The sequence below is a fragment of the Schistocerca cancellata genome, chromosome 4, assembly GCF_023864275.1.
Source record: "Schistocerca cancellata isolate TAMUIC-IGC-003103 chromosome 4, iqSchCanc2.1, whole genome shotgun sequence".
Classification (NCBI taxonomy): Eukaryota; Metazoa; Arthropoda; class Insecta; order Orthoptera; family Acrididae; genus Schistocerca; species Schistocerca cancellata.
In genome coordinates, this window is record NC_064629.1 from 506,256,907 (window position 1) to 506,328,995 (window position 72,089).

A 72,089-nucleotide genomic window follows, 5' to 3' on the forward strand; every position below is an offset into this window, starting at 1 on the left:
CAATTACGAATGCACCCGATGAATAAGTTTGTCGTCTTGTATTGAAATGAACAATCCCTACTCTCGAGGAAATGTTAACAGTAGCAAAATCTTTTTAAATATGAGATGAAGCGCAGCACTGTTTTGAGAAAAACAGCGTGTCTGCTGTAAAACCTCTAAAATATCGAATGCAGCACTGTAAACCTTTGATGAAAGTGAGGTTGATTTCGTAAAACGGCATTCCAATTCACTCCATACTGAGTGTGATTGGACCCCCTCAATGAGTTCATCTTTCTCATTCTTTCCATCTCGTCCATTTAGGGACAAAGTCCAAAAAGTAAATCAAATGAATCAGCCTCATAGTGATCACGTAGTTTTCCTTCTGTCTAGCCTCGCTATAACAACAGCAGGAAGCCGTATCCTGGGTGTCCAGATTGTTCTGCTAAATATAAATGCAGTCAGTGTCAGTATAGGGAAACGCACTGTGTGCAGTACTCTAAATAAGGAAATGTGGTGGAAGTTTGCAAAAGTGGTACCGCGTCGCGTCGACAACGAAGCAGCAGCCTAAACACGCTACAGCCTCATTTGAACCCTTTCAGCGAGCAACAGCAGAAGTTTTCTTTCCCAGTAAGGATCAACAATGAAATAAAACAAGATTCTTGTTTATGCCGGTTCACCAGTTTCTGCTGTGCATGAGGAAGCCTCTTCTCAGGTTTGTTATCCGTTTCTTCAGCCGACATTGCTAATGTTACAGTCCTATAGCAAGCAGCACATTCTTTCGCGCGGTAAGTGTGCAGTAACGGTGTTTTACAAAAAAAATGTCAGCTATCCATACATTTCTTTGTGGCAAAAAATTTCACCTCTTAACGGACCATAAACCATTAATTTCCTTGTACAGTCCTAAGATCCGCCTTCCAGAAAAAAACAGCATGACGCTTACCACACTGGTCTCTCTTCTTTAGGAATTTCAATTATTCAGTTCACTATCGGCCGCTAGAACAACATGCTAACGCTGATGCCCTATAAAGACTACCTATGAGACGAGATCCTACATTTGACTTTTATGAAACACTATACCTTGATGTAGACGACGCCTTTCCAAACCGACTACAAGAACCTTTTGTGTCTGCATACGTAAATACGAAGAGTACAGCTAAGGACCTAGTCCTCAAACAAGTTATAAAATACATTCGAAGATGTTGGTTGAAACGCGTCCCGTTCCAGTTCCCTCCAGAAGTCCGCACATAATTTTCCCTAAAAAACAGTATTCAGGTGGTACAGGGAGTACTGATTGCTGACACCGAACTAAGATGACTGCCGGTTGGTCATCCTGCCGCCACTGGAGGATGAAGTCCAAGAAGGTGCTCAGAATGTGGCACTCCTACTGGCCCAGCACCACGCAGGACATTGAGAGGACAGCTCGCTCCTGTGAGACTGGCGCGTTAACCCAGTCATTAGCCCCGCAACCGTTCCACGCCTGGCTAACGCCGCAGCGTTACTCTTTCAGAAGTTTTGCAGATGTTGCACTTGTCTATGAGGAAATTTCATTCGGGAAATTTTTCTGTAATATCCAGATATATCTCAAATAAATGTCAGCCTGCTGGGAAGACGGCAATTATCCCTTAATATAAAACGTGTATTCTTTGATTACAGGATTAATGACTGACAACTAGAGTCAGTCACCTCATACAAATATGTGGGAGTATCAACGTGTAGATATATGAACTGTAAATACCAAGTAAGCACAGTTTTAGGAAAGGTAAATGGCAAGCTGCGATTCATTGATATGATACTGATAAACTGTAGTTTTCACACGAAAGAGATTCAAAATCGAACAATTAAACGGCCCATACTTTAATACTACTCCGATGTGTGGGACACATATCAAGTTGGACTGACAGGGGATATTGAACAATTACAAAGAAGGACGCTGCGAATGGTTACCGGTCTAGTTGATTGGTAACAGAGTGTAAGAGAAATGTAGGAAAAACGGAAATAGAAACAGTCAAATGTAGGAAATGATCGGTGTAAATATAAGAAACAAAACATATCCGAGAAACAAATTTACGTTCCTTTGAATTATGCCCGAAGTCATGTACAACAACTGAGACTGCACTTTCTACATAATCCACCAGACAAATATCCCCTTATGGTCTCGAAATTCTAAGTTTATGAGTTGAACATTGAACTTAAATTCTGAATCGGCACCTTATTTCGTGCACATGATTTCGATCGTCATCCAAAAGCCCTTCAAATGTTTCTCTATATTATTTCTTACTTTTGCACAAATCGTATTATAAAACATTAGACCGTTTTTATTGACAGTTTAAAATAATGTACTGATGTAACTTTTTATGAGCAAAATAGCTAAGCGTAAGAAATGGACATTATGACACTTCATTTACGGAGCTACCAGCCGCTGTTCGTGAAATATTTCAGTTTTCCGTCAAATCACTAATTAAATTGCTAATTATGCTTTTTTAATTACCCTGATTACTTTTAAGCATTTAATTTCCTTATTTATTTATTTGCGAAACGAACCGACACACTGATCGGTTCGATACCCCATTTTTGGCTACGGAAATTCCAACAAAAATCCGTTGTGTAATTTGTAAGGAGTCTTGTTTTCGCTCCACTGAAACATTTCACCAAAACCGTAACGGACAGACACTCAAAAAAAGACGCCGTTCATCTCGCAGAAATCTACTTAGGAAAGTTCATGAGCCGTCTTTCAAGTCGGAAACTTCGATATTCTCCAGCCTCCTTCGTGATCATGAAGATAAAGTTAGCTAACAGCAGCTGACACAGAGGCGTACAAGCAGCCATTCATCCAACTCTGCATCCGTGAAGGGGAAGGGATGAAACTTTAATACTGAAGCAGTTGTAGTTAATTCCATTCTCCAACCATCCTTCCCTCATCAGTTCTCCACTTATATCTCTTTTCCACATATTTTCCATCCAACTGTTGAACCGAAGCTAGTCATTAAGCCCTAGAAGACGACCTCCAGTAGAACTATACCGGCTACAGTATCAGCAGTCTCAGTAGCATTACAACATCAATTCCATAACCGTCGCAATCATTCATTGTTACATCACTTTCACCTGTTTCAATTAATAACTATATCAATGCATTTATTTCAGACTTCGTCACACATTGACTGAAATGGGTGGTGTTACAACGCAAAAACGAAGGCTATCATACTGATATTCCAGTATTTCTATGCTTCTCAGATACGTTGATTTAAAACTCACCATTATGAGAGTTTATTACTTATAACGCGCGATCCAAAAGGTTCCGTTCGAAGGCCTTACGCTTCCAGAATCGGTATGCCAATAAAGAGAAATCACTGTGAACACTGCATTAACATCCCACCGACATACCAGGTTGAAGATACTCGTTTGGTAGAACACCATGTCCTGCCGCGCAAAAACGTTCGTAACTGTCTGCTGCATATCCTTTTCCGACAGGAATCGTCAATATTTCGAGGCCATTTTTAAGGTCCCGAGGGCGCGACCATCACATGGGGAGGGATCAGGACTATATGGCATGGGCTCGAGTTACTCGCACTTGGTTTGGCGTAACTTTTGTGTTACTTCATCTGCGAAATGAAGACGTGCGTTCCAGCACGGAACATGGCGCATTATACCGCAACGGCGGTTTTCGACAGACATGCTGACCCATATACACTGAAGTGGCAGAAGTAACGGGATACCTCGTAATATCGTGTCGGACCTCCTTTTTCCCGGCGTAATGTAGCACTCGACGTGGCATGGACTCAACATGTCGTCGGAACTACCACGCTGCTTCTATAGCCGTCCGTAGCGGCGAAAATGTTACCGGTGCAGGGTTTTGCGCAGGAACTGATTTCTCGATTATGTCCCATAAATGTTCGACGGCATTGATTTCGGGCGATGTGGGTTGTAAGATTCTTCAGTCTAACTGGCCAGAACGTTCAAACCAGTTGCGAACATCTCAGGTCCAGTGGCATGGTGCATTATCGTCTATAAGAATTCCATCTTTGCTTGGGAATGTAAAGTCCATGAATGGCTGCAAATGGTCTTCAAATAGCTGAACATAACTAGAACCCAATCATTCATGTAAACATAGCACACACAATTATAGAGCCACCACCAGCTTGCACAGTACCTTGTTGACAACCTGGGTTCACGGATTCGTGGGGTCTGCGCCACACTCGAACCACACCATTAGCTCTTACCAACTTAAATCAGGACTCATCTGACGAGGCCACAAGTTTCCAGTAGTCTACTGTCCAACCGATGTGATCACGAGCCCAGGATAGGCGCTGCTGGCGATGTCGTGCTGTTAGCAAAGGAACTCCAACCGGTCGCCCGCTGCCATAGCCCATTAACGCCAAATTTCACCGCACAGTCTTAACTGATACGTTCGTAACACATCCCACATTGACTTATGTGGTTATTTCACGCAGTGTTGCTTGTCTGTTTGTAGTAACAACACTACGCAAACACCGCTACTCGTTAAATAAAGGCCGTCGGCCATTGCGTTGTCCATAACGGGGGGTAATGCCTGAAATTTGGTATTCTCGACAACTCTTGACACTGTGGATCTCGGAGTATTGAATTCCCTAACGATTCCCGAAATGGAATGTCTCATGCGTCTAGCTCCAACTACCATTCCGCATTCAAAGTCTGTTAATTCTCGTCGTGAGATCATAATCACTTGAGAAACCCTTTCACATGAATCACATAAGTAAAAATGACAGTTCCGCCAATTAACTACCGTTTTACGTTTTGTGTAGGCTATACTACCGCCATCAGTATATGTGCATATCGCTAGGCGTTTTCGCATTTACCACACGCACGTCGGAAAGACACGAATGTCACACTAAGTGCTTGTCCACATGTCGGTGCTTGTATACCCGTATAGGAGTCACGCAACGTTGCATATACGCTGTATTAACACTCTCGAACGGAAACTTTCCGATTGCACCCAGCAGAGTAAATGAAGAATGATGGGAGTACATGACGGTTATCGAGTGTGTCTAACGTTACTGGAACTTTTCAGGTGGACAACACAGCACAGCATGTCCAGCAAACGTGCACTTGACATCTATCGCCGTCTTTCGGACTTTGGAATTATCGTATCATTCGCATCAGGAACATGGAAGCATCATCCCGACAGGTCGCACAAAAGGTTAGCTGTAGCGTGATGACCACACTACGAATTGTGACGAGAAGGACTCAGGACAACAAAGTGGTCACATATTCTTCCAGAACGATTACACAATGAGAGGACTGTAGGATTATTCATCTGGCTCTGATTAACAGACAGATGACACGAGACGAAAATCCGTACAGAGGTTTCAAGCGGAGTGCCACCACAAATAGTCGGGAACAGATTACTAAAAACTGGCTTCAGATCGAGTCGCCACCTGTGGGTTACGGATGATACCATAACACCTACAATAGAGACTTCCATGGTGTAGAGCCAAAACTAACTGCTACATTTAGTGATATTCCTTAGTGTTCAGTGATGAGTGTAGTGTTTTTTTTTTTTTCTTGCAGTCAGATCTTGTCGGTGGATGACCAGGTGAAAGGTCACAAGAAGCAGAGATTCTAGGGATCTATACCTCTCAAACTCATGGAATTATGGTGCGAATGAGCTGTTGGATATGACAATAGAACAGATTTGGTAATTGTTGATGGGAGAGTGAATACTCGTCAGTATGTAGTAATAACGGTACACTCTGTTATCATACCTTTCATGACCAGGGTACCAAATGGCACATTCCAACAGGATAGTATAAGGGATAATTAAAATGGTTCCTTTCGAAGGCTTAAACTCTTGCGGACACGTGGCTGAAAATGACTTACAAGTTCGCGGCGCCCTCCATCGGTAATGCTGGAATTCAAATTGTGTTGACCCACCATTAGCCTCAATGATAGCTTCCACTCCCGCAAGCATACGGTCATCAGGTGTTGGAAGGTTTCATGGGCAATGGCAACCCACTCTTCACTGAGTTCAAAATGTTCAAATGTGTGTGAAATGTTATGGGACTCAACTGCTAAGGTCATGAGTCCCTAAGCTTACACACTACTTAACCTAAATTATCCTAAGGACAAACACACACACCCATGCCCGAGGGAGGACTCGAACCTCCGCCGGGATCTTCACGGAGTGCTGCACTGACGAGAAATATCGATCTCAGACGGTGAGGCTTGGCACGAAGTCGGCATTTCAAAACATCCCAAAGATGTTCTATAGGATTCAGGTCAGGATTCAGTGCAACCCACACAAGTTATTGTCGTGTAACCACTCCCCCACAGGCCGTGCATTATGAACAGGTGCTCGATCGTGTTGAAAAATGCAATCGCCATTCCCGAATTGCTCTTCAGCAGTGGGAAGTAAGAAACTGCTTAAAACATCAAATGGTTCATACTGCTCTCAGCACAATGGGACTTAACATCTGAGGTCATCAGTCCCCTAGAACTTCAAGTATATATATGATACATAACAACCCACCACCTTATGCAATTAGTGGGTCCTAGTTGATACAATTCAAGAGTTAGTACTACAGCTTACTCTATGTTAGTTTTCTTTTGCTCTCACTGTGGGCACTACTGTTATGTCTTTCTATGTTATTTTATTCTACTTGTGCTAATCTACTTCTACCTGCAGCGTTACAGACGTGCCAGCGTTGTATAAACCTGTGTTGTTGGCCCTGTTCACCGAGCTAATCCCGGTGAACGTGCCCCTGGCACCGGACTGGCCAGAGTTGTTGATCGCTGCAGCACTATACTAATGTTGTTATCCTAGCTTATCCTACACCTAGAACTTAGAACTACTTAAACCTAACTAACCTAAGGAAGTCACACACATCCATGCCCGAGGCAGGATTCGAATCTGCGACCGTAGCGGTCGCGCGGTTCCAGACAGGAGCGCCTAGAACCGCTCGGCCACTGCGGCAGGCTTAAAACATCAATGTAGGCCTATGTTGTGACAGTGCCACGCAAAACAACAAGGGGTGCAAGTCCCCTCCACGAAAAACACGACCGCACCGTAACACCACCGCCTCCTAATTTTAGTTTTGACACTACACACGTTGGCAGACGACGGTCACCGTGCATTCGTCATACCCACACCCTGCCATCGGATGGCCACATTGTGTACCGTGATTCGTCACTCCACACAACGTTTTTCCACTGTTCAATCGTCCAATGTTTATGCTCTTTACACCAAGCAAGGAGTCGTTTGGCATTTACCGGCATGAAGTGTGGCTTATGAGCAGCCGCTCGACCATGAAATCAAAGTTTGCTCACCTCCCGCCTAACTGTCATAGTACTTGTAGTGGATCCTGATGCAGTTTGGAATTCCTGTGTGATAGTCTGGATAGACGTCTGCCTATTACACCCTCTTTAACTGTCGGCGGTCTCTGTCAGCCAACAGACGAGGTCGACCTGTACGCTTTTGTGCTGTACGAGTCCTTCCACTTTTTCACTTCACTATCACATCGGAAACAGTTTGCCTAGGGTTGTTTAGGAGCGTGGAAATCTCGTGTACAGACGTATGACACAAGTGATACACATTCACCTGGCCACGTTCGAAGCCCGTGAGCTCCGCGGAGCGCCCCATTCTGCTCTCTCACGATGGGTATCACTGTAAGGTGAATTGCACAGGAATCATGCAGGCGGAGACGTAGATGAGGCAATTTGTGAACTTCCAAGTTTACTGATGATGTGGACAACTATGAATCTGTGACTAGCGCCTGGGAATCTTGTTTTACAGCTGGTAAGTGCCGATGTAGAACGACAGTTTAGTCTGTGCTGTTGGCTTAAGCGAAGTCCTTCCAAGTGTGCTCCATGGAGCACGATGTATTGCAGCTCGTGCGGTAGCCAGGCACATGTGGTAGGCTACCCGCCTGGCAACTTAGTTATGTCGTGTAGATCGTGATGCACAGTATGAATTTTGTTCTGTGCCACAATGTTAATCGTCACCAATACAATCTTTCGCAAGATGTGGTAGTAGACTACGTGACATACCACAGAGTGGTATAGTGGCCTAGCAGCGGAGTATTGCTCTGAAGTCATACATTGTAAACAATAACTAAGATATTCCAATGAAAAGTACACACGTTTGCATCGCTTAATATCGAGCATAAGCAGCAACCAAAAACAGTCCAGAGATTGTATATCTGCCTTGTAAGTCAAAGATAATTCTTTCAAAAACCTTATACACATAGATTCGAAAACGAGGGTGAAAGACCGTAAAAAGCGTCGTGAAAGAAAATTATTTTAATTTGCCTTCTGTACCATAAACAACCACAGTTTCCTAATTCCATTGTAAAAGAGACGAAATAATGTCAAGCACTGCGATGTTGTAATCATCTTGTGGGTTGGCGACAGCTTCACTTCTCCATTTATGTAAATGATAGGAGAGTTACGTCAAATGGGAGGAAGAGATGGTGCTTATCTTTTGTCACTCATACAACCAAAGACTTTAAATAAGTATGGACAATTAATGCAATGATGAACAGAGTTAGTCTATTTGAAAGACAGCAAGCTACAAAAAGTCTGTTTCTTTGAGTGTGTTTCATCGCTGAACGGAGACTTTAATGCCGCCTCACTCCTAGCTACTATGCTTGCCGAAACCAAACTGCTACTTCCGTCTTTATTTCAATCCATACTCATCCATACTAATAGCAAAAATATTCATTTAAGTAATCCAGCTGAAACGTAAGCACACTTGACACTCACCTGGTGTGTCTTCTATTTTGATGGATGCTCAAAACTCAGCGAACTCCTGCTTGAGACAGCGCTTACTCAGACATTTAGTAGTGTCATTTTTGGTCATTATGATAGACTAATCTAAGAGGTCGTGTTGAAAATTAATACCTCTGAATTTTTATGTGAAAATTCTTGTAGCTTTTTAAGTAGAACAAACGTTATTAACTTTTACATCTTTATTAATCATGTCTACATATCTGCAGCGCTCCGCCTCTCCAAGGCTCGGAATTGTAGCGTGTAACATGGCGGTGTGTAACGTAACTATATCGGTGGATGATGAACAGCGTGCTGCAATTGTGCTTCGAATTCGAAGAGTTCGTCCACATATAGACCACCCTCTCCTTCAGTATGACAACGCCAGAACATACACGAGCGAAGTGACATCTGCAACAATCCGACGCCTTGAGTTTACTGTCATCGAGAATTGTCTTTACAATCTCGACTTGAACCCATTCGATTTTCATTTGTTTCCAGAAATTAAAGAATACCTTCGAGGACTTCACTTTGATAGTGATGAAAAGGTGAAAGCAGAGGTGAGGTTGTCGCTCCATCAACAAAGTCAAACATTCTACAATGACGCTATCAACAAACTAGTCTCTCGTTGGGAGAAATGCGTTAGTTGCCAGTGTGACTGTGCTGTGAAATAAATATGTAGACAAGAAGATTAAACGTGTGGAATGTTGATAACCTTTGCTTTATTTAAAACGCTTTGAAAGTTTTGACATAAAACATTCGGAGGCATTGTTTTTCAGCACGCCCTCGAAGTGCGTGAAGGATAAATGATTCTCCAAAGTGTGAAAACCCTTAATCGTCTGGCTGCCGATTGCTTGGATGTGAACAATAGTTAAAGAACCGTGGAGTTAACAATATTCCCAGATATCAGCCCGGTTAAGCCTAACTTGTCCTGTCACCACTCCGTACCAATTTCTCAAGAATCTAATGTGGAGCTGAAAGTGCTCTCCGATTTCAGTGATGATAGTAGCAACCCGATCTCACTAACAGATTTATTAATAGAGCGTAGCTTCGTTATGGGAATCGTATATCTACATCTGCGCAAATATTCCCCAAGCCATTACCTACAGCGTATCGGAGAGCACTTTTTAGATATATATTTTCTTCACTTTCGATTACGATTAGAGCAAATGGACTATTGTATGGTTCTACACTGACATTGATCCCTCTTATGTTGATCTTAGAGTCATTCCGCGATATCTATGACACAGACGATAACGTGGTTCGATATTGGGTGTTCATGAAACTAAATCCGTCCTAACACGCCTTGGGAGGCCCAATGGTACCGACTACCGGCGTGTCATCCTCAGCCCACAGGCGTCACTGGATGCGGATATGAGGGGGCATGTGGTCTGCACACCGCTCTCCTGGCCGTAAGTCAATTTAGGAGATCGGAGCCGCTGCCTCTCAATCAAGTAGCTCCTCAGTTTGCCTCACAAGAGCTGAATGCACCCCACTTGCCAACAGCACTCGGCAGACCGGATGGTCACCCATCCAAGTACTATCCCATCCCGACAGAGCTTAACTTCGATGATCTGATGGGAACCGGTGTTACTACTGTGGCAAGGACGTTGGCTGTTGTGTGTTTATACTTATGCAATAATGCTTCCTGGAAAAAATCATCTTTCTTATAATGATTCCGATGGACAACTGGTTGGGTTGATTTGATTTGGGGGACGAGACCAAACAGAGAGGCCATCGGTGTCGTCGGACTAGGGAAATATGGGGAAGAAAGTGGGCTGTGCCCTTTCAAAGGAACCATCCTGGCATTTGCCTAAGCGATTTAGGTAAATCACGGAAAACCTGATTCAGGATGGCCGGAAGCAGGATTGAACCGTCGACTTGCCGAATACGAGTCCAGTGTGCTAGCCGCTGCGCCACCACGCTCGGTGACAGCTGGTATTTCCAGAAGGCTATCTTACTATCAGTCGGCTACAGTTGTAACGGCATGCTTATGATTTTTTTTCAGTCTCCTATCTTAAATTCAGCTGTTTACTATCCTAGCTTTCAACCTATTCTACTTTTAGTCTTGCTTTAGATTAATCGTACAGGAATTAGAAAAAATACTGATGAGATCAACGAAAGGGAATTCATGACTGCAAAATTCCCTGCAGATAGCTGCAACGTGTCCAACATGGTTCCAAAAGGAAAGGAAGGAAAGAATATTAGGGTTTAACGTCCCGTCGATATCGAGGTCATTAGAGACCGAGCACAATCTTGAATTATTGCAAGGATGCGGAAGGAAATCGGCCGTGCTCTTTCAAAGGAATCATCCCGCCATTTGCCCTGAGTGATTTAGAGAAATCACGAAGAACCTGAAACAGAATGACCAGACGCGAATTTGAACTGTTGTACCCGGAATGTGAATCCAGAGTGCTAATCACTGCGCCATCTTGCTCAGTACCAGAAGGAAAATAAATTTAAAATAAATCAAATAAATAAAAATATTGGACGTAGAAAGAGAGCTATTTTTTAGTAAGACATTTTAATATGGCAGTCATTTTACCAACTTGGAGTAGAATGCTTGCCATTCATTTTATGGAGAATTTATTTCTTATTGATGAACGCTTAGACAGCTCAAGTCACATATAAAGTTTAATATTTCAGGGGGAATACATGATTGGAAGTTCAATAAAAAACAATTGTAATGACATTCCCCTCAGAATACAACGACACTGGTTTACTATTTAAGAGACGTAGAACCTTCAATTCTACAGACACTCCGTGCCATAATTCCTATATGACATTTCGGTTCAGTATCAAAGGGGTTCGGCAGCTCGCTGGAGCTACGATTAACCTCGACTTCTAAGTTTCCTTTACTGTCGGTATCTCTTTTTGAATATCTACTGAAATGACGTTTTGAATGAGGGAAGGTGAGGTAAGGTGACCAGGGCAGGAAAAGTAGCTATTATCAAGATTTAAGTGGTCTTATAGTCGGCGCACTAGCGATGGGACACAGCATCTCCGACGTATCGATGAAGTGGGAATTTTCCCGTACGACCATTTCACGATTGTACCGTGAATATCAGGACTACGGAAAAAACATCAAATTTCCGACATCGATGCGGCCGGAAAAAGACCCTGCAAGAAAAAGACCAACGACGACTCAAGAGAATCGTTTAAAATGACAGAAGTGCAACACTTCCGCAAATTGCTGCATACTTCAATGCTGGGTCATCAACAAGTGTCAGCGGGCGAACAATTCAACAAACACCCTCGATATAGGCTTTTGGAGCCAAAGGCCTCGTCCTGTACCCTTGATGACTGCACGACACACAACCTTACCCCTCGCCTGGGCCCGTCAACACTGACGTTGGAACGTTGTTGACTGGAAACATGTTGCCTGGTCGTACGAGTCTCGTTTCAAAATATTTCGTGCGGGTGGACGTATACGGGTATGGAGAGAATCTCATGAATTCATGGATCGTGCGTGTCAGCAGGGGACTGTTCGAGCCGGTAGAGGCTCCGTAAAGGCGTGGGGCGGGTGCAGTTGCAATGATAAGGGACCCCTGATACGTCTAGATACGACTTTGACGTCAGGTAACACGTACGTAAGCATCCTGTCTGATCACCTGCATCCATTCATGGCCATTGCGCATTCTGACGGACTGGGACAACAGCAGCAGGGCAACGCGACACACCACAAGTCCAGAATTGCTACAGAGTGGCTCCAGGAACACTCTTCTGAGTTTAAACACTTCCGCTGACCACCAAACCGCCCAGACATGAACATTATCGAGTGTATCTAGGATGCCTTACAACGTGCTGTTCAGAAGAGATATGCACCTTCTCGTACTCTTACAGATTTATGGACAGCCCTGCAGGATTAATGGTGTCAATTCCCTCCAGCACTACTTCAGACATTAGTCGAGTCAATGCCACGTCGTGTTGCGGCACTTCTGCGCACTCGCGGGTGCGCTACACGGTATTAGCTGGTGTACCATTTTCTTTGGCTCTTCAGTGTGTATTATTTTTGTTATCTCACTTATGCCTATGGCCTTGCCGCAGTGGTAAAAAGTAAACAAATAAAAAAGTGGTAACACCGGTTCTGTCAGATCACGGAAGTGAAGCGCTATTCGACTTGGCATGCCCTTGGATGGGTGACCGTTCGCGGTAATAATAATAAAAAAAAAAGTGCAAATGTGTGTGAAATCTTATGGGAGTTAACTGCTAAGGTCATCAGACCCTAAGCTTACACACTACTTAACCTAAATTATCCTAAGGACAAACACACACACCCGTGGCCGAGGCAGGACTCGAACCTCCGCCGGGACCACGTCCGGGTCTGCCGAGCGCTCTTGGCAACCGAGATCCAGTCACCCCTTATGAGCCCAAGAGGAGCTGCTTCATTGAGAAGTAGCGGCTCCAGTCACTAAAGCTGACAACGGCCGGAAGAGAGGTCTGCTAGCAAATTAAAACTGTCTCTGTTCTATTTGGCGCAGTGCAAAAATCCTGCTGGAAAACGGTCTGCTGCAGTCACTAGGTGTTGCTGTAGATGCTAGAGCATCAAGATGCCTTGAAAATATGTCCAGGAATTAGAGCAACAAACATGGCATCCTCTTGCGATAGAAAATCCGATTGAGGTCATTAAGAATGATAGGATGCCCTTTTTTACAGCAGGGAAGCAATTTAATTTTACAAGCAACACACTGAAAATAAAAGTTACAGGAAAATAATGAAGATACGGTAGTTGATAAAGGGATTATGGGAAGCGTAATGAGTGTGTTCAATGAAGAACAAGAACAATAAATCCTTAGTTATATTTTGACATGGAAAACTGTTGTTATGAATTTACACTGAACGACCTACGGAGATTAGCATTTCAGCTGGCAGAGCGAAACAAAATACCGCATCATTTTTATACTTATAATCTATACTGGCAGTGCAATTCCGTGACGTGAAACATAGTAAGTTATGCGATATTTCGGCAACTTTCCACGTAATGTAGAACCAATAGGAACCAAAAACTCTCTCTACGTCAGAAGCAGAACTTGCGTGACACCATACTGTATTTGTCATGTTCAGATGAAGCTCATATTTCATGGATTCTGTGTCATAAATTACGCCCTCTAAATATATGCTGTTTCTAAGCACCAGCACATCGAATCCCTCGAGACCGCATCGTTATTGGTACTATCTGTTGTAATAAAATGACAGAAACGTCGTATTGGTAGTTAAAATATTTGTGTATTTTCTTGTTATAGATCAAGTTCTATGTAAGTACGCCGTTTTAAGGCAACGGTACATTGAATAATCATCAAAAACCTGTCGTTTTTGGTAGGATTTGTTATAATTAAATTTCAATAACTTATTGGTGGTTAAAGCTTTCAGAAGAGTGCAACAGAAAAAACATGGTCGTTCATAGCAGATCATCGGCGTAATGTAGCTGGTAAGGGCACCACGTTACGAAACAGTGGGTATCGGGTTCGTGTCCTGTTGTATTCAGTTTTTTTTTTCACCTTAGAGCTTTTTAATAGGTTCTGCGGCTTCCTTCATAAATTGATAGAAATAATTTCTGTAATATTCGAAGTTATGTAAATATAAGTATGCTCTCTCTCTCTCTCTCTCTCTCTCTCAGGAGTGAGTTTGTCCGATTTGGTGAAGTTTAATAAGCTGATATCCGTACTAACTGGACATGTGTATTTCGTTTTCATCTTGTCACGTGTTCATTGATGTCGAAGTTTTCGTTTATGTATAGTACTAACAGAACAACATGACTAGCATATGGACCAGCGAGAAAATGTGCGTTTTAATAGAGCTAACGTAAGCATTTTCCGCGCGTTCATTTGCGTAATCAAACTGCGTGGTTTGCGAGCCAAATAAAGCCGCCATTGCCGCTGGTGAGAGCTGAGAGCGCAAATCACTTTTATCAGTTCGTCCCTCGTGCCGACTGCGCTGTCTCTCGTGACGCTGGATTTCCCATCCTCGTCCACGCGAACGGTAGCTGCTTCGTCCCGTGTGACGACTGTTTAAGCGGCAAGCTTTCATCAACATTCATGCTATGGTGAAAATTCAATTTTTCTTAGAGTAGCCACTTTGACCCACATTCCCCTACCAAGAAGGTACAGTGACGAGATCGTACACCACACATTTCGCTCATTGCATTGACTTGCTTTGTCATTTGCTTCCCCCAGCAAGTCGATTATGTGACGGGTGTGAATCTGCCATGTTTTTAGAATAAAGCCTCTCGAGTAACACTAGATGTCTTACCACACATTTCGCTCATTGCATTGACTTGCTTTGTCATTTGCTTCCCCCAGCAAGTCGATTATGTGACGGGTGTGAATCTGCCATGTTTTTAGAATAAAGCCTCTCGAGTAACACTAGATGTCTTGCCCGAAGTCCGTTGACGAAATGGCGTCGTCAGTGTATTAACCCTTATCTCCATACGAAACTGTGAAGACATTTCGAATTTAATGCAGACACCAGTACTCTCCGTGCCGACTAAATTTCGTGATGATGTTTTTTTTTCCATCACCGATCTCGAATCGGCTACCTCTAAGGAAGAAAACCATCGTATTTCCATTAACATCTCTAAAAACATAATACGGCGCGTTTTACTTCCTTCCAAGTCCTCCCTTAAACTGATATGTTGTGGGCAGAAACTGTTGATCAACGCTATTGAATACATTGTACAAGAACGCTGTGCCTGATATCATTTTTAAGGTCACTACTTTTTCCTTGGATTCACCAATAAATGTAACTGGCCGGTATGCACTACCTACAACTGATTTCTCTAGCATTTTAAAAAGCGTTACTGAATCGATGAAGCCAATTTATCATAGTTTCAAGTACAGATATCAAAACGTCAATAGCTGGATATTACTCATACTCGCCGGCCGGTGTGGCCGTGAGGTTCTAGGCGGTTCAGTCTGGAGCCGCGTGACCGCTACGGTCGCAGGTTCGAATCCTGCGCCGGGCATGGATGTGAGTGATGTCGTTAGGTTAGTTAGGTTTAAGTAGTTCTCAGTTCTAGGGGACTGATGACCATAGATGTTAAGTCCCATAGTGTTCAGAGCCATTTTTTTTACTCATACTCGGCGGGGAAACTGTTGAACTGCGCAATAAGAATCGACGCCGCACCCACAAGCACTTGACACGAACAGGACAGCTGACCTCATCACTGCCATTTGCACATTGTATAATGAACACTGACTTTGCATTTCTTTAACGTCAAAGTCGTTTAGGATGAAAACAGAAAATATCTCGGAGAATGCGTGGATTTATCATAAAAACTCCTTAATACTTCCGGGACAAGTAATCAGTTCAAAACGATTACATTAAACTGTTCTTCATGCAGGATACGGCCACAGGTGAAACGGTGCTGTTCTAGAATCTGACGCAGTAGCACAGTAAGTAAGGCTGTTGGCATATTGTTTGTCTGCTTGTCTTCTTCTGGAATAAGTGCAAAGGAAGATGAAAATATTGATGAAATAGAGAAAGGAAATATGTGATCACTGACTTATCTGCAACTAGCCATAAAGTGTCCAAGATTGGACAAGAATGAAAATACATTAAAAATAAATGAAACAAATATCAGACAGTGACAACGTGAAGCACCACACATTTGCTTCCTCATATCAGAGGATGATGTGGAAGATGCGTGTCTGGAACGTACTGAGAACAATATTCATCCCATAAGACATTAAGGTTACGCACACGAGAAGACGGCGTTAATTATAAGGTGTCCAAAACGGGCGGCTGAGGTCAGCCACGCTGTTCGTGACGAATGCTTGTGGGCGACTCACAGACTTGTACTGTGCATTTCAGCAGTTCCGCTCCTAATGTGAGTAAGAACCGGCAGATGACGTTTGAATGTCTGTAACTTTGAGCCACGACGATCAATACATTTCCTAAACTGAAGAACGTTTACTTTTTAGTTTTTATTACACACTACTGGCCATTAAAATTGCTACATCACGAAGATGACGTGCTACAGACGCGAAATTTAACCGACAGGAAGAAGATGCTGTGATATGTAAATGATTAGCTTTTCAGAGCATTCACACAAGGTTGGCGCCAGTGGCGACACCTACAACGTGCTGACATGAGGAAAGTTTCCAACCGATTTCAAATACACAAAAAGCAGTTGACCGGCGTTGCCTGCTGAAACGTTGTTGTGATGCCTCGTATAAGGAGAAATGCGTACCATCACGTTTCCGACTTTGACAAAGATCGGGTTGTAGCCCATCGCGTTTGCGGTTTATGGTATCGCGACACTGTTAGCAGAATATGGAATCAGTGGGTTCAGGAGGGTCATACGGAACGCCGTGCTGGATCCCAACGGCCTCGTATCACTAGCAGTTGAGATGACAGGCATCTTATCCGCATGGCTGTAATGGTCCTGCAGCCACGTCTCGATCCCTGAGCCAACAGATGGGGACGTTTGCAAGACAACAACCATCTGCACGAACAGTTCGACGACGTTCGCAGCAGCATGGACTATCAGCTAGGAGACCATGGCTGCGGTTGCCCTTGACGCTGCATCACAGACAGGAGCGCCTGCGATGATGTACTCAACGACGAACCTGGGTGCACGAATGACAAAACGTCGTTTTTTCGGATGAATCCAGGTTCTGTTTACAGCATCATGATGGTCGCACCCGAGTTTGGCGACATCGCGGTGAACGCACATTGGAAGTGTGTATTCGTCATCGCCATACTGGCGTATCACCCGGCGTGATGGTATGGTTACACGTCTTGGTCACCTCTTGTTCGCATTGACGGCACTTTGAACAGTGGACGTTACATTTCAGATGTGCTACGACCCGTGGCTCTACCCTTCATTCGATCCCTGAAAAAACCCTACATTTCAGCAGGATAATGCACGACCGCGTGTTGCAGTTCCTGTACGGGCCTTTCTGGATACAGAAAATGTTCGACTACTGCCCTGGTCAGGACATTCTCCAGATCTCTCACCAACTGAAAACGTCTAGTCAATGGTGGCCTAGCAACTGGCTTGTCACAATTACGCCAGTCACTACTCTTGATGAACTGTGGTATCGTGTTGAAGCTGCATGGGCAGCTGTACCTGTACACGCCATCCAAGCTCTGTTTGACTCAATACCCAGGCATATCAAGGCTATTATTACAGCCAGAGGTGGCTGTTCTGGGTACAGATTTCTCAGGATCTATGCACCCAAACTGCGTGAAAATGTAATCACATGTCAGTTCTAGTATAATATATTTGTCCAATGAATACCCGTTTATCATCTGCATTTCTTATTGGTGTAGCAATTTTAATGGCCAGTAGTGTATAAAAAATATTTTACTCTACAGTTTATCTTTTTCAAGCTTTTATTTCTGTCATTTCTTAACTTACTCTAATTTGAGAAAATAACATTAGCAAATTACGATATCGCGTGTCAAATACAGTGTGCTTTTATAGTGTAATTTTGTCTACGGAAACAATAGATTTGGTGAATGGCACACAGTCGTTCTTCTCGAGTAGCACAAGGGTGCCTCTCGACTTTAACGTCTTCTTTTACAGGGAAAAATGGGCCAACAGTATATCCCTAAGACGATGTTGACAGGTTTCTAATTTATGCCAGGGAATTTAGATTTTCATTCCGACTTCCTTTCATAAATCATAATTTCTTCTGCCCTCAGATTCAAATTCGATTCTGTGAAGTAGAAAAAAAACTCTGTAACGTGTAAACATTTGCCAATGGCATACGAAAAGTATAATCGTGTTATAACAGGAAGTCAAAAACGAGACAGATGGAGGTAAAGTATGTAAACTGTTTATTTCACTCATGTTCAGAAAAAAACAACACCTTGAACGGCTAGAGACAGGACGTTCATATTCACAGGACATGTACATTAGTATGTTCCGCAGAAATGATTAGCATTTCAGTCACCTCGGTTCAGCATATGTCCTGTCGCCTTGTAGGCGTAGGGTCTGCCATATGAGCTGGTAACTTGGTCCTTGCATGATGGCATGAACGCGTATAAGGCGCGAATGGCGTCCTGTGTTATAGCCATCCATGCTGCATTCATCTGGATCCAAAGTTCATCTGTGGTGTTTGACATTGGGTCACAGCAATGCACCCGTCGTTTCACCATCTCCACCACATTTTCGATTGGAGACAAGCCTGGTGATCTGGCAGACCAGAGCAAAAGGCTGAAATCCTGTGACACGAGGAAGGCACGTGTTCGTGCTGCAACATGCGGTTGTGCATTGTTTTGCTGAAAAATGGCGGCTGTTGTGTTGTGCAGAAGGGATATGGCTACGGGTCGCATGGTGTCATTCGCGTAGGTCGCACTGGTCACAGTTGTGATTTGTGGTTGCACTCAATAGCATCCCACACCATAAGGCCTCGTGCGAATGCAGTCACTGTGATACCGCTCCTCCTGTCTGCGGCGAACCAAAATGCGGCCATCATTTTCAAACAAACAGAAGCTGGTTTCGTCCGAAAATACTACCTGATGCCAGCCCTGTCCCCCGTGATGTTGTTCAGTACTCCATTGCCGTCTAGCGTGTTTCTGCATATTCGTCAGAGGTAGGCGCAAAAGTGGACGACGCAAACGTATTCCATGCCGTAATAAACGGCGACGGAGTGTCACCCCCGATAGTGTACGATGTGCTCCACTGTTCCACTGTTGTCGCAGAGCCGAGAAGGGCGCATATCTGTCCTGCAATGCCATCCGGATGAAGTGTCGATCTTCTCGAGGGGTGGTCTGGGTGGTGCGACGTGAACCATCTCGTCGTGTTCCAAGGCCTTCGGTGAACCATTCTGCACATACCCGTTGCACTGCCGAATCACTCCGTCCCACACCAGCAGCAATTTGCCGGATGGATGCATCACATTCTCTCATGCCAATAATGCGCCCTATTTCAAAGTCACTGATTTGACGGTACGGTTCGCGCATACATCTGCAAGGCATACTGCACGTCTTCTCAAGTCACACTGATCCATTACCTACGGGTTATAGCGACAACGAGAGCCGCAGGTACATTTTACCAGTAGGTACTGTTGCGCCGCGATATCGATGTTGACCTTGAACCCGCTGGCCGACGTGGTTCAAATGCTAATCATTTCTGCAGAAGATAGTAAAGTACATGTCCTGTGAATATAAACATCCTATGTCTAGTCGTTCAACGTGTTCTGTTTTTTTGAACATGAATGTGTTACAGAACTTATCACCATCACTGTTAATATGTTTGTCCCACTGTGAGACCGAGCCGCCCGTGTGGCCGTGCAGTTCTAGGCGCTTCAGTCTGGAACCGCGTGACCGCTACGGTCGCAGGTTCGAATCCTGCCTCGGGCATGGATGTGTATGATGTCCTTAGGTTAGTTAGGTTTAAGTAGTTCTAAGTTCTAGGGGACTGATGACCATAGATGTTAAGTCCCATAGTGCTCAGAGCCATTTGAACCATTTTGAACTGTGAGACAAGACGGTCACTAACTTCATGCAAAAATGTTTGCGGTAGCCTACGGAACCGTAATTGTGCCGTGGCTTGCATGTCTCAGTCCGAAGCAAATTGACGGTCACTAATGTCTTTCTTCAGGGTCCCAAAAATATGGAAACCGCATGAGGAGAGTTCTGGATTGTAGAGAGGATGTTTAAGGGCCTCTATGCGAAACTTCTGCAGCGTTCTCGAAACAACCATGGTCACATGTGAGGGGGCCTGAGTACACTCATGGGGACAATCATCTTTCCGTAGACGACCACATTTTCCATGAAAGCACTGACCGTCTCGTCTGACAGTGGGACAAATGTATTTGCAATTATAGCGATTAGCTCTGAAATAATGAATAGTTTACTTACTTTTCTTCCATATGTCTCGTTTTCGTTTGAATGCCAATTATACATTTCCTAGCATACTCATTGCCTGGTGAAATTCATTGCTTTCGTACTGCTGTCTTACTGTTGATTTCAAAATCACACTTGACCATCCTCAGGCATAAATGGAGGTTAATTGGTTCCACTTAGCTACAGAAGGATATAGGAAGGTCAGTCTCATATTTTCAGCGAAAGTTGTGTACATGTATCTGTATCAAATGTGGAACAGAAATAACTATGTGCTCACAGCTCCACAATCTTTTTGGTATTCAGCACGTCAAATCATTTCTTAACTACCGTTAACCCCATGATAATTAAGCAGCACAATTAATTATGCTTATCAAAACAGGTAGCAAAAATACTGTTAGATAAAACTTCAATAATCTTGCAAAACTGCATACGCCTACTGGAAATAATGTTTCAGCAGTTACAGTGAAGTAGATTCCTGAAATTTTTGTCTCAATAACCTATCCTAATAAAAAGTATTTAAAAAATTGTATACCGTACTCTGATATTTTTTATGAAATATGTCGTTTATTCTACATGGACATCAGTATGTATCTCCACTAACTTGTACTCATTGAAGCAGTATTTAATCGACAGTTACGGCATAGATTTCACTGATTAAAAGTATTATTGGTGCATACTAGTTGTCAAGTACACAGGGCGATTCGTCTGACCCTAATGATCGCGTTTTATGCAACCCGCAACGCCCAACCATACGCGCCACGCTACACTGCTGGGAACATGCTTTTATTACGATTACATTAGGGTACATATTCTGTAGTGATAATACATTATTTGCTTCACTGTTACTTCCTTGTAAGCATTAATTTCGCTCTTTCTTACACTCGGTCACCAGGCACGACATATTAACATAGTTATATGGTGGACGGACATAAGTAAATGATTTCAAGGATTGACGTTTTGCGAACGGACTGTTCGTTTGCAACATTAGCTTACCTAACATTAGTGCCATACAGTAAACGAAGAGGGAAATACCGACCTTATGAAGACTTCACAAGTTTGTTAAGCTGCATTAGATAACTTCGCTAGGGGCTACTGAATCACCCTGTATACGAGATGTTTTGTAAGTACAAAAATCTGTCAAACTGCTGCTAAATAATTAATTTTTGTTACCTCATTATCCTAGAATTTCGAAAACTATCCTCTACGTCTATGATACGAACCATACACAAATAGTTTATGAAGACCTTTTTTCGTCAATTTTCTCATGTGAGATTATGCTTCTCTAAAACATGAATCAGGGAAGTAATAAAAGCAGACTAACTGTCTCTGTGTGAACATTGCAATTTAATGTGTGGCTTCAGTTTCCACATTCTTTACAATGAATACTTTTTTTAAATGTTACTGCACAGTTTTTTATCCAACTGATTCAACAAAACGCAGCGTGTGAGTAAAACTCGCTAACTGGAATGCACTAACTTAGAGCAGCTACAAATCTGTTGAAACGGTAAACATCAAGTTCCTACAGTGCAGAAACCCACCATACGGAACGCACCAAACTTCTAGATCCGGAAACTATTGAAGTTCTCGCATGATATAAACGAAATAATGAAACGTTGTGTGAGCTATAATAAGTATGAGGAGAGAACTGTAATGGATATTAAAACAGGTCTGGAGTAAATAATTTTCATTGCAGTTAATAGGGACAACTAAGCGAAGTGGCGCAATGGTTAGCAGCCTGGACTTGCATTCGGGAGGACGACGATTCAAACCCGCGTCCGGCCATCCTCATTTAGGTTTCTCCGTTAGTTCCCTAAATCGCTTCCGTCAAATGCCGGGATGGTGCCTTTGAAAGGGGACGGCCGATTTTCTTCTCCATCTTTCCCTAATCCGACAGGACCGATGACTTCGCTGTTTGGTCTCCTCCCCCAAATCAACCAACCATATTAATAGGGACACATTTAAATATTAAATTTGTTCATAGGCAAAAATTTCCATTCGTCTATCAAAAATGGTTCAAATGGCTCTGAGCATTATGGGACTCAACTTCTGAGGTCATTAGTCCCCTAGAACTTAGAACTAGTTAAACCTAACTAACCTAAGGACATCACACACATCCACGCCCGAGGCAGGATTCGAACCTGCGACCGTAACGGTCTCGCGGTTCCAGACTGCAGCGCCTAGAACCGCACGCCCACTTCGGCCGGCATTCGTCTATCACATCAACGTTTTCCTCTTGCTTTGCGGTTAATCTAGTACGAGATTGAGCTGACAATCCCCCAAAACGCTGATGTATGCGGCTTTCCTTACTGTTCAACGGTGTCAGAGACTGTACAGACAGAGACAATTATTCATCCCTCTACCTGTAACCGTATCTTTCATGTATAGAAAATGAATGAAATTTTTTATTGATTTAAAACTCTTAATGTTTTCACAAAAAGCCAATATCTGTGAACGCTCTTAGTATTCTTTTGTATGTTTCCGGTTTTCATCCTACACGACGCTGATGTCTCACACACACGCGAAGTCTGCGTTAATTATACGTTATCGAAATGGGGTTGATGAGGTCAGCCAGGCTGCTCGTGACAAATGCTTATGGGTGACTCAGTGGCTTGTACTGTGCAGTCCAGCATTTCCGCGGTCGAGTATGAGTAAGAACCAGCAACTGAAGTCTGAATATCTGTACCTTTGAACCATGACAAACAATCCAACTTCCTAGACTGACGAAGTGAATATGGCAAGTGCCATAACCTGAATTTCCAGAAACTTCGCTCAGTGGAAGAAGAGCCAAACTAAGAGAACACGTTCCTCGGCTTATCCGTAAATACTCGGCTGTTGCTAAGAAAACGGCTGCCAAAATTTTCAACGCAATTGGTGGCATAATACCTAGTTTCATGGTCTTTCTCTTTTGCTTTCCCTGTTCGAAAACCGGTTATTGTTTCAATTTATTTAATTTTATTCATGTATCTATCCATATCGGCAGAATGTTACTAAACTAACGTTTCTTATCAAGTTAGGGGATACAAGGGCGTTATATTATTTGCAAAATTACAAATGGGTTTCACAATAGGTGTCATACATTTATTACATAACATATATGCATATGGTATTTTCAGGGGGTACAAGCTTCTTAAATTCTCATAGTCTTGTACTTCATTGTTACATCAATTATTAGTTCTTATATTTTATTCTTATATTTATACTTCAGCAAGATTTGGTGCTTTCCCTTGGATGATACCGATAGTAGAAACATTCGAAAAATAGAAATTCCGAACACCACGAACATAACATTAAGGTAGGTTTGCTACAGCGACATTTCTTCGTATGAATCTCATTCAGAAAAGGATCGTCGTTAACACTGCTGAAGATTTCACGTGTCGGCAGTACTTTCGTGGCAAACCATGCATAAGAGATGACCATTCCAGAAATTGGCAATTTAGACGGATTATGAGTCAAGATATCACACAAGAATTTCACCGAAAACAATTTCAAATAATTTTTCCATTAATTTATTGTTTCTCTTTTCTTTTTTTAATTCATTCACTAAGCATAAAATTAGTAGACGAATACGGACAGCGTTATTTCAGTATACATGGGAAACATTCGTAGAGTAATCTTCGACTAACGAGTGTAGATAAATAAAAAACAAAAATAAAAGTAGTAAATGGGTTTTGAACACAAGGTGAAGCAGAGAGAAGCGGCGACGCTAGCCACTGCACCACCACTTCGGCTGAACTATGTACTTGTTAAAAGGCACATAAAGTACCTCGAAAACTTTGATCGTCGTTTTCTCAGAAACAGTCGAATAGGTTTATTTACGGACAAGTCGGGACACGTGTGCGCCTATTTCTATCCCTACCCCTCTTCGACTGAGCGAAGTTTCTGAGAGATCGGGTTATGCCACTTGCTGTGTTATCCTCGTGAGGAACGCTTACGTTCTTTTATTATATTAAAGACATTGTACTCTCAGCTTATCTGTTTCGAGCTTTTGTTTCTGTCATTTCTTAACTTCCTTTAGTTTGAGGGAAGACAATTAGGTAAGTATGGTATCGCAAGTCAAACGCAGTGAAACACACGAACATCATTGCTTTGTACAGGCTACTACATATTTTCAACGTTGTAAGAACTGCTGAGATTATAACATTTTCTGTTGTTCACATTGCAGACTAATAAATACTGAAGTCTGTATCATCCTAACAGCAGTTTAACTTTTGCTGGAACACATAAATAGCCTACGTCGAGGTCACTGAATAACAGTCAGTAGTTGCGCCACTGGCAGTGAACAAGAAGCATCAACTACAATCACCATATTTAAGGAATTTCTGTGCGAATTACTTAGCTAAGAGTGGTCTTCAGTCCTGAGACTGGTTTGATGCAGCTCTCCATGCTACTCTATCCTGTGCAAGCTTCTTCATCTCCCAGTACCTAATGCAACCTACATCCTTCTGAATCTGCTTAGTGTATTCATCTCTTGGTCTCCCCCTATGATTTTTACCCTCCACGCTGCCTTCCAATACTAAATTGGTGATCCCTTGATGCCTCAGAACATGTCCTACCAACCGATCCCTTCTTCTGGTCAAGTTGTGCCACAAACTTCTCTTCTCCCCAATCTTATTCAATACTTCCTCATTAGTTATGTGATCTACCCATCTAATCTTCAGCATTCTTCTGTAGCACCACATTTCAAATGCTTCTATTCTCTTCTTGTCCAAACTATTTACCGTCCATGTTTCACTTCCATACATGGCTACACTCCATACAAATACTTTCAGAAATGACTTCCTGATACTTAAATCTATACTCGATGTTAACAAATTTCTCTTCTTCAGAAACGCTTTCCTTGCTATTGCCAGTCTACATTTTATATCCTCTCTACTTCGTCCATCATCAGTTATTTTGCTCCCCAAATAGCAAAACTCCTTTACTACTTTAAGTGTCTCATTTCCTAATCTAATACCCTCAGCATCACCCGACTTAATTCGACTACATTCCATTATCCTCGTTTTGCTTTTGTTGATGTTCATCTTATATCCTCCCTTCAAGACACCATCCATTCCGTTCAACTGCTCTTCCAAGTCCTTTGCTGTCTCTGACAGAATTACAATGTCATCGGCGAACCTCAAAGTTTTTATTTCTTCTCCATGGATTTTAATACCTACTCCAAATTTTTCTTTTGTTTCCTTTACTGCTTGCTCAATATAGAGATTGAATAACATCGGGGAGAGGCTACAACCCTGTCTTACTCCCTTCCCAACCAATGCTTCCCTTTCATGTCCCTCAACTCTTATAACTGTCATCTGGTTTCTGTACAAGTTGTAAATAGCCTTTCGCTCCCTGTATTTTACCCCTGCCACCTTTAGAATTTGAAACAGAGTATTCCAGCCAACAGTGTCAAAAGCTTTCTCTAAGTCTACAAATGCTAGAAACGTAGGTTTGCCTTTCCTTAATCTTTCTTCTAAGACAAGTCGTAAGGTCAGTATTGCCTCACGTGTTCCAGTATTTCTACGGAATCCAAACTGATCTTCCCCGAGGTCGGCTTCTACTAGTTTTTCCATTCGTCTGTAAAGAATTCGTGTTAGTACTTTGCAGCTGTGGCTTATTAAACTGATTGTTCGGTAATTTTCACATCTGTCAACACCTGCTTTCTTTGGGATTGGAATTATTATATTCTTCTTGAAGTCTGAGGGTATTTCGCCTGTTTCATACATCTTGCTCACCAGGTGGTAGAGGTTTGTCAGGACTGGCTCTCCCAAGGCCGTCAGTAGTTCCAATGGAATGTTGTCTACTCCGGGGGCCTTGTTTCGACTCAGGTCTTTCAGTGCTCTGTCAAACTCTTCACGCAGTATCGTATCTCCCATTTCATCTTCATATACATCATCTTCCATTTCCATAATATTGTCCTCAAGAACATCGCCCTTGTATAGTCCCTCTATATACTCCTTCCACCTTTCTGTTTTCCCTTCTTTGCTTAGAACTGGGTTTCCATCTAAGCTCTTGATGTTCATACATGTGGTTCTCTTATCTCCAAAGGTCTCTTTAATTTTCCTGTAGGCAGTATCTATCTTACCCCTAGTGAGATAAGCCTCTACATCCTTACATTTGTCCTCTAGCCATCCCTGCTTAGCCATTTTGCACTTCCTGTCGATCTCATTTTTGAGACGTTTGTATTCCTTTTTGCCTGCTTCATTTACTGCATTTTTATATTTTCTCCTTTCATCAATTAAATTCAATATTTATTCTGTTACCCAAGGATTTCTACTAACCCTCTTCTTTTTACCTACTTGATCCTCTGCTGCCTTCACTACTTCATCCCTCAGAGCTACCCATTCTTCTTCTACTGTATTTCTTTCCCCCATTCCTTTCAATTGTTCCCTTATGCTCTCCCTGAAACTCTGTACAACCTCTGGTTCTTTCAGTTTATCCAGGTCCCATCTCCTTAAATTCCCACCTTTTTGCAGTTTCTTCAGTTTTAATCTACAGTTCATAACCAATAGATTGTGGTCCGAGTCCACATCTGCCCCTGGAAATGTCTTACAATTTAAAACCTGGTTCCTAAATCTCTGTCTTACCATTATATAATCTATCTGATACCTTTTAGTATCTCCAGGGTTCTTCCATGTATACAACCTTCTATCATGATTCTTAAACCAAGTGTTAGCTATGATTAAGTTGTGCTCTGTGCAAAATTCTATCAGGCGGCTTCCTCTTTCATTTCTTAGCCCCAATCCATATTCACCTACTACGTTTCCTTCTCTCCCTTTTCCTACACTCGAATTCCAGTCACCCATGACTATTAAATTTTCGTCTCCCTTCACTATCTTAATAATTTCTTTTATTTCATCATACATTTCTTCAATTTCTTCGTCATCTGCAGAGCTAGTTGGCATATAAACTTGTACTACTGTAGTAGGTGTGGGCTTCGTATCTATCTTGGCCACAATAATACGTTCACTATGCTGTTTGTAGTAGCTTACCCGCATTCCTATTTTCCTATTCATTATTAAACCTACTCCTGCATTACCCCTATTTGACTTTGTGTTTATAACCCTGTAGTCACCTGACCAGAAGTCTTGTTCCTCCTGCCACCGAACTTCACTAATTCCCACTATATCTAACTTTAACCTATCCATTTCCCTTTTAAAATTTTCTAACCTGCCTGCCCTATTAAGGGATCTGACATTCCACGCTCCGATCCGTTAAGAGTAAATTAATCAAAACCAAAATCTGACGTGAATGTTCAGTAACAATTGATTCCAAGTAAATTTATTTATTTTCAAAGCTTACTCACATTTCCTTGCATTTACAAACTCTAGTGAGATGAGAATGAAGTCCACACCTCTGTAGTTTTCAGAGCGAAGTCCAAAATACTTTTTGTTTCTACTTTTATTTCTAGAGAACAAAATCTGTTTGTCTGAAACATTGTAACTAGATATAAAAGCTGTCGACATAAACTGATACAGTTTTCTGGCACTTAAAATCAAAGTTGCTATTCAGACCATACGGAACTTTCAGCCAAGCTTAGCTAATGAGTGTAAAGTTTTTGAATTGTTTTTGTTGCATGATACATTGCCAAAATTATGCCCATTGTCAAGAAACCATCTCCATTACTTGCAACTCTTTATGATCTACAGTTACAACAACTTTAAGAATTTGTTGATGAATCTGTAGTGCTCCCCATCCACAGACGCATGTGGCAGTTCCAAATGAGTCATCGTTATTGTTCCTGTAGTAGGACTGTCAATGTTAATAGATTCCTGTAATTTGTGAGTTACTCTTAGAAATTTCAGTGCGCTGAAATCACCGCTACTTTATTTCAGATTGCTTAGAATTTTTAAACAGTCTTATAATTTAGTTCAGATTCTACTTTAATCATCTTGTTTCTTTCAAATTTATAGCGGTAAAGAGGAAACTTTGCGAATACCTAAATATTCTTTACTGGTTTATCGAAGGTAGGCAGAACGAAAAGTTCCTTTAACATACGATTAACCTCTTATTTCTAATACACTTGAATACACGTTCGAAAGGTTTGCACTGTAAGTAAAAGAGTAATGATAGCAGTTTGTGTGATATAACAAACTGATTTCTTTTCAGCCGGTCATTATCAGAAATTAATGTGAGGATTATGAAGCTGCAGCTTAAAATGAATCCCAGCACTTTCAAAACAAAGTCCAACACTTCTTCATCTGATTCCTTAGCGTAAAAAAACTAAGTTTCTTTGAAATCATCAAATTCAGATGAAATCATGACATCCTGTACAATTGGTTTACCAAATGTAGGGTGATTTTCATCAAAACCCATTACAAAACAGTTACGAATGAAACTATTTCTTGAACATAAATTTTATCTACCAGTACGCAACATTCTCGCACTTAGTCTGTCGCAAGCTGATAGCAAATAACACAGTTCTACAAATTTCTACTCTGCAATTTTTTCTTAACCAGTTTAGGTGATTCTAATGTCTTTTTTAATATTCTGAGTTCAGAAATGCTAATGGTTTCTCTCTATCACATAAGGTTTTTTCACAGACTAATGATAAAGCTCCAGAAAGGTCATAGAATACACGTACGTTCAAAAACTTGCAGTGTTCTTTTCCAAGGAACCATTCAAGCACTCGAGTAAACAGATTTAGGGAAACCACGGAGAAAATAAACCAATATGGCTCGACAGGGATTCGAACTCTGTTCGTTTCATATTCAAGTCGGTGCTTTAACCAATTCTCGTTAACTCTCGATTCTGCTTCAAGTGGCAGTGAAGTGACACCGAGACCAGAAGGCGCAACCAGTGTCTAAATTGGTACGGAAACACAGAATTGACAAACATTTTAATATGCGCCCTTCCCATTACCTACCAGTTATTTTATACTACTTTGTTAGATTCATATATCTTTGTACCCAAAGTTACTAATACACGCAACAGCAATGACACTCAGGCTTAAGGAACTTTAGCCGGAAGAGTCAAGGAAAACGTCTCTACAGAAGAAACTCTCATAAAAGAACCCTAAAAAAAACCGTATATAAACCGCCAGTACAGTCATTACTATGGATTAGGAGGAATGATTACCAGGAAGCAGCTAGTGGCAGTATAACGGCTGAGTCATCGGGAGCAGTTAGTACAGAGTGCCGGCCTCTGTGACCGAGCGATTCTAGACGCTTCAGTCCGAAACCGCGCTGCTGCTACGGTCGCGGGTTCGAATCCTGCCTCCGGCATGGATGTGTGTTGTGTCCTTAGGTTAGTTAGGTTTAAGTAGCTCTATGTTCTAGGGGACTTATGACCTCAGATGTTAAGTCCCATAGTGCTCAGAGCCATTTGAACCATTTTTCTTAAGTAACTTTTTTTTAAAAATCTTTGTGTCGAAAGAATTACTTAGCTATAGAATGTGACAGTCAAGGAAAGGAAATATGTTGCCAAAGGGAATTTTCACTCTGCAGCGGAATGTGCGCTGATATGAAAGTTCCTGGCTGGTTGAAATTGTGCGTCTGACAGAAGCTCGCGCTTAGGACCTTTACCTTTTGCGGGCCCTACACTCGCCAGCAGCTTCGTCGGATCTCTCCCTAAATGAGAACGTTTGGTGCATTATAGACAGGTTCCTTCAAGCAGCTCTGGATTTTGACAATCCAACGCGCTAATTGGACAGAATTTGGCACGATAAAGCTCTGGAGGACACTCATCAACTCTATCAATCAATGCCAAGCTGAATAACTACTTGCATAAGGGCCAAAGGTAGAGCAACGCGTTATTGACTTGCCACAATTTATGAAACTCTTTCTCTTCAACAAATAATCCAATTTTTCTTAAGTTGTAATCATTTGTTCGTCTGTACATGCACATGACAGCCACCGATATCCGTCCCATTGTGATAATACCCTAGTGAAGTGACTCTTTTTTTTTTCTTACAATGTATTTGAAGTGTAAACTTTTCGACATCTCATAGGACTCAAATTTCACCTGTGGTCCAATGTGGTACACGCAAGATGAGGCTCCGGCACAGTTTGCAGCTGATGTAAGACGACAACTACCGAGCCAATACGGTCCATTATGGATAAGTCGAGAAACGACTGTTCCGTGCCTCCAAGATCACTTGACCTCAAACCTCTGTCTGGGGTCATCTCGACAGCGAAGTGTACAGCACTCTCGTTGATATTGTTGATAAACTGGAAGAGTAAATTTTTATTTACCAAAACGTTTTTGCTTCTATTGTCATATATTTTCTTTCATCCGTGTCAGTTTTCATTTTTAATATACACAAATATTCAGCAAGCTGTTGATATCTCCACTATAGTAAGTACTTTGTTCCACTATATTTCATTCATACCGTTTCCACCAAAAAATAGATTATGGGACAAATTTAGGTATATTTGTTTCCATATCTATCGTCCCTAATTCTGTTGGTTTAGCGTCATCCGCGAGATATACGATAGAGGCACTAAATTTATTTTATAGCCCTTCTCAAACGATGGGTCTTTAAATTTCTTCCAAATCATTTTGCAGAAAGTACGTCATCTCTCTTCCGTCAGTTACCAGGTACGATCCACTGTGGCACTGATTTTCTATAATACTCTCGTACTGGCTCAGTCACTTGTAAATATTACAAGCTGCTCTGGATTTTCATTATTTCCTTGATTTATCTCGACCAATGTTCCTCCACTCATAGAGCAATACTAAAAGTAATTCGTACAAGAAACGTTCCCAGTATTGTCCAAACAAATTCGAGCCATGTGATTACAACGCAACAAATACTTTTCTTATCTTCGGTTCCGTCATATCCTTTCGTAGTGTTATGCCGGGCTGCATGGTCGATTAACTCAGGCCAGGAAGGGACAATTACTGTTCATGTCTTATCGCAGATGTAGCTACAATGTCAACCGCCTGCTCTTACTCATACCCGGCAGCGGAACTGAGGCATTCCTCCCGAGTTACTGCGCAGCACGAATCGACGACCCGTCCAGCAGCATTTGTCACGAACCTAACGTCCGCCCTCACTTCCCTCATTGCGACAACATACAATTAACGGTGGCAATGCTTGCCTGCAACAGCAGTGCTGGATATGGTGAAAATCGGAAATGTTTCATAGACTGAGGAAGTTAATAAAAACTCTGGACGCGTGTGAGAAGGACTCACGCTCTGAGGGTTCCGTGCAAGCTTAATTACGTATACGGATAGTTAATCTATGGGTCTTGAAGGCTGAGTTGTGACATAAACGGTCGGGTCTTTGACTGCAGTGACTTCGAAGCTTATATTTTTTACACCGACAAAGGACCGTAGACCTTAGCATTTGACGACAATGTCAACTTGATACATTTACTCATTTCTGAGAAATATGGGTCTTAATAGACGGACAGACAGACAAACGTACAACTAACGGCAAAAATATATTTTAATGTGACAGATTAACAATTTTCGAATATTCACCTTCATTTTGACTGTGAAACTTCGCTTCCTGTCAAACGTCATACTTCTAGGTTAGTGGGAAGTATCCTATAAGTTTTGACGAGTGAGTTTTGGAGTATCAAAATACGTTGCATTAATGGGCGAATCTTCTGATTGCATTGACTTGGAACCTTAAGTGTTTTCCACCGCCAAAGGGCCCTAGATCTTAGTATTTAACAAACAACTCGATACCTCTACCCGTTCGTGAAAAAGGGGGTCTCAACAGGCGAACAGGCTGACAGCCGGACAACAAAGTGATCCTATAAGGGATCCGTTTTTATCGATTGAGTTAAGGAACCCTTAAAAACTCGAATTTTATGAGAAGTGAGATAAAATTTAAAAAACTGTGATAATTCCATGTTATTCTTTGTAGATAAATCCAATAATGGACATTTCTGACTACTGTTTTAGCCTTTGGCAGTGTGGCACTGTAAAAAAGGTTTAAACATCTGTCCTGTAACTGGCTTTAACGTTTCTGCAATAGGAGTAGAATCAAAATATGCACAGAGTAACAAATGTAAACGTAAATATCGAACTTAGTCACTAATGCTGTATTTCAGTAGTAATTAGTGAATTTTGTTTTATGGTCATTTGGCTGTGGTCAGAGGCTATAAAGTCTTTAGAGCTTGTGGTGATGTCTCCAACATTAGGATACGAAACACTGGGCACAGAAATAAGCACTGGACCGCGGCGTAATTCTCATAAAACAAAATTTACCGAAGACGCAAATACTGACCGTGAAAGCCTACAGTATATGATATAACTAGGTTTCAATTTACAGACAGTAAATCTGTAAGAAAGTCATTTCATTCGCGGCCAAGTGAGTTATTACTGGAAATATTTAATACAGTTTAACTTATGGCGCCGAGGAAGCTTGTCGCTCCATGAGACGTGCAACTTAACGTCTCGTCCGCTGGTCGTTTAGCAGGTACACTGAGTTGTGCGTTAAGGAGAATAAGCACTCGTTTGAATGCTTCACATAAATGAGTATTTCACCACCAGAACATCCATCTGAATACTACCAATAAAGTGCAGCATGATGCATCCATTCTTAACGTTTCTAGCTTCCTAACTAGAATTGATAGAAATCTGATTTAAACTTATTTGTGCTTATTTGGTTTAAATACATCTGCTACTTTGTAAACAAAAATAATATTCTGTTTAAAAATTATAACTTGTTACTGTAAGGCTCTGAAAAATAAATAAATAAACTATCTTCATAACTCCACAGAAAGCGTAGTGTTTCCGAAGTTTACCTATCTAAACACAGAGGGTGGACAAAAATATGGAAACAAGAAAAACACAACACATTACCACGCCTCATACGGTGTAGGAACCCCGTTGGCATTCAAAGCAGTGTCTAGTCGTCTCAGAATGGATAAATACAGGTCCTGTATTATTTTCAAGGTAATCTTATACTATACATCCTGTAAAATAGGATCAGTTTCAGGTAACGACGAAGGAGATGGATTGCGATCAAGTACCCTTCTCTCCAAAGTAGGCGACAAAGGCGCAATAATACTGAGACCTGGTGACTGTGATGGCCAGAGAAGAAGTGACAATTAATCATAGTGCTCACAAACCTAGTCCTGGACGATGGGAGCTGTGTAAACAGGAGCCCTGCGTCTTGGAACATAGTATCACCATTCAGGAACAAACACTGTACAATGAGAGGGACCTGATCAGCCAAATGGGTCACATAGTCCTTGGCACTAATGCGAACTTGCAGCGTAATGGAGCCCATCGAATACCACGACATAACGGCCCAAATCATCACCGACCCCTTCCCCTTGCCCTCCCCACCCCCACCCCCTCCCCATTTTTCACTCTTGGGACGTAAACTCGGCCAGAAGTTGGAAACAGTCTGAAACAGGACTGATCCGACCAAATGGCTTTCTTCCATTGCTCCATAGTTCAGGTTTTACGGCTTTGGGGCCACGTTTTCCCGTTAAGGGCATTTGCATCACTGATAAGCGGTTTTGTAATTCCAGCTCGCCCCTGCTTCCGGAGCACCTTTCTACATCTACTTCTACATTTATACTCCGCAAGCCACCCAACGGTGTGTGGCGGAGGGCACTTTACGTGCCATTGTCATTACCTCCCTTTCCTGTTCCAGTCGCGTATGGTTCGCGGGAAGAACGACTGTCTGAAAGCCTCCGTGCGCGCTCTAATCTCTCTAATTTTACATTCGTCATCTCCTCGGGAGGTATAAGTAAGGGGAAGCAATATATTCGATACCTCATCCAGAAACGCACCTTCTCGAAACCTGGCGAGCAAGCTACACCGCGATGCAAAGCGCCTCTCTTGCAGAGTCTGCCACTTGAGTTTGTTAAACATCTCCGTAACACTATCACGGTTATCAAATAACCCTGTGACGAAACGCGCCGCTCTTCTTTGGATCTTCTCTATCTCCTCCGTCAACCCGATCTGGTACGGATCCCACACTGATGCGCAATACTCAAGTATAGGTCGAACGAATCTTTTGTAAGCCACCTCTTTTGTTGATGGACTACATTTTCTAAGGACTCTCCCAATGAATCTCAACCTGGTACCCGCCTTACCAACAATTAATTTTATATGATCATTCCACTTCAAATCGTTCCGCACGCATTCTCCCAGATATTTTACAGAAGTAACTGCTACCAGTGTTTGTTCTGCTATCATATAATCATACAATAAAGGATCCTTCTTTCTATGTATTCGCATTACATTTGTCTATGTTAAGGGTCAGTTGCCACTCCCTGCACCAAGTTCCTATACGCTGCAGATCTTCCTGCATTTCGCTACAATTTTCTAATGCTCCAACTTCTCTGTATATTACAGCATCATCCGCGAAAAGCCGCATGGAACTTCCGACACTATCTACTAGGTCACTTATATATATTGTGAAAAGCAATGGTCCCATAACACTCCCCTGTGGCACGCCAGAAGTTACTTTAACGTCTGTAGACGTCTCTCCATTGATAACAACATGCTGTGTTCTGTTTGCTAAAAACTCTTCAATCCAGCCACACAGCTGGTCTGATATTCCGTAGGCTCTTACTTTGTTTATCAGGCGACAGTGCGGAACTGTATCGAACGCCATCCGGAAGTCAAGGAAAATAGCATCTACCTGGGAGCCTGTATCTAATATTTTCTGGGTCTCATGAACAAATAAAGCGAGTTGGGTCTCACAGGATCGCTGTTTCCGGAATCTATGTTGATTCCTACTTAGTAGATTCTGAGTTTCCAAAAACGACATGATACTCGAGCAAAAAACATGTTCTAAAATTCTACAACAGGTCGACGTCAGAGATATAGGCCTATAGTTTTGCGCATCTGCTCGACGACCCTTCTTGAAGACTGGGACTACTTGTGCTCTTTTCCAATCATTTGGAACCTTCCGTTCCTCTAGAGACTTGCGGTACACGGCTGTTAGAAGGGGGGCAAGTTCTTTCGCGTACTCTGTGTAGAATCGAATTGGTATCCCGTCAGGCCCAGTGGACTTTCCTCTGTTGATTGATTCCAGTTGCTTTTCTATTCCTTGGACACTTATTTCGATGTCAGCCATTTTTTCGTTTGTGCGAGGATTTAGAGAAGGAACCGCAGTGCGGTCTTGCTCTGTGAAACAGCTTTGGAAAAAGGTGTTTAGTATTTCAGCTTTACGCGTGTCATCTTCTGTTTCAATACCTTCATCGTCCCGGAGTGTCTGGATATGCTGTTTCGATCCACTTACTGATTTAACGTAAGACCAGAACTTCCTGGGATTTTCTGTCAAGTCGGTACACAGAATTTTACTTTCGAATTCACTGAACGCTTCACGCATAGCCCTCCTTACGCTAACTTTGACATCGTTTAGCTTCTGTTTGTCTGAGAGGTTATGGCTGCGTTTAAACTTGCAGTAAAGCTCTCCTTGCTTTCGCAGTTGTTTCCTAACTTTGTTGTTGTACCACGGTGGGTTTTTCCCGTCCCTCACAGTTCTACTCGGCACGTACCTGTCTAAAACGCATTTTACGATTGCCTTGAACTTTTTCCATAAACACTCAACATTGTCAGTGTCGGAACAGAAATGTTCGTTTTGATCTGTTAGGTAGTCTGAAATCTGCCTTCTATTACTCTTGCTAAACAGATAAACCTTCCTCCCTTTTTTATATTCCTATTTACTTCCATATTCAGGGATGCTGCGACGGCCTTATGATCACTGATTCCCTGTTCTGCGCTTACAGAGTCGAAAAGTTCGGGTCTGTTTGTTATCAGTAGGTCCAAGATGTTATCTCCGCGAGTCGGTTCTCTGTTTAATTGCTCGAGGTAATTTTCGGATAGTGCACTCAGTATGATGTCACTCGATGCTCTGTCCCTACCACCCGTCTTAAACATCTGAGTGTCCCAGTCTATATCTGGTAAATTTAAATCTCCACCTATGACTCATGCTGAGAAAATTTATGTGAAATGTATTCCAAATTTTCTTTCAGTTGTTCTGCCACTAATGCTGCTGAGTCGGGAGGTCGGTAAAAGGAGCCAATTATTAACCAAGCTCGGTTGTTGAGTGTAACCTCCACCCATAATAATTCACAGGAACTATCCACTTCTACTTCACTACAGGATAAACTACTACCAACAGCGACGAACACTCCACCACCGGTTGCATGCAATCTATCCTTTCTAAACACCGTCTGTACCTTTGTAAAAATTTCGGCAGAATTTATCTCTGGCTTCAGCCAGCTTTCTGTACCTATAACGATTTCAGCTTCGGTGCTTTCTATCAGCGCTTGAAGTTCCGGTACTTTACCAACGCAGCTTCGACAGTTTACAATTACAATACCGATTGCTGCTTGGTCCCTGCATGTCCTGACTTTGCCCCGCACCCATTGAGGCTGTTGCCCTTTCTGTACTTGCCCAAGGCCATCTAACCTAAAAAAACCGCCCAGCCCACGCCACACAACCCCTGCTACCCGTGTAGCCGCTTGTTGCGTGTAGTGGACTCCTGACCTATCCAGCGGAACCCGAAACCCCACCACCCTATGGCACAAGTCGAGGAGTCTGCAGCCCACACGGTCGCAGAACCGTCTCAACCTCTGATTCAGACCCTCCACTCGGCTCTGTACCAAAGGTCCGCAGTCAGTCCTGTCGACGATGCTGCAAATGGTGAGCTCTGCTTTCATCCCGCTAGCGAGACTGGCAGTCTTTACCAAATCAGATAGCCGCCGGAAGCCAGAGAGGATTTCCTCCGATCCATAGCGACACACATCATTGGTGCCGACATGAGCGACCACCTGCAGATGGGTGCACCCTGTACCCTTCATGGCATCCGGAAGGACCCTTTCCACATCTGGAATGACTCCCCCCGGTATGCACACGGAGTGCACTTTGGTTTTCTTCCCCTCCCTTGCTGCCATATCCCTAAGGGGCCCCATTACGCGCCTGACGTTGGAGCTCCCAACTACCAGTAAGCCCACCCTCTGCGACCGCCCGGATCTTGCAGACTGAGGGGCAACCTCTGGAACAGGACAAGCAGCCATGTCAGGCCGAAGATCAGTATCAGCCTGAGACAGAGCCTGAAACTGGTTCGTCAGACAAACTGGAGAGGCCTTCCGTTCAGCCCTCCGGAATGTCTTTCGCCCCCTGCCACACCTTGAGACGACCTCCCACTGTACCACAGGTGAGGGATCAGCCTCAATGCGGGCAGTATCCCGGGCAACCACAGTCGTAGTCCGATCGGGGGATGCGTGGGACGAGCTGGCCGTCTCCGACAAACCCCCATCCGGACCCCCACAGTGATGCCCGTTGGCAACAGCCTCAAGCTGTGTGACCGAAGCCAACACTGCCTGAAGCTGGGAGCGAAGGGATGCCAACTCAGCCTGCATCCGAGCACAGCAGTTTCAGTTCCTATCCATGCTAAAAACTGTTGTGCAAAGAACGTCTGAAGTAATCTACAGAGAGCGCAAACAAATCGACACAAAATTTAAACGGTTATTAAAATACAAGATTGCCTAGTAAATGCAGTAATGCTGCTACTTACGCACTGCTGACACACTGCTCGGCGGCGGAAGGAGACTATGCGATTTTACACTATTCGGGTACTAAAACGCGATGCTACAACTCTCAAATACTATAATACGCCCGAAATTTATGAATTAAACAATGGAAGTACCAAAAACACGCAAAGAAATTAAGAATTAAACTATGTAACAAATGAGTGAGCTAGGAGTATACGACTTGCTTTCATGTTGTTTTGGAGCTAACAGGGATCGCGAGTCCTGCAGAGACTTTTGCAGCTGTAGTCCTCTTATTTCTTATTTTTTGTCATAATCCTCCTCAATGAGCGTCCGTCACGATCACTCAATACATACTTTCGTCCGCGTTGAGATTTAGCGGATGATGTTTTTCCGCTCTCCCCGCGTGCGGTATACATCTTCAATACGGTGTCTCTTTAAACATCAAACACTTCGTCTACCTTACTAACAGAAGCACCCACGATAAGAGCAGCAAGATTTTGCCCACGTTCGAATGCACTGAGCTCCGACATAATGCACTCACAAGTACACAGGGTACTGTTCTGACTACTACGGGCACGTGCAGAGTACTGACGACATCACACAGGTGCAGTTATTGGTAAAAATAATACAGCGCAACCTGCTCACTTGCCTGACATCTGCTGTTATATACAGGTATGCATTTATCGTGATATTTCCGTATTTTTATGCACCTCCTGTGAATATTCCATTCACTTATTATTTTGTAAATGAAGCAGTAATATACCTTATTTGAAACATGCTGTACGTTGAATATGCTGCATTTTGCAGCCTGTAACTTAATTATCAGGTGGTGGTTGGGAAATTACGCCTCCAAAATAGCAAGTACACGTATTTTATGACCACAAAGAAGAAAAATAGTAGATTAATCACCTTATTCTTCCGTAAAATGGCTCTGAGAACTATGGGACTTAACTTATTAGGTCATCAGTTCCCTAGAACTCAGAACTACTTAAACCTAACTAACCTAAGAACATCACACACATCCATGCCCGTGGCAGGATTCGAATCTGCGACCGTAGCCGTCGCGCGGTTCCAGACTGTAGTGCCTAGAACCGCTCGGCCACCCCGGTCGGCTTATTCTTCCGTAGAACAAGCTTTTAATTTCACCTACTTTCACGGCATAATGAAGCCACAAGCCTTCAAACAAAATGAGTGGCTAATAGCCATGGGAAAGCACTTTGACACGAGAAAGTTGTCAAGTGTTGAAGCCTGAGGGATGCGTTTGTCTCCCCACAGAACTGATGCAAATAGGTTCACCGCACATTAAAATAGGGGGCGATTTGAACGGCAATTAACCATCGATTACCCAGTCTATGCCGAGACGACATGACATCCGTTTCTCAAACACTTGTGATGGTGCTGTGCCGCGTTACTGAAGATCCACCACAGAGGCTGTCGAACTCGAAAACTCGAATTCCTGTGTAGCCTTCGCTATCCTATGACCTGTACATCTCGTGGCCATTATCATCCGACGTACAAAGACGACTAACTCGAGACGTGCTGCAGTGTTCACTACACATCTGTCTATAGGGGAAACTGTATCCGTATACACAAGGAGATCCATTTTTTAAGTTTCGAGGGTAGTGCCTTTTGTGAATACTTTAGTAGGACCATCAGGATACTGAGCAAGGGATTGTCAGGAACTGCAGATGTGCTGTTTGTGGGCAGCGACACAATATGAGAAGGCGTTTTAGTGCGGAGATATTGTAACTATCAAAACTGAGGTACGGTTCATAGTTAGTGGGTTAGATATGAACTGAGATTTTTATGAAGCCATCAGAAAAATCGTCAACATCAAGGAAAGTGTCATACTTGGATGAAGAGGTCTAGTTGAAGCAAATACGAGAGATACACATAAATGATCTCACGGACTGTGTAAGCAGCAGTCTGCGGCAGTTTGCTGATGACGCTGTGATGTACGCGAAGGTGTCGTCGCTGAGTGACTGTAAGACGATACAAGACGACTTACACAAAATTTCTAGTTGGTGTGACGAAGAGCCGCTAACTCTATGTATAGAAAAAAGGAAGTTAATGCAGATGAGTACGAAAAACAAACCCGTAATGTTCGAATGCAGTATTATTAGTGTACTGCTCGACGCAGTCACGTCTAACAAATACCTAGGTGTAACATTGCAAATCGATATGAAATGGAACGAACACGTAATGGCGGTAGTAGGGAAGGCAAATGACTGATTTCAGTTTATTGGGAGAATTTTAGGAAAGTGCGGTTCATCTGTAAATAGGACCGCTTATAGAACACTAGTGCAAACCGTTCTTGAGTACTGCTCAAGTGTTGGAGATCTCCACCCGGTCGGATTAAAGCCGGCCAGAGTGACCGAGCGGTTCTAGGCGCTACAGTCTGGAACCGCGCGACCGGGTGACTGCTAACGCGCAGGCAAACCAACTGCATGCCGTCGGCTGCAGCGGCCTCGGGCATGGATGTGTGTGATGTCCTTAGGTTAGTTAGGTTTAAGTAGTTCTAAGTTCTAGGGGACTGATGACTCAGAAGTTAAGTCCCATAGTGCTCAGAACCATTTCCATTTCGGATTAAAGGAAGGACATAGAGGCGGGCAGCTACATTTCTTACTGATAGGTTCGATAAGCATGCAGGTATTACAGAGGTACATCATGAACTGAAATGGAAATCCACTGAGGCAAGACGACGTTCTTTTTGTGAAACGCTACTGAGAAAATTTAGAGAACCAGTGTCTGACGCTGACTGCAGAACGATTCGACTACCACCAACGTACATTTCGCGTAAGTACAACGAAGATAAGAAATTAAGGCTCCTGCGGAGGCATATAGATACGCGTTTTTCCCTCTCTCTATTTGCGACTGAAACGGAAAGCAAAGGACTAATAGTGGTACAAAGTAGACTCCGCCCTACACCATACGGTGGCTTGCGGATTATGTATGTAGATGTAGATTTAACAGGCCGCTCAGTTGTCGGTCCTATTCTCTCGTCATGCGCAACGTCTACGCCCAATATTCAGGCGTTATACAGCCCTTCCCGCACCTTTGGGTCACTCAGTTTACATTGTGCAAATAAATAAAATGTAAGTGTTACTTGAGACTCATTTTTAACATCAAACTTCACATAAAATCGACAGTCGCTGATCAAGTACCTGTAATGGCGAATCAACGTTTTCTTTATCAGTTTATTAGTGCACTACTTGAGATCCAGTCACGTACTTATACTTCAGGAGACACTCATCTTAAAATTAACATTTCTTAAATTTTTGTTTGTTGTTCTGAGGCGTCTATGCCGCTTCCCAAAATTGTGATACGTTTCGTTGAACGCCGTACAGCAGATCACGCTACCCCGGCACCTGCGCCATGCGTCCATTGTAACAGGTGGTCTAAAATTAACGTCTGCCTTTCCTGGGAAAAGAGATAGGACTGCAGAGCCACCGAGAACCCTTCCGCGTAGGCAGCTGCAGCCGACGGCATGCAGTTAGCTGCCTGCGCGTTAGCAGTCACGCGTTTCTTCCGGGAAGAAGCAGTGCTGGAGGAGACACGTTGAGGGGCGTTCTGAGCTTACTGACACTGACACTGTTACATACGTTTTATGGTATCGTTTGTATATTCGAAGTTCAAACGTATACATACAGGTAAAGAGAGTCGATCTTATTAATATTGCTTAACACTACCCTTAGAGCTGAAATACGTCAGGACATTATTGTTTATCATGTTGTAAATACCCAACGAGCGAAGTCTTCACGTACATGTCTAATACCATTTGCGCTCAAATAACGAGATCGAGCGACGTAACGCATTTGTTGGGAAAGTGGGCTACATTGGGAAGCACGAGATTTTAATTTCGTCCCTCGGTGGTATGGTCTTTTACCCACCCAAGAGAGGGCGAAATCACTTATGTGTGCAAATACCTTTCTTCCACCATAAATCTTCAGTTACCCTAGGTATCAAAGCCGGGTACACCATGTGTCTATAAATCATTTTGACTTTGGTCTGTGAGACTTCATATTTTAACAATTTGAGTACTGCATATGTTGAGCGGTGATGGGGAAACCAGCACGACATTTGGCTAGAAAATGGTGAAAACCACACCAAAAATCATAATTCTGTTTGCTTGCGTATCAGACTGACGGTCTGTATCTAAAGTACATTTATTCTCTACGAATCTCTGTAAAATGTTTGGCGGACAGTACATTTTTGTACCATGTATTACGGCTTTTTCCATTCCATTCACAGAAGTAAGATGGCTTCTGCGCCCCTGTACAAGACATTATTAGTTTAATTTTATCTGCACGAACTCTACAGAAGTTATACTAAGTGAAAACATTGTGCCAGCCGTTGTGACCGAGCGGTTCTAGGCGCTTCAGTCGCAGGTTTGAATCCTGCATCAGGCATGTATGTGTGTGATGTCCTTAGGTTAGTTGGGGACTGATGACCTCAGATGTTAAGTCCCATAGTGCTCAGAGCCATTTGAACCATTTTTTTGAAAACATTGTAGTTTCCTCCCAGAAAACCATTCCCTGCTTTTTTAAAACAGACTTCCGAAAGATATGCAGTGCATTTCTCCAAATGTGCGCCATTTTAACGCTTCATCATTACTGTTAGATTCCGTTACACGTGCAACAAGCTTGTGAGCATTCACGACACCTCTCTTCGTATGGGGTCGAAGTCCCTTGTTAGTCCATCTTGATATAGGCCACAAATATTTGGCGTCTATTCCAGTATTAAACGTATAAATATCTTGTAGACAAATTCAGTTTAACAGAATGTTACCAGTAAATCGAAGAATCGAAGCACGACATTTACTTTACCTGCACCAGAGCTTATCTGAAATTTCCAAGGGTTTTTTTTTTTTCTTTTTTGCCATGGGTGCTCTCAGTTGAGATACCTGAATTGCAGTATATTTTTGTGTTTCGTGACCCGGCAATGGAACTAGATCCAGGACGGACTCCCTACGTCGCTAGCTAGCGGCATACATTACTTCCTGTCAGCTTTTTACTGCCTGAAGGCGTATCGTCGGGCACGCACCCTTATCGCAGCAGAGCTGACGAGCGTCATGCGCTGCCGGTCTGTCTGGGTTTTGCTGATAATTATCTGGCGCATGCAATTTTTCTGGCAGTTGCCACGTAGTTTCTTCCGTCCCCGAATACAACAGATAACCTTTAGCTTTGCTACCAACATCTGACCGAAAATAAGAAAACACTGTCAACTATTAAATAACGCAAGCCTAGAAAATCAAAAACAAAGAATTTTCATTGTGGAAATGGAATTTTTACCAAACGTAGATAATACCGAGCCTAAAATCATTTAAGTATCATTATGACATTACCTCATTACTGGCATAAAGGAAAAATTGGTGATATCACCTAACAAGTCTTCGTTTAAACCAAAATATCAACTAAGAGCGTCAGTTGATAATATATTTCATGTAAGGCTGATTTACAATCGGTTGCTGTTGATCTGTAAAGGAATCTGATAATTCAGTTACTGAATCTAACAATTCTGGGCACTAAGTTTGAGATATCGGTCTGGTCAGCTGTGCTTAGTTTTTCTATTGTGAAAGGAATCCAACAGAGGTCTCTGTTGGATTCCTTTCAATTGTTTGTTTAAATAACATTGGGTCAGAGCTGGAAATGTACCTTAAAACAAGCCAAGGTCAGTTCCTTCCATCGGCCTTTAAACAGAATTACCACTCCATCTATAGCGTCCTGTTTGCCGACGTTAAACGTTAACCTTCTTCTATCCTCTTACTTTTTCCTTCACTGCCAATAGTAAGAACTCCTAGAAATAAGAATGAAGATTAGTATTTAACTTTTCATCGACAAATAGATCGTCAGACTTGGAGGATCACGTCGGATTGGACAAAGATAAGGCAGGTAATCGACCATGCCCCATTTAAAGTATTCAGTCCGACAATAGCGTTAATCAATTTAAAGAAACCATGTAAAATCATAATCTCGTGACTGGACGGGTACTTGAACTGCGCTCTTTCCCAATCCCTGTCCAGAAAATTAACAGCCACTCGGAATGAGATATCCTGGTACACAGTTAGTTAGTTGGTTAGTTTCATGTTCCATGGATCATTTGCGCAGTAAATCGTAATGATGTGGAACGAGTCATTTTACATTCACATCACAAATTAATTTTTTAAATATGGCTACATGCTGAACATACTTAATATTTTTAATAAAAGATGTATAGAAGGGACTTAGTAACTCCTGCCCACCATTTTACTCACATTACAATAACTGAAATTCTTCTACCGAATAAAAGGAGTTGTCAAGGAGAACCTTTTCCACTTTATTTTAAAATTTTACTTTGCTGTGTGTCAGACATTTTATATCACTTGATAAGTAACAAAACATTTTAGTTGCAGCCTCGTACACCGCTTTTTGTGCTAAAGACAACCTTATGTTGCGTAATGAACGTCATTGTTTCTTCTGGTATTGCAATTATGTCAATTATTGTTGTTTTGGAATTGCAGTGGATTATTTACAACTAACTCCATGAATACATAAGTAATCTGTGAAGCAGTGGTCAAAATGCCAAACTACTTAAACTGATGTTTACAAGATGATCATGAGCGAGCACCGCATCTTATTCTTACAGCACGGTTTTGAGCAAGGACTAGTCCAAGACAAACAATTTCAGTTTAGGTTTGTAATTTATTTTGCTTCCTGTCAGAAGTTGTGTTAGCAGGCAATTAGACTAAGTATAGCACGCGAACTGGCAAGTAAGGAATCACTGTTCCCCTTCTCCATATGTAACAGGAACGGCAACAAGTCCTGATAACTAGTACAACGGGAACCACCCTCCGCCATATACGTCACATTATTTTGCATAGTATAGATATAAAGATTATGAAAGAGTTTTTATAATGCTTCTCCCCATATTGTACACCTTGCTGCGTCAACATCGTTCTAGTGGTAAATAACTGACTTTTTTTGTTCTAACGCTATACCTGTAGACAATAATATTCTATATAAAATTTACCTTTTTTTAGTTGAGTTCAGGTCCAATGAATTTAAGGGATAACAGCCATACACGATTATGGAGGACACGGCAGATCGAAATAGGATTCTACACAGATTTACAATTATATTTTAGTATTCTTGCAGGCCGTAGAATGCAATGGTGCATTTAAAACCGCTCCAATCCGAGATGTCCGTTGTACTGGGCCTTAACGTTCCCACAAGGTCGCAGCGGGCGGCGGCCAGGGTGCTTGCCACGTGATGTGGCTGTTCGGCTGTGAAAAGCTGACGAAGCATCGCTCTCTGCCTGTTATCAGCCGTTGCTCGCCATTACTCGTGGAGTACGTCCAGACTCAGGCACTTTTCACCTGCTCGCTCTGCCCCGACGCTATCGCTTCCCGGTAACGGTCACCCTTTCGCTCGTGTCCCTAGAATTCGTCACGTTGCGTGTGCCTTCGCGCAGTACCCTAGCTACCCTTCCTCTTTCTCACGATACAAGACTGACAGCATCATTCCCTAGTTTAGAGAGTGATAGCAGCTAGAAGTAGTCGTGAATAAGGTACGGCTCGTCAACAAGTCTCGTTGGCTGACCGTTCTTGCTTGTATGATATAATGTTCACATAAGCATTTTACTAATGTATAATGCAAGATTAATGACACACGTGGCAATGCCGTTTGGGTTAATATTACGACTACTCTCATTTACGACGTATTATAATGTTTCCATTAGTAGTTTTTCGTTTAAGACTTCATTGGTTTCAAATACGTATGTTCCTTATAGGTTTGTTATTACCTTCAACACGATAACGCTTGATCACTCTTCACCAAGAATTTCCAAGCTTTCTTTACTGCACAGGAAATACCGTTTCATATTCGTTCTGGAAACTGGATTAACATTAAGCCTATTAGAAAGGTGTACCGTAAGTTCATTTGTCATGTAAGATAAGAAAAGTTCTGCATTTACAAGGAAGAACGTGACAAGTAATAGTTCAGAAATACATGAAAAGCTCCCATTTCCTGCCTTGATACAAAAAACGATTTGTAGCAGTTCAGTAACAGTCGCAGAACATGTGTTTTTCCCTTTGTTTTTACATCTTACAAACTGATTTCCATAAAAAAGAATAAATAACTTAAAAATTGTAGTTAGTTAAATTACGTCTCTGATGCGTTGGCATGTATCTAACTGGTGGAACAGGATCATGAGATAAATGTGAGGCGAAAACATAGTTAGAAAAAAGCATTTATATTAGACCTACGAACGTACTTAAAACGTATAAAATGAATGTGGAAATTTGGTGTACCTCAAGCAATGTCTAATACGTAGTTGAGGAGCAATATTGCTTGCAGATGCAATTTATAAAGGTGTTTAGGAGCCCCTATGAAGGAATTACCATTCGTCTGCAATGCTACTGTTGCTGTAGTATCGATCTGAGAGCAGGGTTGTGAGCATCACAAGTTGAAGTTTTCAACCAAGTCGTGTGGATTATAGCGATCGCACACTCGATAAGAACATTAGCCAGTGAAAGACAACGGCCTATGACGATAACAGCTTCGGAAATCTCTCATAGTCACAACATGTCTACTGTCACTTTTTAACTGTTACTTATCATTATACGAGAAGAGGTTGGCCCTTCACTGATACTGTGTACATTGCCACGGTAACTCGTGGAGAGGATTCAGTAGTACACACGTCGTTGGTCGCCTCACATAAAAAAAGAAACAGAAATTCTTCTACAAGCCTTTTACACACTTTATTTCACGATAAGGCAATAGGGTGCCTGCTGCAAAGAGAAACTATTGTTAGGATGGATTTTGGTTATTTCTTTTGAGTCATAACAGTAAATATCAGTCATCATCGGTGAGCGAGGTTGCATGTGACATTCCTTGGTTGACTTCCATGGATGCCGGACCTATAGTTAGAAAACTGTTGTCAATGATGATGTAAAAAATGTAATGAGCGTGTGGCATTGTGGAGGCCCCACCCTGGGAAGTTCGTCCGCCAAGTGCAAGTCTTATTTCAGTCGACGCCTTATTGGTCGACTTGCACATCCATGGTGACGATGAAATGACGATGAGGACAAAACAACACCTGCTCCACGAGCGGAGAAAATCTCCAACCCGGCCGGGAATCGAACCCGGGCCCACTGCAGGGGAGGCAAGCAAGTAACCATTTTTTTTTCAATGATCTCATTTTGTTCATTATTGGTCGTTGTATCTGATCAGAGCGGACCTCCCATGGCGCTTGTTCAAGTTCATCGTCGATACATTTACTCAGTTGTTTTATTACAGATGGCAACTAACACTCTGACCGAACACGTTAAGTTACCGAGCCGACAATCTCATTTTGTTCGTTATTGGCCGTCGTATTTGTTCGGGCCGCGCGGAGTGGCCGCGTGGTTTGACGTGCCATGCCACGTATCAGGCTGCCCCTCCCGCCGGACGTTCGAGTCCTCCCTCGGACATGGGTATGTGTGTTGTTCTTAGCATGAGTTAGTTTAAGTAGTGTGTAAGTCTAGGGATCGATGACCCCAGCAGTTTGGTCCCTTAGGAATTCACATACATTTGAACATTTTTTTGTTCGGAGTGGATGTCCCATGACGCTTGTTCAAGTTCATCACTGATCCATTCACTCACTTATTTTATAACAGAGGGCAGATAACACTCTGAGCTACAGTCTGGAACCGCGCGACAGCTACGGTCGCAGGTTCGAATCCAAACTCGGGCATTGATGTGTGTGACGTCCTTAGGTTAGTTAGGTTTAAGTAGTTATAAGTTCTAGGAGACTGATGGCCTCAGCAGTTAAGTCCCATAGTGCTCAGAGCCATTTGAACCATTCTGAACACTCTAAGAGAACACGCTGTGCTACCGTGCCGGCTAAACCACATTGGTTGCGCGCCCATGATGAGGATGAAATGATGATGAGGACAACACAACACCTAGTCCACGAGCGGAGAAAATCTCCAACCCGGCCGGGAATCGAACCGGGGCCCGTTGCATGGGAGGTAAGCACGTAACCACTCAGCTAAGCAGGCGGACACTGATGATGTAAAATAGAAAAAATGGTTCAAATGGCTCTGAGCACTATGGGACTTAACATCTGAGGTCATCAGTCCCCTGGAACGTAGAACTACTTAAACCTAACTAACCTAAGGACATCACACACATCCATGCCCGAGGGAGGATTCGAACCTGCGACAGTTGCGGTCGCGCGGTTGCAGACTGAAGCGCCTAGAGCCGTTCGGCCACACCAGCCGGCTGTAAAATAGAAGGACAAACGTTTTACCGCTTGGCTTTGGAAGTTTTGTACACCCTCAAAATACCTGCTGTACTTCACCGCAGTTCCTCCCGTAAACACTCGTACTGCCTCATCGATTATCCCAGCTGTCTTGTCACATTCATGTGGATATTACTGAAGTGAGCTACAGCGTCACAAGTTTACACATGACAGGATTGGGTCACGCTACTATGGTAACTAAATACTCAAAGGTGCTGTTATTTTTTATATTTTTCCAAGTTATTGTTGTTTTGTAGTTGCAATAATATGAAATTCTAGCCTTTAGAATTGTATGCTCTTGTCGAAGTTATTTAATGTTTTGCTTTTTTTATGTTGCAGTGGGTGCTGTTGGTAGCAACAAAGTGGAAAAGAATAGCAGAGATGAGAGGAATACGTAATTGCAGCATGGAGACCGAACTGCAGGCGGGCTTCTGGTCAGAAAGCGGAGATAACATGGTCGTGGGACGCCGACCTGGCACGTGAGCGGCCACCAGCGGTCACGACTGGAGTTTCGTCGTCTGCAACCACGTCTGCCTACAAGCTCTGCACAAAACTGTCTTGTGTTGGTTTGTAAGTTCCATTCGTGGGTGTGATGTCGGAAAAAGTGCTTTGCACGCTTCCGCGAATAGTAGTTTGACTTATTTTATTCGCACAGTCTCAAATGAAACGTTATATAATCCAACCGGCTAGCCCCGCACGGTACCACGCCGCTTCCGGGATTCGGGGAGACAAGCCGGCACCGAATCGAATCCGTCCTGCGGATAATGACGAGGGCCGGTGTGCCAGCCACACTGGATGTGATTTTTCGGCGGTTTCTCACATCCGACTATGTGAATACTGGTCTGGTCTCACGTTCAGCCTCAGTTGGGGTGGGGTGAGGTGTGTGTGGGGAGGGGCGAGGGGGACAGGGTGGAGGTGAGTGGTGGCGACAGAAAGGGCACCTTATGTGAGAGGCTGAATGATTTTCTGTATTTTACCTTAAAACGTGTTCTCGGAATTTCATACATCAGTCATCGCGATGTTGGAAGATTTTCTTTAAACGTAAAACATTTAGATATTTCTGCATTTTTGTGACATTTTCCGGCAAGTGCAATAAATTTCTAACCAATCCAGCTGCTCCGATATCTGCGTAGTCTGTCCTCTCTTGGGCCAACATGGTATGTATTGATATACTGGAACAGAATACGTTGTACGAGTGTTTCAGAAGCATCCTCTTTTGTGGACAAACTGCAGTTTTCCAAAGTTCTGACAATAAACTGAAAAGTGATTGGAGAAAGAGCAGTTTTTAATTTCCCGTCTACGATAAGGCCAATAGAGACGAAGCACAAATACAGACTAGGAAGGACTGGGAAGGGAATTTGCCGTGTTCTCTGTCGTTACAGACTCGGTAACGGCTCGAAAGTGAGTGTATGTCAACGTAATAGTTAGACATCTTCCGAATAGAAACTAGATGTTAAAATAAATTTACTGCAGTCTTCGAAGATGGTGTATCTATATAAATGTATGTATAAAGAGAACCGATTAGTCGTTAGGTAGGTCGGACATTTTGTGACATTTCAACTTGCACTTGAGAATGGCTATAAAGCCGAAATGATGACCATGTGAAATAATGGAATTGTAATTTACAGTTTATTGGCGGGAATTTCCTTCAAAACGGTTACATATTTAACAGGAATGACTCTAGGGCGCGGCTATACTTGCAAACTCGTGTACTCGCTGTCCTTTTTGAGCGAGTCGAGTTCTCTTGCACCCGAGAACAGACTCAGGCGACGAGCGTAATGAGGCACAGGCTGACACGTCGAGTCTAAGGGTCACGGAGATGACTTCACCGTACACACTGGCGAGTTTAAAGCGAGAATATGGAATTCATTTCTCGCCTCTTTCAGGACTGATCATCTTCTCGATAGATACTAAAAACTGCTTGATACTTCTAAATTTTCTTTTAGGCCCAGGTATTGCGCCCATCTGAACTCTGCAGACAGTTCGTCATTTACGAGGACGATTGACAGTACTCATATTTTCAGGTCTGAGATTTCAATAAAGATGGAGCAAATCTGCATATAACTGGTAAGTGCCGAACCTACGACTTATCTTAGCAGATAGGTTAAGGAAAGGCAAACCTACGTTTATAGCGGTTGCAGACTTAGGGAAAGCTTTTGACGCTGTTGACTGGAGCACTCTCTTTCAAATTCTGAAGGTGGCAGGGATAAAATACAATGAGCAGTGAAAGGCTATTTACAATTTGTACAGGAAGCAGATGGCGGTTATAAGAGTCAAGGGGCACGAAAGGGAAGCAGTGATTGAAAAGGGAGTGAGACAGGGCTGTAGGCTATCCCCGGTGTTATTCAATCTGTATATTGAGCAAGCAGCAAAAGAAAACAAAAGAAAAATTTGGAGTAGAAATTAAAATCCAGGCTGAAGAAATAAAAACTTTGAGATTTGCCGATGACATTGTATTTCTGTCAGAGACAGGACTTCAATGAACAGCTTAACGGAATGGACAGTATCTTGAAAGAAATGTTCAAATGTGTGGAAAATCCTATGGGACTTAACTGCTAAGGTCATCAGTCCCTAGGCTTACACACTACTTAACCTAAATTATCCTAAGGACAAACACACACACCCATGCCCAAAGGAGGACTCGAACCTCCGCCGGGACCAGCCGCACAGTCCATGACTGCAGCGCCCAAGACCGCTCGGCTAATCCTGCGCGGCGGTATCTTGAAAGGAAGATATAAGATGAACATTAACAAAAGCAAAACGAGAATAATGCAATGTAGTCGAATTATATTAGGTGATGCTGTGGGAATTAAATTAGGAAATGAGACACTTAAAGTAGTAGATGAGTTTTGCTATTTGGGCAGCTAAGTAACTGAGGATACTCGAAGTAGAGAGGATATAAAATATAGACTGGCAATAGCAAGGAAAGCGTTTCTGAAGAAGAGAAATTTGTTAACATCGAGTATAGATTCAACTGTCAGGATAGCGTTTCTGACTGTACATTACATGGAGTGTAGCCATGTATGGAAGCGAAACATGGACGATAAACACAGTAGACAAGAAGAGAATAGAAGCCTTCGAAACGTGATGCTGCAGGAGAATGCTGAAGATTAGACGGATAGATCACGTAACTAATGAGGAGGTACTGAATAGAATTCAGGAGAAGAGGAATTTGTGGCACAACTTGACTAGAAGAAGGATCGGTAGGTAGGACACGCTCTGAGGTATCAATGGATCACCAATTTAGTACTGGAGGGAAGCGTGCAGGGTAGAAATAGTAGAATGAGGCCAATAGATTAATACACTAAGCACATTCAGAAGGATGTGGGTAGCAATAGTTATTCGGAATGACGAGGCATGCACGGAATAGAGTATCATGGAGAGCTGTATCAAACCAGTCTTTTGACTGAAGCCCACAACAACAGAACTGAGAATTGAGAGACATTTTCTCCTATTTTCCCCTCGAGACCCATCACTCTTGCTACGGAATTGCTTTTACAGAATCGTAGAGCTTATATCGCTGCACACAGTGGAATGTGGGTACACAATAACGGGACCACATCCTAACCACGAAAAATACCCCCTCCTCCTTCCGTAACACCACCTCCTCCGCTCTTTACTGTGGGCACAACAGATGATGACTGGATAACGTTCTCCAGGCATTCACCATATCCAAACCTTTCCATCGGACTGCCAATGGGTATAGAATGATTCGTCACTCCAGATCGCTCGTTTTTAGTTATCGACTGTCCAGTGGCGTCACTCTTACACCACGTCAAGCTACTACAGAAATGTGTGGCTTATGAGGAGCTGCCCGACCGTTGTACCTCGTTCGTTTTGACTCACTACTCGCAATCATTCTGCTCGTTGGACTGTTGAAAGCACTTTGGAACTCACGAGTGGACGAGTGGTTTTTCCTCTGATTTCATACAGTTTCTAATACCCACCCTCCGCAGTGCTCGATGGCCCTGTCCTTTAGTACATAAGGCCTGCCTCGTCTTCGTTTATCTGTAGTTGTTCCTCCGTTTTTCCACTTCATAGTCACTCCATCGAAAGTGTCCGCAGCTCGCGGTCTTGCGCACGGGGTCCCGGGTTCGATTCCCGGCGGGGTCAGGGATTTTCCCTGCCTCGAGATAACTGGGTGTTGTTGTGTTGTCTTCATCATCATCATTCATCCCCATTACGGTCGGAGGAAGGCAATGGCAAACCACCTCCGCTACGACCTTGCCTAGTTGGCGGTGCGGGTCTACCGCATCGTTCAAAAAAATGGCTCTGAGCACTATGGGACTTAACTTCTGAGGTCATCAGTCCCCTAGAACTTAGAACTACTTAAACCTAACTAACCTAAGGACATCACACACATCCATGCCCGAGGCAGGATTCGAACTTGCGACCGTAGCGGTCGCGCGGTTCCAGACTGTAGCGCCTAGAACCGCTCGGCCACTTCGGCCGGCGTATCGTTCCCTACACTCCTCGGAGTATGGGACCTCATCATCATCACCGAAAGTCAACTTGGACGGTTTTGGAAGGCTGAAATGTCCTTGATGGATGTGTTACTCAGATGACATCAAATGCCAAATCCACCTTCGAAGTCAGTGAGTTCACCTGACCAATCCATTCTGCTGTTACTGTTTCTCTGTTGATAACTCTACACACCCTGCTTCCTTTTATGCTGGTGGGTCAGCTCGCGTTATGCCTAGTGGCCAATGCCGCATTACATAGCGGACTTTCAATACTTATGATCAGATAGTGTAATTTAAATGACATACAAAGCACCGGAGTTCTTCTAACTCGCACTGCACATGTTTAGCAGCATGTTTGTCGTTGAGAAGCTGTGAGCTTATCAATAAATTTACGAATCATGCTATTTATTATTGGTCCCTGGTAATTAGTTTCTAATGACCCCTATGCACACTTCATCTTACTTGTTTCTCTTGGCTGATCTTCTGTCCAAAATAACCAGTTTCTTTCAGGCTTAAAGTCTTACAGGAAAGCTTAACGAGCGTTTGTTCTTTAATATTCCTTGGCGCGGCGCAAACATATATGATCTTCCTCTACAAAGGAAGAATGTAGGTCTTCATTTAACGTCAAGTTGACTTCCAGTTTATTAGAGACGTATCGCAAGCATAGATGGCCTTGACCTTGTTACAGAAACCAATACGGCGTTCGTCTTGAGCGATTCAGGGGAATCACAGGAAACGTAAATCAGGAAATTAACAAATTGTTGAGTTTTAACAGATTATAGTACCATTTGGAATGACATCTACATAATTCATACCTCTAGTGGTAAAGCAGCTAAATGGGAAAAATAGTGAAAATAGTTTTTGGTTTTGTACTCTAAAGGATTCTGAATTTGGCTTCCATTTTTGATTTTCACTATTGGTGTGCCAAATACATTCAATAACTTAATGAAAACTGTATAGGTTACGCTTAGTAAACAGGAGTCGAGATCGCATGTGAAATTTAACGGTGCCAAGTATCAGCACGCAGTGCCGCTCATCAATACAGACAGCCGGCCTCTGTGGCCGAGCGATTCTAGGCGCTTCAGTCCGCAACCGCGCTGCTGCTACGGTCGCAGTTCTGAATCCTGCCTCGGGCATGGATGTGTGTGATGTCCTTAGGTTAGTTGGGTTTAAGTAGTTCTAAGTCTAGGGGACTGATGACCTCAGATGTTAAGTCTCATAGTGCTTACAGCTATCAATACAGACTGCCAGAGTGTATATATTATGTTAGCGTCTAGCAAGTATGCGACCACCGCCGTAAGACAGGACTCTTTCTAAACGCTACGTTTTGCCTCTATGTGTGCTGGGAAGAAGTTTTTTAATGGCTTTCGGAACGTGCCCATACAGCCATCTAAACACTGAAAATGTTATGTTATAGATTGCAGTTTGTTTTGACACTTCAAACTAGACATTAGTGTAAGTCGTACCCTGGTACGAAGTTACATAGGCCTAACAAAGGACTGAATTCGCTATATAACAATTTTTACAACTACAGGTTACTGAAACAGAAAAACTAGACAAAAATGTAACACAGGATAAAAATCCTACCTGTAACACAATAAAAAAAACTAGGGAGAACTTCAGCGTTGCCACTGCAGTTGTTTCTGCAGAAGGAAATCGACGCAATGTCGTTTCATGCTGCAGTCCAGCCCAAAACGTCAAACACTCCACGCAGCCTTTTTCACATCGATGAGAGAAGCATATAACTACAACCGTTATACTTAGCAAAGGATCTTGCCAAGAACCCGAGAAAATTCTTGTCCTACGTATAACTGCTAAGCGGGTCGAAGACTTCTATCCAGTTACTCGTTGACCAATCTGTTCTGGCAATAGAAGACAGCAAAAGGAAAAAATAAGTTTTAAATTTCGCGTTTAAGAAATGATTCAAGCTGGAGGATCGTATAAGCATACCGTCGGTTGACCATCGCTCAGACTCCCGTATGGAGGACACAGTATCCCTGGTGTAGAGAGGGTATTGAAAGAGTTGAAAACAAGTAAGTTGCCAGATCCGCATGAAAAGTACTTTACGCCATTGGCCCCTTAATTAGCTTGCATCTGGTGCGAATCTCTCATCCAGTGCAAAGTACTAAACGACTCTAAAAAAGCACAGGTGACTTCTGTATAAAAGAAGGGTGAAGTAACGGACTTGAAAAATTACAGACGAATATCCTTAACATCGGTTTGCTGCAGAATTCTTGAATATATGTTCAGTTCGAATATAACAAATTTCCTTGAGAAGGAGGAGCTTCTGTACAAAATGGGCAAGGATTTAGAAATCATCTGTCGTGCGAAACACAGCTTGCCATTTTGTCACGTGATATACTGCGAACCATGGACGAAGGGCAACAGGCAGATTCCGTATTCCTAGATTCCCGGAGAACGTTGAGACAATGCCCCGCTGCTGACTGTTAACGAAGTTACAAGCACATGGAATAGGTTCCCAGATATGTGAGTGGCTCGAAGACTTCTTAAGTAATAGAACCCGGTACGATGTCCATGATGGCGAGAGACAAGGGTATCGTCTGGAGTGTCCCAAGAAAGTGTGGCAGGATGGCTATTATTCTCTATACACACAAATGATCTGACGAACAGGGTGAGCAGCAATCTGTTGCTGTTTGATGAGTATGCTGTGGTAAAGGGGAAGGAGGATGCAAGATGAAAGATAAAGTTTCTAGTTGGTGTCATGAATAGCAGCTTCTCTAAATGTAGAAAAATGTAGGTTAATGTAGATGAGTACGAAAAACAATCCCAAGATGTTCCAATACAGCGGTATTAGGGGGCTACTTGACACAGTCACGTCGATTAAATACCTAGGCGTAAGTTGCAAAGCGATATGAAGTGGAACAAGTATGTAAGGATTGTACTGTGGAAGGCGAATGCTAGAATCCGGTTTATTGGGAGGATTTTAGGGAACTGAGGTTTATGTGCAAAGGAGCCCACGTACAGGACTTTACTACGACCCATTCTTGAAAACTGCTCGAGTGTTTGGAATTCCCAATCGGTCGGATTAAAGGACGACATCGGAGCAATGCAGAGGCGGATTGCCAGATTTGTTACCGGTAGGTTATATCGTGGCGCGAGAATTACGGAGATGCTTCGTGAACTCAAGTGAGAATTCGTGGTGCGGAGACGACGTTCATTTCACGGAACCTATTGAGAAAATTTAGAGAACCGTCATTTGAAATTGACCGCAGAACGATTCTACAACCGCCAACGTACATTTCGCGTGAGGGCCACGAAGATAAAATAAGAGAAATTATGTCTGGTACAGAGGGATATAAACAGTCGTTTTTCCTTCGTTCTATCTGTGAGTAGAACGGGAAAGGGAATAACTTGTAGTGGTACAAGGTACCCTCCATCACGCACCATACAGTGGCTTGAGGAGTATGTACGTAGATGAAGATGTACATTGCTCTAGCGGCGATGTGACACTGTGAACGAACATCTACTGTCTGTTACAGCCACGTGGAGAATATGGAGGTCACCCTGTGCAGTGGGCACTTTGCATAAGCTCTCTACCCACTAAGGGTACACAAAGAGGGTCGTGGGAGGGGGGGGGGGGGATGGAAAGCTCTCATATTTTGCCCAATTCTCAAGTGCCATTAGAAGTAACAGAAAGAGTGTGGCTTTTCATGACTTTTCAGGAGGACGAGAACATCCTGTATGTTCTGAAGCATTGTCTCTGGTGCCGGATGATAAGAGCTGCAATCATTTTATGGTGCATCTGCTCGCTATGGCGAAATTCGGCCAAGCACTAAGGATATAAAATGGGAAATAATATGGGAACTATTATATACTATGCTGATGATGCTGTACCGATAGCAAATAGTGAAGATAATGTATAAAGATTACTTCATCAATTCAAAAAACCAGCTAAGTAATATAACATACAATTCTCACCTAAAAAATCGAAGAGTACGGTGATATCAAGAAGATGTAAATTAGAAGAGATGGTGTGTCAATTGAACAAGTGATAAGCTTAAATTATCTAGATACCGTTAACACCAGCTATAAAGGCTTTATGGTGGAAGCAAAAAACCAAGTCAAAAAGGCATTAACAGTAGACGGATGCCTGCACAATACTGTATGGAGATACAAATTTATGACAGCTGAGGGAAAAATAAATGTATGTAAAACAATGGTGCGTCCTGTTGTGATACATGCAGTAGAACTACAGCGGAAACGAAAAAGGTAAAACAAAGGCTAACGGCAGTGTAAACGAAGGTAAAAAGCCAAGGAGCTAGCATGTAGGTAAGGATAAAACATGTATCGATAAGGCAACGGTGTGGAACATAAGAGATAAAAAAACGAATGAAGACTAGCAAGACTCCACAAGAACGACCTCAAGGGAAACTACTACCGGACGACCGCCCAAAAGATGGGACCCAATAAACAGGAGAAACCCAAATCATCAGAAAAAGAAGAAGAATATGGAGTGTGTTTATCACAGTGTTCCCATTTTCAAGAATTAATTTTCGTAACATGTAGAACTCAAGTTTTCTGATTTTGAGATTTTTAATCAGTATCTCAGAATTTTGTATTAGCGTTCGAGAAGGATGGTGTTCAAATCCCCGACAAGCCGTAAATGCAAAATTTTCCTGGCTTTTCTGAATAACTTCAGGCAAACCAGAGAACAGTTCCTTTCCTGTCTATTAGTTCATTTACAGTTACGACAGTTTTCCAGTAACTGGCAAGTACGAGGCTGGAAAAAGCAAAAAGCGCGGGCGCCTTCGGGAAGAACGCGATCCGTCTAGCACGTCCTTCGTCAGGAGGACATGGTTTCCGAGAATTCCAGCGCCGTAGGCGGTCAGTGCGTGGACGAAGTCACTGAAGCGACGTTTTGCTGCCGGACACTATACATCGTAAACGAAGAAATCCAGCCTCACGCAGAAACGTCGACAGTTTCACGGAATCTCCAGAAGTCAGCGGGAACGCGCCGGCCGGGGTAGTGATAAGAGTTGGACGCCCGTGGCTTAGGAACCAGGAGTGCTGAGCCCTCGGCTCGCAGTACTGCTCGTGCAACTCCGGCTAGAAATGAGGCATTCTTCGTTGCGTGTAGGCATTCCGTACGGCTGTAGCAGCGATTAGGGGCGTGTGCTGTCAGTAGTGCGTCGGAGACGCTCTACGGAACCGCCAAATCAGCTGACTTCCGACGAGGAATCCGGTTGTCGTGAGGCCGTGAATCATAGGTCTGATTCGAAACAGAGGGGCAATTACGCCTGCCGGTACCGAACCTCTGTGAGACAGCTGTACTGTCAGCCATCATAATCGACAGTTCACCAACGACGTCACCACGGCATATAAAAGTGGAAGGGAGTAGTGCCCACCGAGCGCAGTAGCTGGCAGAGCGTTGTGAGGCCACCATCAGCTGACATCGACCTCGCCTGCGGTACTGAGGTAAGAAGCAATTCTTACTTGTTGACATGTATGTATTTCTTGCAGCACTTTGCACACAGCTTTTCACGAGTGATTTTATCATCCACTTGTAACGAGTTTTACTTTTATTTTGTTCGTTTCAGATGTACACTAGTGTTCTTATTCACGCCTGTACTGTAACATGCAAAAGGCTTTGTGCGACGGTGTAAAATACATTTTAAGCATGCTGTTTTATGATTTCATTCGTAAGTTATTCGGCGTTTTTAACCGAACTGATTCAGCGGCCAAACAGAGGAGCGTACTATATTAGGTAACAGATTAGCCACTTCAGTAAAATACGTGTGCTTAAATACTCCTTCATTTTGAGGTGTTTAAATTTTTACATAATTTCGTGTGAAGCCCGATGGGACACAAAGAAAACAAGTGCGAGTGTGTTTGGTATCAATGAATACTGTGTGTTTTATAATTTCTCTTCGTTACACATGTTTCGCGTGGAATGTTGACGAAATACTGCGAATGAGTAAATTTTTTTATCGACGCAACCCAGTTAGAAATGTCATCCACGACGGGTTTTCCTAAGGCGTATTCTCATTTTCAATGGATTATTATTTCCTTTATTTGTGGGTGCTGATGACTGGATGCAGAATATTGAAATCGATTTTGAGCGTCCTAAACGCGGGGCGTGGTACGTTAGAAGGCACATTTGCCACTACATAAAATACGTGTGCTTCAATATTCCTTCGTTGAATTAAATATATTTCGAGATTTTTAAATTTTTACCTTATTTCGTGCGACGCCCGATGAATGTTGACGAATTATTGCGAATGAGTAAAATTTTTTATCGATGCAACACAGATGTCTCATCCACGATGCGTTTTGTGAAAGTGTTTTCTCATTTTCAGTGGATTATTATTTTCTTTCCTTTTGGGTGATGATGTCTGAAAGTAGAATAACACGTTTCAGGCTATTTAAATCGATGCTGAGCCGACTAAATGTAGGGCATATTACGTTAGATGACACATTTTCCGATGCAGTAAAATACATGTGCTTAAATATTCCTTCATAGAGTTAAATATATTTCGAGATTTTTAAGTTTTTATCTAATTTCGTATGAATTCCGATGGAAAAAAATCAAAACAAGTGCGAGTGCGTTTGGTATCATTAGATACTGTGTACTCGTAATTCATAATTTCTCTTCGTTACCCACGTTTCGCAAGGAATATTAACGAAATATTGTGACTGAGTAAAACTTTTTATCGATACAACCCAGTTAGATGTGTCATTCACGACGCGTTTTGAGAAGATATCTTCTCATCGTCAGTGGACTAATATTTTGCCACTGCACTAAAATACGTCTTCTTAAATATTCCTTCGTTGAATTAAAAATATTTCGAGATTATTAAATTTTTACTTAAATTCGTGCGAAGCCCGATGGGACAGAAACAAAACAAGTGCGAGTGTGTTTGATATCATTAGATATTGTGTACTCCTATTTCATAATTTCTCTGCGTTACCCATGTTTCGCATGGCATGTTGACGAACCACTGCAACTGAGTAAAACTTTTCTTCGATGCAACCCAATTAGAAGTGTCATCCACGACGCGTTTTGAGAAGGCATATTCTCACCTTCTATGGGCAATTATTTTATTTACAGTTGCCGCGCGAGGTAGCCGCGCGATCTGGGGCGCCTTGCCACGGTTCGCGGGGCTCCTCCCTGGCGGAGGTTCGAGCCCACCCACGGGCATGGGCGTGTGTGTGTGTTGCCCTTAGCGTAAGTTAGTTTAAGTTAGATTAAGTGGTGTGTAAGCCCAGGGACCGATGACTGATGAAGTGCAGAGTAATTTGACGGGCTTTTTAACAAGTCAGTAGACATGGGGTTATGTAATTCCTTTACAATTCAGTTCACTTATAATACTATTGACTTTGAAAACAGTATTTCCCAGTACGCAGTAGCTAAATAGTATACAAATGGTTATATCAGTAGTCATGCTGTAGCTTCTGATTACCAGCGTCTAAAGGTCGAGAGAGGTGGCGCAGTGGTTAGCACACTGGACTCGTATTCTGGAGGACGACGGTTCACGCCTGCATCTGGCCATCCTGATTTAGATTTTCCGTGATTTCCCTAAATCGCTTCAGACGAATGCCGGGATGGTTCCTTTGAAAGGGCACGGCTGACTTCTTTTCCCACCCTTCTCCAATCTGATGGGACCGATGACCTCGCTGTTTGGTCCCCTCTCTCATACCAACCAACCAACCAGCATCTAATGATTATTACGCAAATTAGGCAGCCTAGCGATTTCTATAAATCAGTACAAATAAGCAAAATACGTTGTTATGGTGACAGACCGATCTGTCACTTATCTCGAGGTCTAGATTAGGTTGAAAGGTGACAGTCTGGTTGTGAATTGGCGAATCCAACGAATGTGAAAGCAAAAAACCTGGTCGTGCTGACAGACTGATTTGTAGCTTCGCACACGATACAGGCTAGGTTGGAAATTGATAGTTTGTTTGTGAGACGGTGAAGCCAACAATTATAAAAGTAAATAATTATTCAAATTAAAATAAATTTTTAATATTACACGTTTTTAATCGGGCTAAAAAGTATAAGATGCTATCTCCTAGCCCCATACAGATTCATAACCCTATACAGATTGTCCTGAAAAATTGTGACTGAGAACTTTTTATTACTATGAAAATACTTGTAAGAGCGTCACCTTGTTCAGGCTCTGACCACCAGCAACACTGGAATTATTCTTGGAAACCACGCTCTTCCTACGATAAGCGTGCTGAGCGGATTGCGTACCTTCCGAAGGCAATCGCACTGTTTACGTTCTCGAGTCTCATACGTGCCAGTTATTGGAGAACTGTCGTAATTGCAAATGAAGAAGTATTGAAATACTTAACCTGAAGCTTATTATTACCTGTTTCTATCAACTCGAAATGATCGTTCCCTATATCAGTGGCAACATGAATCGAACTTTGCATAAACAGTTTGTCAGTTCCCCTACGTTCCGACCGCTCCCATTTCGTCATAGTATTGTTACGCATCGTTATGTGCCAATACCATCAAGTGAGCTGCAGAAAAGCGCAGACTTTCTTTAACAGGAATAACAAAAGGATAGAAATAACAGAAGCAGAAAGTTCTGTAAGATTAACTGGAGACGTTTGCTGCGTGAGAGGGCCCGCATCTCGTGGTCGTGCGGTAGCGTTCTCGCTTCCCACGCCCGGGTTCGATTCCCGGCGGGGTCAGGGATTTTCTCTGCCTCGTGATGGCTGGGTGTTGTGTGCTGTCCTTAGGTTAGTTAGGTTTAAGTAGTTCTAAGTTCTAGGGGACTTATGACCACAGCAGTTGAGTCCCATAGTGCTCAGAGCCATTTGAACCATTTGCGTGAGAGGGAACTTTTAATGTTTTCGCTGAGACACGACGAGCGCCGGATCAAGCTTTTATTTCAGAATGTATTTAGAGTAAATTTCCTTACTGGCATTAGTGTCGTGATAAACGAAATTTTTCACTCATGTAGAGGACTCTTTTGACATTATAAATGACAAATAGTTGCCATTCCCTACTACGTACCTGAAGCTCTTGCAAAAGATTGTAGTAGCTATGCACAATTCAATCCGGCATTCCGTGTTCTTCATTGGTTAGCCGAATAATAAGTGATGTTTATATAGGAGCGTGACCACAGATGGCAGTTTCAAACTTGGATGGAAAAATAACCTTACTCGGTGGAATCAGAGATACAGCCTCACGGGACTTAACTTCTGAGGTCATCAGTCCCCTAGAGTTTGGAACTACTTAAACCTAAGTAACCTAAGGACATCACACACATCCATGCCCGAGGCAGGATTCGAACCTGCGACCATAGCGGTCGCGCGGTTCCAGACTAAAGCGCCTAGAACCGCTCGGCTATCCCGGCCGGCTCTCACGGGACAGCCTGACTACAATTCCCACTGAATACTCAGAACATAATTAGCTCCCTTCTGTTTTTAAATGACGGTTGATACCTCTCGAAAGAAACGTTCCATTTTACAAGGCTATATATCTTAAAAGCATTCCACAAATATCTTTGCGGTACTTTTTACAGTCACGTTTAGGATCAAAATTTTCATATGCCCTTTATATAAGCGAAGCAAAAAGTTTCCGTTCGAAGGCCGTACAGTCCAGAATCGGTATGCCAATCAGTCAAAATCACCGCGAGTATTGAGGAAATCATTCCCCCAACGCAACAGGTTGGAGAACCCGTTTGGTAAAACATCGTAACCTCCTGCGTGAAGAAGTTCGTAACTACTTGTTGCACATCCTCGTCCGACAGGAATCGTCGACTCTTCAGGGCCTTTTATTACGGAAGCATTGGCGTGATAATTGTTGGAGAGAGTTCAAGACTATAGGACGAGTGCTCGAGTGGCGTCCACTTGAGTTGGTGTAACTTCTGAGTTACGACATTTGCGATATGGTTCAATGGTTCAAATGGCTCTGAGCACTATGGGACTTAACATCTGAGGTCATCAGTCCCCTAGAACTTACAACTACTTAAACCTAACTATCCTAAGGACATCACACACATCCATGCCCGAGGCAGGATTCGAACCTGCGACCATAGCAGTCGCGCGGTTCCAGACTGAAGCGCCTAGAACCGCTCGGTCACTGCGGCCGGCCGTTTGCGATATGAGGATGTGCATTTTCGTGAAGCAGCAACATCCCTTGGCGCACTATTCCATCAACGGTCTTCAACGGACATGCTGTCCCATACACATTCTACATTTACTGGTGTGTGTCTACAAATTTTTGATATTTTGCAGCCAAGAAATGAATAACAGCACGTTGGTCCTGTTTAGGAGGATTTGATAATAACGTCACCATAGTTCACGGTTCTGGATTTACGGCACACACATCGGAAAGACACGGATGCCACACTAATCCCGTGCCCACATGTAGATGCCTATACACCTTATCGCAGTCGAGCTACGTTGCAAACACGCAGCAGAAATGTCCTCAAACGGAAACTTTTGGATCGCCCCTTATATATCTGACCAAAAGTATACGGACACCTTTACTGTGAGATGCGTCTCCACCTTTATGAGGGCTTAGACTCTGCTGGGGATACTTTCAGTGTGGCGTCTAAATGTCTGTTGAGGAACGGCAGCCGCCCGGAGTGGCCGCGCGGCGTAGGGTGCCATGTCATTGATTGGGCGGCCGCTCCCGTTGGACGTTCGAGTCCCCCCGCCGGCAAGGGTGTGTGTGTTGTTCTTAGCATAAGATATTTTAAGTTAGTTTAAGTAGTGTGTATGTCTAGGGACCCATGACCTCGGCAGTTCACACAAATTTGAACATTTTTTTGAGGAACGGCAGTCTATTCTTCCTCAAGTGTTGAAACCAGAAAGGGTTGTGATGTTGGACGCTGGAGTCTGGAGCGGATTCGACGTTCTAACTCATCCCAGCAGTTTTCCATTGTATTCAGGTCGGGACTCTGGGCTCGCAGGCCGTTTCAGGAGTGTTATTACCCACAAACTATTGCTTCAAAGATGCTGCTTTATGACAGGGTGCATTGCTATGCTGATACAGTCATCATCTCCAGACCAATTCTCTACTGTACACAGTATACAAATCAGTATAATATGTTCATATCATTACACATTTAGCGTTTCTTTAGCGCAATTAAGCGACCACATCCGAAAAAAGAAAAACACACAGATATCCTTCGTATTGTTGGTAGTATACATGATGGCAGGTAACGTTCTCCAGGCATCCACAAAACTCAAATACTTACATTGGTTTTATAAAGGAAACCGATATTTTACGGACTGTAAGACGTACCTTAATTTTTAAACAATTTTCTACAAAATAACATTTTTACCATTTTTATTGTTAGGCTTCAAAGCCAGACTAAAAAAAATTCTTAGTTTATAAAACCAAACTGACATTAAAAATCCCTGAAAATCGTCATCCAGACTTTCTTCTTCTTCCGCATAGTAGTCATCGTTGTGCTCTTCATATATATAAGATGGTCTTCGTTGCCACACTTATTGAAACATTTAACAATAACGTCTTCTCTCACTCTAGATCACGAATGTTTTATCCACTGACACTTGTTTGATTGTAGGTCGGCTCTATTTGGCGTGAATTCATGTTAGGTTTCATCCATCATCCATTTGGTCCGTTCCTCTCGCATATACACTTTAAAATGTTTATTTATCGATCCATCAAGAGGCTGTAATTGTGAAGTAAGTCGTCCCGGAATAACAGCAAGCTCTTTGTTACCCTGTCTCAATTTCTCTTTCACAGAATTTTTCAAATGAATACTAAACTGATATAGCAGAAGAAAACTCTTCTTCAGTAAAGCACCTTTCCTTCTCTCCCACACTCCGTTAATCCATAATTTCATACCAGCCTTGTCCATTCAACCCTTGTCGTGTACGTGGAGAACAACACCTGGCAGTATTTCAGAAGGCTTTGGAATTGTTTTGCGCTAGAAAATGTACCGTCAGCTCAACCTGAAAGGACAACAGTGTAGTACATTTTTTCATGACCACTTGTTTTTATAGTTACAGCTTTAGCAACTTTCATGGCAACAGTTTTGTTATTCCGCACATCAAATGTCAGAGGAGTTTCGCCCATATTCGCTCCACACTGGTTTTCTTTCGATGCTGAATAATAAAATGAAGGGAAGATAAAATTTTCTCTTCATACTCATGTGACATCTTCTGAGATATTTCGGCTTTGGTTCGCGTGCTAAGTCCACGCTGCTTCATAAACCTGTAGCACCAACCAACTCCACCCTCAAAGTCTGTTAAGTTTCATTGTAGCGCTAGCTTACGAGCGTGTATTTGAATCAATTTTGCCGGCCGCGGTGATCTAGTGGTTCTAGGCGCGCAGTCCGGAACCGCGGGACTGCTACGGTCGCAGGTTCGAATCCTGCCTCGGGCATGGATGTGTGTGATGTCCTTAGGTTAATTAGGTTTAAGTAGTTCTAAGTTCTAGGGGACTGATGACCACAGCAGTTAAGTCCCATAGTGCTCAGAGCCATTTCCATTTGAATCAATTTTGTTGTAATTCTACTGCCATTTCGACGGTGTCCTTGAAACTGTTTCAATACGTCATCTTCTAGTTTTGGCCATTTCACATTCAGTCCTCCATTTGCCTACTTAGTCTTACTTTTTTCCGCTTCTTCTTTACTTGCCCGCCAATCACGAATGGTTTTTTCTGTTGGTAGAGGGCCGAAATGCTGCTCAGCTGCTCTGTTTCCCTGTTCTTCTGGATATGTTATTACTTTCAATTTATAGCACCCATCAGACGAATGCCTTCACTTTTTTCCATTATTAAATTAGCTTCTAACAAAAATAATGTACTGTTACCGATAACAGAAGTCACTTTCAATTCAAATTCACTGGCACTGTAAACTGCAATGACGCATCATAGGCTATCTAGTTTTCTGGGTTTGTGATGGCGGGGCAGGAGGAAGACAGTGTTAGCAAGCTCGTGAATCCCCGCTACTCACGTTCGTCGCATCGGTGCACAGCTGCGGCCAGTCGAATCCAGTGTTGTCAGATAAAGATAGGTTTCCCGCGGCACCAAATATATGGCTATTTTTAAGACTGGTGGGAATTTTAAATGAAGCACTGGACATTTTTATATTAATTTCGAGTACAAGACGCACCTGAATTTTGGAGGCAATTTTTCGAAGAAAAAAGTGCTTCTTATAGTCTCTAAAATACGGTATCATAATTCGTCACTAAAAATTACTCGTTTCTAGTCATCCATTATCCAGTGCCGTCGCCCCTCACACCACCTCATGCGTCGCTTAGCACTGACTACAGAATCCGTAGCTAATGAGGATCTGCTCGAGGGTGATTGTGATAGCTGGGCTACTGGTACCACTTTGGAGCTCACGACTGGTCCCTTCAGCCGATATCATGTGATTTCTTATAACCATCCTCCGCAATGCTCGACGGTCCCCACCGAGGAAGGTGGCGCTGTGGTTGGCGCACTGGAATCGCATTCTGAAGGACGATAGCTCAAATCCCGATTCGGCCATTCAGATTTAGGGTTTACGTGTTTTCCGGGTTCCTCACAGAAGCCAGGACAATTCCTTTCAGAGGGCATGACTGATATCCTCCCCGATCCTTGCGTAATCCGAGCTTGTGCTCCTTCTCTAATAACCCCACTGTCGACGGTACATTAAAACTCTAATCTTCCTTCCTTCGATGATTATTGCCCGTCAATACACTAAGTCTCCCGGGTTACCATTTAGCTGTGGTTGCTTCTTCGAGCCTCCACTTCACAATCACAGCTCCAGCAGCTTTAGGAGGGTTGAAATATCAAAAAATGGTTCAAATGGCTCTGAGCGCTATGCGACTTAACTTCTTAGGCGATTAGTCCCCTAGAACTTAGAATTACTTAAACCTAACTAACCTAAGGACACCACACACATCCATGCCCGAGGCAGGATTCGAACCTGCGACCGTAGCGATCGCGCGATTCCAGACTGTAGCGCCTAGAACTGCTCGGCCACATCGGTCGGCGTTGAAATATCCCTGATGGATTTGTTAGCCTGGTGTCATCCAATGATTAGTCTAAGTTCGAAGCCACTGTGATCTCCGGACCGACACATTCTGTTGTTACTGGTTCTCTGCTGACAACAAAATACTCCCTGATTCCTTTTATACTGGTGACTCCGCCTCTGTTGTCAATGATTCCGTAGCGTAACTCAAATGAATGTAGAAAATGAGAGGGCTATTAGAGTGGGTAAAAAAAACATATTTCACATAGCAACCAATTTCCGTATCCCTTAGCGTACAGTGCTAGGCGTCGTTGAGCAGCGTCGCGCCATCCGAGGCGTCATCGTACCACGTCTGCAGGGCAACAATTTCAGTGTTTTTGAGACATCAAGGTGAAAGAGACGTCAGGTTCACTTTTTACGACCATTACTTGCAAATGCATTGTTGAAAAAAGTTGTGGATGTTTTAGGCGGGACAACCATAGTGGTTTTCCGGCTGTTAGCCGGAGGTGAACGTGTTCAAATGCCTGTTTGATAGGTGTTGCATACAGGGCAGCGCCTATGCACACTACGGAGTTTAATTCGCCCTGCTTCATTTTGTCATCAAATGGGGACACTCTTGTGTTTGTTATTGTGTGGAACAGGCAGGAAATGGAGCGCAATTCTTGGGACAAAAGGGCAGACATGCATTGTGCTCACGGAGCATGAGATGGAAGTGCTCACACTGTCCAACGTTTGTATGTTCGTCGGTTTCCGATTCGTCGATTGCCAGATCCACGTACATTTACTGCCATCCACAGGTTCCTACGAGAGACAGATTCACTTGAGGTACGTTTTCCTCTGGCACAGTTTTGTAATGGTACATGTGAATTTAAAGCCTACTTCGAAAGTCGGTGAATTCATTTAGTGTTACAGGTGCGAAGGACTGACAGCCGCGGTCGTAAACGCACAGTACGTACGCCAGGGCTTGAAGAGGAGACGTTAGCACTGCTCGAAAACACACCCTCAACTCATGAAGATGATTTGACCCCTACCGCCTTAAGAATGTTTACGCCCTTAACCTAGACGATTTTCCACGTCGAACTGAATTCTGCCAGTGATTTGAGCAAAATCTGGCATTCAACTGGACTTTTCGAACCGTGTACCTTTTACGGATGAGGCATCCTTTGCACAGGAGGGTATGTTCCACAACCAAAATCAACACTTGTGGGCACGGGAAAATCAGCATGCCGCTTTTGTTCGTGGTCACCAAGATCGCTTCGCTGTCAACGTTTGGGTCGGCTTGGTAAGCAATAATCTGTTCGGTCTATAGATTTTCCCCGGCAACTGAATGCAAGCAGACACTTAATCATTTTACGAGACACTTTGCCAGAGTTTTTGTAGTATGTTCCACTCAACATGCGACAATGAATGTAGAACCAACTTGACGGTGTGAAATATGCTTATTATGGTTCAAATGGTTCAAATGGCTCTGAGCACTATGGGACTTAACTTCTAAGGTAATCAGTCCCCTAGAACTTAGAACTACTTAAACCTAACTAACCTAAGGACATCACACACATCCATGCCCGAGGCAGGATTCGAACCTGCGACCGTAGCGATCACGCGGTTCCAGAGTGTAGCGCCTAGAACCGCACGGCCACCCCGGCCGGCCTGCTTATTATGACCCATACTGCCAGCTCTCTCGTGTTCTACATTTATTTCGGATACACATCTATATACGCATGTTGCAGAAATATGAGGAAATACGAGATCTTAGAGACGAGTGCGGATAAAATTAATAAACCGATCACACATGACCGCTATAGCTTAAAGAAAACCACAGCGGATCTGAAATGAATGTAGAAAATGAGACGGCTCTTAGAGTGTGTCAAAACAAGCATATTTCACATTGCAACCCATGTCCGCATCCCTTAGCGAACGGCACTAGTCGTCGTTGAACAGCAACGGGCGCCACCATGAGAGTAGGCACGAAACATGACATCCGAGCTGTCTGCAGAGGAACGTTTTCAGTGTATTGTATTTGTGGCATCAAGGTAAATGAGAAGTCTGGATGAAGTTTTATAACCTGTGTTTCAAAACAGTTACAAAAAGTACTCGAAATTACACCTTCCTGCTCTAATGCACGCTGCGCAACGACGGTGGAGTGACTGTCGCACTCTTTCAAACACTCCTGGCAATGTGGAAATGGCATCGGAGGCTGCCATTTTGCACGCTGTCAGCTCTTTATCAGTCTCAGTTCGTGTTTCATAGACAACAGATTTCAGCTGGCCCAAAAAGAAAAATCAGTGGGCGTCAAGTCGCGAGAACGTGCAGGCCATGATTCCGGCCTACCGCGCTCTATCTAGTTCCCATTAAAGGTTTCCTCCAAATGCATTCGCACTGCGTGAGCGAAGTGCGCAGGTCAACCATCGTTTTGGTACCATATTCGCTGTCGCACTTTGAGTGGTACATGCTCCAAGAACTCTGGCAGAGTTTCTCGTAAAAAGATTTAGTATCTGTTTGCGTTCAGTCGCCAGGAGAACAGGTATGGACGGAACAGATTATCATCTACCAAGCCGGCCCAAATGTTGGTGACCACTAACAAAGGCGGGGTGCGGGTTTTCCCGTGCCCACACGTGATGATTTTGGCTGTTGAACATACCCTCTCGTGCAAAGGATGCCTCATCCGTAAAAGGTACACGGTTCGAAAAGTCCGGTTGAATGCCAGACCTTTGCTCAAACCACTGGCAGAATTCAGTTCGAGGTGGAAAATGGTCTAGGTTAAGGGCGAAAACATTCTGAAGGCGGTAGGGGTCAAATCATCTTCGTGAGTTGAGGGTGTGTTTTCGAGCAGTGGTAACGTCTCCTCTTTAAACCCTGGTGCCGGCCGGAGTGGTCGTGCGGTTCTAGGCGCTGCATTCTGGAGCCGAGCGACCGCTACGGTCGCAGGTTCCAATCCTGCCTCGAGCATGGATGTGTGTGATGTCCTTAGGTTAGTTAGGTTTAATTAGTTCTAAGTTCTAGGCGACTGATGACCTCAGAAGTTAAGTCGCATAGTGCTCAGAGCCATTTGAACCAAGCCAAGCCAAACCCTGGTGTACGCTCTGTGCGTTGCCGACCGCGGCCGCCAGTCCTTCGCACTTGTAACACGAAATAAATTCACCGGCTTACGAAGTTGGCTTTAATTGCACATGTACTACTACTAAAACATATTAGCGGAAAACGTACCTCAAGTGAACCTGTCTGTCGTAGGAACCTGTGGATGTCAGTAAATGTACGTGGATATGGCAACCGACGAATCGGAAACCGACGAAAGCACAAACGTTGGACAGCGTGAGCACTTCCATCCTCCGCCCCGTGAGCACAATGCATGGCTGCCCTTTCCTCCCAACAATAGTGCTCCATTGCCTGTCCGCTCCACACAGTAACAAACGTAAGTGTGTCCCCATTTGATGACAAACTGGTGAACCAAACTCCGTAGTGTGCATTGATTTTGTCCTCTTTGCAACTCCTATCAAACAGGCACTTGCACAGGCAAAGGCAACGCGTTCACGTCAGTGTAAAAGACGGAAAACTCATAGTGTGGTCTCGTCTGGAATATCCACAACTTTGTCGACTACAGCGTTTGCAAATAAAGGTCATAAAAATTCAACCCGACTTTACTTCTACCTTGATGTCACAAATACAATGTAATTGTTGCCCTGCAGACCTGATAGCATGACGGTCTGAATGGCATATTGTGTACCTATCCTCTTGGCAGCGCGCGGCACTGTTCAACGACTCCTAGCGCCGTACGCTAAGGGAATGATTGCTATGTGAAGTATGTTCTGCCAGCCCTCTCATTTTCTACATTCATTTTAGACAGTCTCTTTTATCTGCCTGATCCTGCATACAACGTCTGACACTTCTAACAGTCATCAGGTTCATTTTCTCTTGGATTTCAGCAGGCATTTACAAATTCGTTCAAATGGCTCTGAGCACTATAGGACTTAACTTCCAAGGTCATCAGTCCCCTAGAACTCAAAACTACTTAAACCTTACTAACCTAAGGACATCAAACACATCCATGCCCGAGGCAGGATTCGAACCTGCGACCGCAGTGGTCGCGCGGTTCCAGACTGTAGAGCCTAGAACCGCTCGGCCACTCTGGCCGGCCACAAAATCGTTTCTACGTTGAATAGATGGAGTCAGTCCAAACAAATACTGCGATATCCAGTGTCGATGGAAAAAGCCTGTTATGTCCCGTTACAATTACAATGTTTTAAAGGAGAAGTTCGGGTGCCCATTTGTTTGAGCGATTCTAAAATACTCTAGTGCGATACGCGGTCTACTGAATGTATCAACAGTCACAGCAAAAAACGAAGAATAGCCAGTACTTGGGAAATCGGGAACGTTCATGACGGCAAGAAACTGATAATTGTACCAAGCTGTGTGACTATTGGGATATGTGTGCTCTCGATCAGTTGGTAACAACAACAGGCACCAAAAATCGGATAATATTTGTTCTCCTCGTCTTCCTGGACCGATATGCCATCGCGTCTCGTGTGGCGGTCCGTGCTCTGTCCGCTGCCGCAATCAGCAGTCATACATTTACGCCCCCTTCACACACAAGCGCTTCTCAGTGGTACTTCCGCTGTCAAAGGATTGGTTGCAATGGGCGCCTTGACGTGCAGAACCACCGCATTTCTGTGGCGGACAGCGGCAGGCTACTGCAGAAGCTCCACTGGGCCATTGCTTCCAAAGCGGCATTCACATGACTCCACTAGGTGGCACTGTTGACCAGTCAAGCGGCGGGTAACGCCGCATTTTAACGGTCGGCTCACGACGGTGGTAAGATCTTATGGGACCAAACTGCTGAGGTCATCGGTCCACGACGTTCTGAGATTGCTCACTAGTACGGTTGTGTAGATCATACTGTTGGCTATAAATAGAAGTCAATACAGAAGATTTCATCTGTGAACCTGAAATCCATCGTTATGCAACATGGAGTACGAGAAATAATCAGATAAACTGCAGAAAACAAATGTTTTCACCGAACGTTGGAGGCAAACATTCTTCAGAGAAGACGACGATTGATGAGCCTCACCCACATTACTTCCCTCTTGTGTTGGGTCTGTTTCACAGTCTCTTCAAATCTGTATCCGTCTCGATCATGAACAAAACTGTGCAGGGTGTAGCAACTTCTTATAATATTTTCAGCAAATTCTGGCGATACAGTCGAAGGCAGGCCAAACATTCTGCCCCCTTTATCAAGCATGTCAAAAGTGTATTCAGCATATATCCTAGTCCTACAGAGACTGTATTTGAGAACTCTTTGGAAACAAATTGTCTCAGTATTAACGAAGTAGGAAAAATTATATACCGAAATCTTAATCATCAAGGATTACAAGAGAAAAATAATCACACCTTTCATACAACTGCCTTCTTTGAGGAAATTTAGTTTCATTGTCAATTAACTTCTTCTAAAGCAATCAATTCTTTAACACGAATCAGTCTGGCGATCTTCTATTTGCTCTAACGTCAATGAATATCAGTCTGTGGTGGAAATCACACATGGCCAGCAA